This window comes from Phaseolus vulgaris, chromosome 9 (genome assembly GCF_051622355.1).
Source record: "Phaseolus vulgaris cultivar YP4 chromosome 9, ASM5162235v1, whole genome shotgun sequence".
In the NCBI taxonomy this organism is placed as follows: Eukaryota; Viridiplantae; Streptophyta; class Magnoliopsida; order Fabales; family Fabaceae; genus Phaseolus; species Phaseolus vulgaris.
This window is the reverse complement of record NC_143506.1, coordinates 18689778-18761866: the sequence shown is the minus strand read 5'-3', so window position 1 is coordinate 18761866 and position 72089 is coordinate 18689778. Positions and strand designations below refer to the sequence as shown.

The window sequence follows — 72089 nt, the reverse complement described above, 5'->3', positions numbered from 1 at the left end:
TTATTAAAAAATAACTTTAAATCTAACTTAATTTTATAAAATAAATTTATAAGATGCATAACTTATATAGTCTTATTTTAATCAAATCTTTAACGACTAAATCATATTAACAGTAATAGTTTGGATTTGAAAACAAGAACTGGTTCTGTTCTTAAATACATGGGTTAGAGCATATTTATAAGAATTATTTGAAAATAATAAAATCATTTTAAAATAGATCTCTATATATAAACTATTAAAATCAAAGAAAGTTATTTATATAAATCAATTTTTTTCAATTTGCAAACAATTCTCTTTACGTTTAAATTTCTTATCTATAAACAACTATTACTAAAGATTTGTTAGTTGGAAAAGGTTCTCATACCAAATGCCACGTGCTTTTTTTGGGAGGATAGGAGGACAAAAAAAAAACATGTACACAATAAATCTTTACCAAAAAATTTAAAAGTGATTAAATTCTTACCATAGTACTTATTTACAAAAAAAAAAAATAGAAAAATAATAATAAATAAAATAATATAATTATACAAGAATCAGATATTATAAAACATTATATAAACCCACGTGGTGTATTGGTCTAAAAATGTAGGTAAGAAATAAAACCTCAGTTTTCTTTGCTCAATTATTGTCTAACTGTTTCTTCCTGCACCCAACAAATAAATTCCTGCACCTTATCATTCTTAAAAAAAAAAATATTTTACCCATTTTAAAAATAACTTCCGAATTAATCTTTTCAAAATATTTTTAGAACATACTTTCCAAAACATATTTTTTAAATTCCAGATTTGTTATTCCGGAAATTAAAATAATGTGGTCCAAAAAATATATTCCAAAATATTTTTTCCTTCCAAATTTTCTATTCTGAAAAAACATTTTGTTTACAGAATATTTATACTTTCATTTATGAACCTTTATTACAGAATCATCTAAAATTATCAAAAATAATTATGGAATTTAGAGATGCAAGAAGAAATACCCTTACATAATCCCAAAAGCTACTCTAGGATAACGTAAGCAAGCTAAAAAGATATTTTCAATAACGTAGAAAAGTGACAGAATCCAAACAGGAAGGGGCAAACAGGGTGGGGCCAGGACCATCTCCGAGAGCCATCAAACAAAGTGAACCTGTTTGGATTCGGGTGGGGATTTGTGGGGAGGGGAGAGAGTCGATTAGAGAGGATTAGAGGGAATGTGTGAGGATATGTGAGGTTGTTTGGATTGAGGGATGGTAGAGTGGATTTGTGAGGATTGTTTATTGAAATTTGTGAGTGATGTGATAGTTATAAGATAATTTAGAAATTATTTTAAAAATATAAAATGTAAATTTACAAATTTATCCTCGTCAATAAAAAATATTTTAATAATGAATTATGATATATTTTTTGTAAATTTGAGTTAATTATTTTTTTCAATATATAATATTCATAATTACTCTTATTTTCTAAAAAATAATAATTTTGTGTTAAATTCAAATAAATTTATAAATATTAAAAGTATAAATATATTTATAAAAATTAAAAACAATAAATACATAAAAAAAATAAACAACAGATTACAAATATAACAAAACAAATGTAAATACAATTATTAAGATTAAAAAAGTAAACATATAAAAAAAATTAAACAGTATCTTCTAAATGAAAAAGATATAAAAACAATAAAAACATAATATAATATATACAAATTAAAAACAATAAAACATAGAATGAAAAACTAAACAACAAATACAAAATAATAAAAAATATAAAAACAGTAAAAATAATAATAAGAAAATATAAATAAATTTATAAAAAATTAATAACAATAAACACATCAACAAATGTAAATATATTTATAACAATTTAAAATAGTATTAATAAAATTAAAAATAATAAATACATAAAACGTATTAATAAAAAATGACATTAAACACATAATACTGTAAATGATAAAAACAAATAAAAATTATCAAATTATCAAATAAAAACTAAACAATAAACATAATAATAAAAACTGTAAAACCAACGCATGATAATGAAATAATGAAGAAAAGTAAATACATTTAGAAAATTAAAAACTGTAAACAATAAACATATATAAAATAATATAATTACATTTATTAGAAATAAAAAAACAGTAAACATAAAAAAAAATAGTAACCACACTTAATAAAAAAAATTCTAAATAAAAAAAATATTAAAAATTTACGTAAAGGATGAAGACATTAAAGAAGAACAATAAGAACAAACTGGAGAAGAAGAATAACAAACTTAAAGAAGAAGAACAAACTTGAGAACAAAAAGAAGAAAGTTTGTGATGAACAAAACCAACCAAAGAACTACTGCTCCAAGATGCAATGTGAAAAAAAAAAAAAAAACAGAATCAATTTCAACACTTTTCTCACACAGGGAGAATTGATTTTCCTTCTACCTTTAAAAGACATAGAATCGATTCTCATTTTACCTTTAAAAGTTACAAAATCGATTCTCCTCCTACCATTAAAAGTCACAAAATCGATTCTCTTATACCATTAAAGTCACAAAATCGATTCTCTCCTACCTTTAAAAACCACATAATCGATTCTCTCCTACCTTTAAAAGCCACAAAATCGATTCTACACTATTTGGAAAAATCAAAAATCGATTCTGCGTCATTTCAAAAAATCAAAAATCGATTTTGCACCAATTTACAAGGATAGGAAAATCGATTCTGAACCATTTGGAAAAATCGAAAATCGATTCTGCACTAATTTACAAAGAGACGAAAATCGATAATGCACTTCCAAAATTCGGAAAGAGGAAGGAAAAGGCACTGTAATAAAGAAACTGAAAACTCACTGATGCCCACATTATTTAATATTAGAATTGATAAAAGGATAGCAACGTAAATGTCTATTTGTGCCTCTACAATCCGCGCAAATCTTCTCAATTTTATGAAAAGTGAAAAAATTACTGAACCCGCTCGCTCGTCCACACCCACATCCTCACATACCTTGATCCAAACAAAAGTTCTTCCCGCTCACCCCTTCCTCCTCCGCTATCACACCCAGAAGCAAACAGAGTGTAAAAGAGGGTCCATTTTTTATTTATAAACATATTAAACTTATTTTTCCAAATTAAAATTTATATATAATTTTAAAAATATTATTATGTTCGTTGTTATGTTTTCCTAAAGTACTACATTTATAAATCCTCATTGCTAATATTTTATGGACAATATTTAACCATGTTATAATCATAGGGTCACCCAAAAATATCTCATTTCATGGGCCATTATTCTGCCACCAATGTCGATATACATGTGGCCATTAGTTTTATACCAGTGTTGATGGGTATGAATCGGTGTCAGGATAAATTAATTAATTAATTAATTATATGACATGTATATTCATCTCACATATTTTTCTGTGTGAGTATTTTTTCAGTACTAGCGAAATAAATAGGCTAAAGTATTAATATAATGACTTTTCGGAAAGGAAAAATAATAATGTGTTCCTTAACTATTAAATGCGACTTTTTACAATTTTCAGGTTATGATTATTGTGAGATGCCAAAAAGTATTAACAAAAAAATAATAAAAACTGACACTATATTCATTATTTGATGTAAAAAAAACTAAATATAATGAATACTACGACTACCACGGTTATATACTATCCCGTGACAACTGGTGAAATTTATTCTTACACTCTTTTTACCATGAAAAGCGATATTTTTTTATCAAATATAATAATATAAACTACGTTTCACATACTCCGTAGTAAATCCATAAATTTTTATGTTTAAAAGAAGCTAAGTATTTTAGATTTTTAGTTGATTTTAGATTTATCTATTCTAAGAGTGATTTTTGTTTATAATTTAGATTTTAACAAATTTAAGGTAGGATCTAGCGAAGATCTCATGGACACGAACTAAGTAAGTATGAAGGTTCACTTTCAAAGGCAAAATGAAAAACACATTATATGGTAAAGATGATGCGTATTGCGAAATTGAAAGACATAAAAGAAAAAAACATGATAAAGGAAGCCGAATTGAAATTCGAAGAACAAAACAAGAATATAAACACAAAGAACAAATATGTAATGGAAAATGAAAAAGAGATTGAAGAAAAGAAAGCTTATGATGATGGACAAGAGAAGAAGATGCAAGTTTATTCTCAATTTCTAATTTACTAAAAGATCAACCCAATAATTACCTTCCGAGAAACTTTGAAGTTCATCTTTAGTCTTCCATTTTTGGTATTTTCAGTAATGATAGTTGATGTGGATGAAAATTTGAATGATTATTTTCATAGATTATGATTAAATTCCAACTCCAATTTAGTTTAACTCAATTTAATTTTTTAACTGAAATCTAAATGTGTAATTAGATGCTACCAAACACATGTCTCAATTTAAATCATTTAAAAATTAAGAAAAAAATACGAGGAAGAAAGATTTTTTTAATAAAAAAAACAACCAAGTGGCGTTTCAAAAGAATACGAAAATTAATTTGATTTTTTTAATATAAGAGTTTCGCCCATAGAGAAGAAAATAATTATTTAGTATTACACGTGGGAATAATCCATTAGATAGCAATTTCTAAACTTCTCAAAAACATGTATTCATGAGTACTGTATACTGATACGTAGAAGGTATGAATACGATATGATTTTAGAAGTATCCATTGTTCAGAAGCTAATTCAGACGTTATACATTAGCAGTGTTTTTTATTGATTTGGTTGCTAGGTGACAGACTTGCTCCCTTATGACACAGTGATGAGTTCAGAGGCTGAAAAAGCTTCCAAATGTGCATTAAAATAAGCTTCCAACTTCCATAAATGTTACATACAAATACATATATGTAACCCAAATTGAAATATCAAATTCAGAATAATTGGGAGAAAACAACATTTATGAGAGCACTAACAGTGAACTGAGGCATTACTTTCCCAATGAAAGGTTAAATGGTAGGCTTATAGTCGATCACAATCACTTTCTCTGTTGAGGAAATGAACAGATTTGCAAATTCAACGTGGGCAGGATGAGCTACATACTCTGCAACACCCTCTGTACTCTCAAAGGTTGATTCAAACACATGAGTGAAGCCTTGATGCAGGTTTTCAGCACTTACATCTGTGCCCCTACAATATATAATTCAGTTATCAGCAATGGATATATATATATTGTTTTGAAATGTTCTAATTAAGCCACTACAATGAGTTTACATGCAAATGTTTAGAAAGTTATATACAATAAAAGTTCAATGACATTTCTCAATCTATGCAAGTTTCATCTATTATAACATGTTGAAGTTTTAAATCGACTAGAAATAAAGACACTTCTTAATATATAATTGGATGCAAAACTCAACTTATCATATTAGAAACAAAGACACTTCATAATATATAACTGATCCAAAACTCAACTTATCATATTAGAAACAAAGACACTTCATAATATATAAGTGATCCAAAACTCAACATAATGTTTTACAAAGACTGATCCAAAACTCAACTTATCATATTAGAAACAAAGACACTTCATAATATATAAGTGATCCAAAACTCACCATAATGTTTGCTTTGTAAAGTTGAGTTAAACTTATAGTTAAATTCTTATCATAACAAGGTATAACTCTTTTAACACAATCCAAAAGTCTATTAATTTAGGCCTTAACTTTGCCATTAAGATTGGAAATTTGCCAAACATTCAAAGCCTAGCACTCAAAGCTAGTTGCCATATACAACAACAGATTGGACAATTTCCAAGTTAGAGATCATGGAAGCAAATACCATCATCCAAATTCACAACATAATCACTAGTTTTTCAAAGTCTGTTAAGAAGAGAAAAACAAGTTAGTGTCATTTTAAAATAATAAGCTGAACCAAACATGTATTTCTCTGAGATCATATTCGCTTGTAAAATTAAAATAACAAATAACAGAAGACCCTAAAACGCAGAAAAGGCAGAGATCTTATTCTGAAACCCTTCAATTTCACCAATGGACGTTTTAAAGAATCTTAGAAAAAAAAGTATCAGTAACATTTCTGAATACTAAAATCGTATCAGTAACATTTCTGAATACTAAAATCTCCACTGGACCAAAATGTAGCCATAAATTGGAACCCAACCCGATCCAATTTTCATCTGCAATACTGGGCAAACGTATTTTAATGAAGATACTAAAAATTCAATCTTTTGGTTTTTAAGAGTTAAATTTGCAAGCCCTTTTGCATTGGGTGAAGAAAATGTTGTTTGTCGAGATCAAAGTGGGTTGTGGAATTGGAAGTGTGAGGAAGAAAACGAAAAAGAAAAAAAATGAACAAGGTAGCTTACCAATGGAATGATTTCATGGGTGGAACAAGATTGACTAGGTTGGCATAGCCCTTGATGAGCTCTTCAATCTTCTCTGCCGTGATGTCGTCTTTGAACTTTGCGAGCACGATGTGTTTCACAACTCCCTTTGCTTCCTCCATTTCCACACCAACCTCTTCCCCCTTCTCACTCTTTACTTTATTTATCGGGAAAGAATATATTTACGAATCTTATTTTTTATATAATTATTTTAATATTTTTTATATTATTTAATTCTAAATTTATCTTTTATAATTTATTTATTTTTAAACTCATCGTCACATCACAAAGTTATATACAATTATATGAATCGTAAAAATATCATTTTCTCTCTTCATTACCTATCTCAACAAAAATTTAAAAAAAAGCTTTATTGACAGTATCAAAGTCTTTTTACACATAGATTAAAAAATATTTTTTTACTTATTTTTGTGATATGCGCCTGAATTATTATGGATACGAAATTTATTGTGTAATCCTGCAAAAAAAAAGATGGCAATCACGTGCTCTATTAAGAAAGAGAAGTTAAAATAACTTACTAAATCAAAATGTATGGTTTTTACAATAGTAAAATACCAAGCTGAACATAAAAAATAGGATAATTAATTATATATAATATTTAGAAAATAGATAACTAATTATATATAATATTTATAATATCTAATTATATTTTATTTTGAAAGTAAAGAAACATTTGAATTGAATGTAGTAATAGAATGATTTTTGTAAATATATAAGTTATTTGATGTTTTTATATGAATGATAATTAATAGTTGCTTTTGAATAACTTCAGGAATGAAGTGATTCTCAATATCCTACATGTTTGGATTAGAATAAAGGTGCGTGACAAAATTTATTATTGGAAGAGAATAAATTAAAACTTCAAAATATTTGAACAATCATTGTAATAAAATTACTATGATTTGTTCTTAAACTAAAACTAAACTAAACATGATCATATTTTACACATTATTATTTGTAGCATTTAATCAAAAAATCATGGATGTTAGACCTAAGAGTTATATTATTTCATTTTATTTTCAATGGCTACCAGATTTACCTGGACCTTAAAATTTCTATTCACTTCCATTATGGTAGTTTACTTTCACATTACTTCCTAGTTGACTAGTAATATATGATTTTAATTTTTTAATCTCTTGTGAAATTAATTAAGTTGGTTTTGAAAATATTAGATTGTTAGGAGGAAACTTTAATTTTGCATTTAGTTCCACCAAGGTAATTTTATGTTACTTTCATGTTAACTAATTGAGTTCTGTGTTGTTTCATCAGCCTTGGTTTCAAATGTCTGCTAACGAATGAAGGGATGTTATGTGATGCCCTCATCTGAGTTATAGGCCATTACACAATTGAATCATAAAATGATTACCATATTCGGGGAAGATTTAACAAAAACAAATCATTTAGTAATAGACAAGCACGCACACAAAACCACAAGTTTCAAATACAGTGAAAATTGTTTCACATTCAAAATTCCTCCCATAATTTTACAGAAGAGATTGTTTAACTGCAACAACAGATAGAGGGAAGTGGCCAATTGAAACACGTTACTGCCTCTGCGATGTATTCTACAAAAATCCAAAATGTGCCACAATGTGGGAGTGAGCTACTCATAATTATTTTTTATAATGTACAAATTGTTAGAGGGGAAAATGCACAATTAATCAATGGAGTTTTTCACAGGAAACAACCATGCCATCACGTGACAGAGTGGTAGTCATTCACGTTATATGGAATATCTGAGTAGCCAACCACTGGATCAATTGAAGATAAACAAAAGCATTAGCAGGCCACCTCCAATTCTTTAGAATATCTTCCCTGCAGTGCAGAATGATGAAATGAATTTAAAATCAAACCACCAAAGAAATGCATGAATGTACAATTCTCAAATTCTGGATTTGTTTGACATATGACCACACAAATTCAAAACATAAACAGTATTCAAGGTATACACGTTTCGATTGAAAACTCAAGAAAAACATAAATATCCAGAAAATATCTCATAGTATCTTGTAATGATGTAGTATTTGATAGGAGATCAATAGAGAGCAAGGACTTTTTTATACTTTTTCTTCTTTGGTTCAAACACAAAAAGGAGGGGAGGGGAATGGAGGTGACCAAAATTTCTCCTCACACAATGTTAACCTCCCCAAAATTGGAGCGGAGAGAAGTTTTACATTGAATGGCTTTATTTGTCCATTCCAAGGATACAATGATGAATTATTTATGTCTCCTTTAAAATATCTTGGATGATCTCTTGAGAGTAGTTTTCATTCTATTATTTGTCTAGCCAGCCTTTCTTTTGGGTGTGTTGCCCACATTTCTTGGACCTTTGCCATTGCCTCACAACATCATCTCCACTTGAGTCCCATCACTTGGATTAATTGAAGGAAGAATATGCAAGGGTTAAAAGGATCTGAGCATGCAGGTATTGATTTTAATAAGAGGGCTTGAGTTAAGAAGAATGAAAGAATCTAAGACAATCAAAGAATATTTAGATAAATTCTTTGGTATTGCTAATAAGATACATTATTGGGAAATGAATTTCTTAATTCCAGAATTGTATAAAAAAAGGATCTTGCAAATATACTTGTAAGCTATGAAACTTCTACTCCAACCATAGAGAACACAAAGGGTCTATGCAAATACGTTGACAGAAATGTTAAATACATTACAGGCACTACAGCAAAGGAGGCTTATGAGACAATTTGGGCCTTTGGGGTGTTTCTCAAGCCAAATTGCAAAACAATGGTGACAACAATAACAAGGTAGGACTTAATATTTTGGAAATAACAACCAAAGCAATAACACGCAAGCTTTACCACCACGACCTTATTGAAAAAATACAGAATTAACAAAAGAGACATTGGTAGGAACCTAACATAAGATGTTACAGGTATGATCAAATAGAACACATGGTTTCGTCAACAAAAAGAAGCCAAGGCTGCCGAGAATCAACTAACAGAGGCACAATTTTTGAAACTGTTCATTTGGAAAGTTCCAAAAAACTAATCATACATTCTTCTCTCCCTTAGAACAATGGGACCATTAATTTGCAATGTCATGCTTTACAACCGACAACCTTACAAAATATTTGTTTATTGTTAGCAGTTGTACAAACAATGAGTTAATGATCTCCTCAAATAGCTCAACAAAGCTACTATTTTCAAAGTCCTAATTGGGAAAGGAGAACATATAGGCAAAGGAACAATAGCAATTAAAACCTACTCAGGATTGAAGTTAATATACTACGTTTTATATGTTCCTAGAATTAATTGATATCCTTTAACCGTTCCATATTGGCTGGGAAAAAATTTACAAGGTGTTTTGAACCTAAAAACTTGTATAATTAAAGATACAATAATAGAAGTGAACTAAGTTCAAATGAAAGGCAAGTATTTTGCTTTAGAATTGACAAAGGAGGAGCAGAACACAGATGAAGAAGACAAAAAAAGAAAGACCACAGTAATTGAATGGTGAAAATATGTAGTAGGAATAGCAAATCTTCCATTCATCTCAAACCACCTGATAAAATGTTCATCACATCATCCTGGCCCTGGATGAAATTTGAACCTGTCTCCAGTCCTCTACCCCATATTCATCCTAGGTGCAATTAATCACACCCTTGTATAGGTGGCGACTTCTTTTCCCATCTCATGGAGTTTCTTCCTTGGAAATTCAAGATTCCAACTGATATGATATGAGCATGAATAAGAAGCAGGGATTCAAATTACAAGAAGAATTCAAGAGAAGAATTACTAAAAGGAGAGGTAGGGAGCTTGAGAAGGAGCTAAGCAAAACTAGCAAGATGATTAGAAAATTATTGTTCTCGTAAAAAAAATAAAGCTTTCTTTTGTTTTAGTACTTGTTTGAACATAGGAGTAGCAAGAGGCATGTTTGATTACAACTTTTGTTCTAGAAGTGTTTGGTTTATAGAATAGGAAGGCAAGTGATTGACAAACATAATAACTAGCTTACATAGGAAGCTTTGTTCATTAGGGTAACTAATAGGCATCCATGTAAGCTAGGAAGGATCTAGAATTTTTTACTAAAGCTTATTTTTTAAGTTAATTTCGTGGCACTCTTCTATAAAAGGAGAGTCACTCTACATAGGAACACAACATTGGATTCATTTGAAAGAATTGAAAGGTTTCTAGAGAATTTCTCTCTTTGAATCTGATCTTGAGTATTTATATTAAGTGGTGCTTCTTCTTATCTTAATCTCCATTCATGTTTTTCAATTTGTTTTAGTTTCCTTTTGTTATTGGACTAAAACCACAAGCCTCATTACCTTGTTCATCCATTTTATTCATGTGTTCTTGTGCTCTCGCTTGTGTTTCAATATGGGTATATAACTCATTTTCTATTTGTGTATATTGTAATAAGAATTTGATTTCCATGATCCAATCACTTGAATCTTTTCCTATGATGAAGATAAAATCAACTAGTATGAAGAGAAATCTATATTTGTTTGGTTGATTTTGATCCTTGGTCATAGCTGGGAATATCCAAACCCGTTTTATTTCATCATCAACAAACTCTTCAAACTCGTAATAATTCCAGTCATCTTGCAAATCTATCTTCCAACAATCTTATCTCTTCAACTTCTCCACCATCCCTGTGTAGCCTCCATGTATGTTTTATGGATTCTGCTTCATTTTTTTTATTTTGTTTATTATAACAAGCTTAAAGCTAAGGTTTAAATTTTGGAGGGGTCTTAAAATATTTTTTAAAAATCTCATGATATATTTTTTACATCTTAGAATATCTTAGAAAAGAGAGAGCTTTCCTTATTCAATTATGATAAAGAGTCTTGTATTGTATTAATATAAATAGAGGTTAGAGCTTTGACTTTACTAGCATTGTGTCTCTCTATCAACAATACTTTCAGTTTACTAACATGAGCTGTCTTTATCTCTTTTCCCTCTATTGTAACCCAAATCCATAATTGTTAACAGTTTCATCCAACTTCAATAACAAAGAATTGTTTTCGGCAGGATGATTTACTTACATCTGACAAAGAATCTGTTACTGAAATTTTAATATTGTTCCAAACATTTACCAGTTAAACTTAAAATATAAAGTGCAGGACAGTAGTTGATTTTAAAACAAACCAAAATGGGCTATAGAAGTCTAGAGATTAAAGGTTTCACTTACAGCCAGGATGAAAATTTACTGCTCTCCACTTCTTCACCAGGATTTCACACAAGTGGAAGCTGAAAAATGGCATCTAGGTTGTTCTTTAAAATCCATTTCTGAGGATAGGACGAATAAGATGATTCAAGATCAATATGCCAGACCATAACTCTCGAGCAGTTGTCCATCAAGCCCTCCATTTGACTTTCATCTTCAATCACCTGCTCAATCAATGTGCTGACCTGCATATAGAAAAGCAAACCCACCATTGATCAAGGAAGAATTCAAGGTTGTACAGTTTTGAACACTGAATTTTTCTCCCCTCCTCATTGTAGAAAGCCATGAGGGCATATAGAACAATGCCCGACCACACTTTATATAATGATAATCTGATTGGTTATGTTTTTCAAAACTTGGATTAGATACAGAAAATGTTATGTTACACAATAATAGAAAAAATCAGCAAAATAAAAGATATTGTTTAGGAGAAAAGACATACGATGAATTTCATGTGCTTAGACCACAATGGAGCTATTCAATTTATAGCACAAAGAACAAAATTACAGAATATTCAATAACCCTGTTTTATATTTTAGGCTAATAGTAAATATAGAACCAATCAAATTTTATCACAACTTCTTTGTCAATAGATAGCACAACAATGACAGTTTTAGAGTTGTTATGGATCAGCCCCAGAGAGGATCCTGATACCATGTTGAGATGAGTAAAACCAAAAAGGCATATGATGAACTTTGTGTGTTTAGACCGCAGTGGAACTATTCAATTTATAGGGCAGAGAACATAGTTATAGAATGTTCAGTAACCCTATTTTAGGCTAATAACATAAATATAGCATCAATCTAATTGATCCTAATATCATCAATTAATCCTAACATATAGTTACTATATCTATATAATTCTAGCATATCTTCAAGAGTCTGACAGATATATTAGTCTACTAACCCTCAAACTTTCCTTGACTGAGTCAAGTTGCCTGATAGGTTCCAGAGTAGGGCGATGCCACTTCTTTGGATCCCAGAGTATTGTACTATTGAATGCAAAACCCGACATTTCAGCATGAAATCTTTTGGATTTCCCATTTGATTCATACGTATGCCATCCAATTACTTGACTTCCATTACAAATGGGCCCTTGCAAGACAAATCTACTTTTATCCCCTGATAATCTTGCTACAGTCCATGTTCCAAATCGCCTGCAAATCAAAATGATGGTATATCTCAACTAACAAATGAAAAAACCATTGAAAGAGAAAAATTATAGAAGAAAAGACAAATATGCTAGAACATTCTGATTTGATTAAAGATTTAGTGGCTAATAAAAGAAACATTACCAGCAGATAGGGCTCATTAGTGTTCCTTTTTCTACACACATGCATAGGTACAAATATATACACTTTCTATTCTTAATTTTTCAAGGTGTTTTAATTTGTACTTTAGAGACATTTTAGAGGTCCTTGTCATAAGAATCACACACGTCTCGAGCCCAATGCTATTTTGTCATATGATTCTATGCCAAAAGAGGCGAGGCGAGGGTTTCCGATCATTTTGGAATTCTATCAAAATAAATACATTCATGATTGATAGAACTTAACTACTAAAGGTGCATAAAAGAAGGGAATGACCATTCTGACATTACTTTGCAATGTAGAACACCTTTGTGGATGCAACGTATATGTAGATACTAGGTAGGTAGTCTCTATTTCAGAAATTGACAAAAATTTAAACATGACACCAAATCAATCAACAACACTTATAATTACACTTCCCACACCCCTCCTTCGATAGGTTAGACAAACAATATTTGACCCATGTATCCATGTCTCTTGTCCTTAAATAAATGACAATTAGAAACTCAAAATAAGTTAAATGTAGGTATAGTTATTGTAATGATATTATCCATGTTGCCTCAGTACATTACTTATCAGAAACCTTTAACAATAAATTGCATCAGAGCAGCTATGGTATGCAAGAGAAGAAGAAAGGCACAAACAAAATTAATTTCTCAGAAACTAAAAAGACCTTATTTCTCTCATTTGCTGAAAGAGCTCTACTGAGTAGATGTTATCATCATCTGCAAAGTAAACAATTCCATCAAGACGATGAGCTTCAATGTGAGCCATTGCAATATTTCTTTGAAGAATGCTCCTATGGTTTGGGTCGGTTATATTCGTTTTACAAATGAGATGTCTGTACATAATCCCACTACTCCTTAAGATGTCAGCAGTTTCTTCAGATTGGGATGTCATCTCAACAACAATCCACAACATGGGAGGTGAGACCAGTTTTAACGTTTGTGACAAGCGATGCAAGTAATATGCTTGAAATAGATGATTGTATGTTGGAGTCACAATGATGAGAAGCTTCTGAGATACCACATGTGAATGTTCACTGATTTGGCTGTTCGATATATTATATGCCACTTCATCTATTAGTTCTGGTTCTTTCGCAGTTACATACAAAGAAGCATTAAAATTCACAGTCTCATTGATTGATGGCGCCACATTTATCGCTACATTTTCAAGCTGCTGGAAATTTCCCGTTGCAGATATCACCTCAAATGAGAAAGCTCGATGTTTTGGCATGAAATTCATTGACATGTGTATTGATGCAAGTGGGATGAGTCCAATAGAAACACCAACCACAAAACATATGAAGAAATGGAAAAGCACCTTCCTCCAAAGCTGGCCCCTAGGCTTTGATCTCTCAAGACCCCTGAAAGACCTTGGGGAGAAAGCACCAAACACAAAAGCACGGTAGTCCAATCCAACTAAAGGTGACCAGTTCTGGGGACTTGACGACGACTTGGACAACGGAGAAGCTACAGAACAGACTTCAACATTTGTTGCAGTTCCAGCTCTAGCAACAGGGGACAAAGTTCTTCGAATAGACGCCATCAATAGAAATCCAAACCAATGTTTAGTAACCCCAAATGGTCCCCGTGAGTACAATAATGGCTGGAAAGTATCCAAATTCAAAAACAATAATAAACTTCTTCTCCTTCAACGCCAAAAACAACAGTTGTCATGACCTATTAGCATTGACCAAGAGCTTCCGAGTGACCATGTTACAGAGCCAAAGGTGCAAAATAAAGCTGGCATAATAAAACAATGTAATCAAAGCATATCAGATTAAGTACTTAAACAAAATAAATTACAACCAATCCTTCCAAAAATACATCAAGAGTAAGCCATCTCAAATCACACAAAATCTGCAAAACACGTTTCGTAATGCATATATTAAAAACACCCCAAGTCTCTATATACATTAAACCAACCAAAATGAGTCATTAATTAATAATGAGGAACCACTAGCAGCTGCGAAAATGCGGATACCAAACATCACGGTGTCTTATTCAAGATAGCATTTTTAGCAACTTAACAATTAACACTGGAAGTTTGAAACAAGTTACCCAAACGACAGCGAAGCAAAATGGAGCGGCATGATTGTTCCAACTTTTGAAACAAGTCGGTCGGGCACTAAAAGGGAAGAACTTTGGCACTGTAGAGTGTTTCCCTTCTGCCGCAACTAGTTCTATGGCTTTGGGTGAGTCAACTTAACCGATATTCATGAATCTGTGTAGGTATTTAGATCTAAAAGGAAGGAACTTCAAACAAGAAAATGAAACAAATCCTGCAAAAAACAAAACATGAAAAACACAGGAAAAAAGGAAGAAAAAAAAACATAAAGACAGCGACAGTGATATGTTTATTTAAATTTTTAAAGAAAACTAATACCGCTTTTGTCATGTGATTGAAGATGCCAATGGGCGGGACTGGAAAGGGAAATTAATAAAAATAGAAAACCGAATCTGTAAACAAAAATCCTGCAAAGATTGCGATTATTAGGTTAATACTATGAAAATCCATTAAAGGCATGAATGTAATTGAAATTTGTCTAGGTTATTACTTATAAACATACACTTTTATATATTTTTTATTTTCTTTTTAATTATCACTTTTCTTCTTTATTTATGTTCTTTGTTTTTTTTTTTATCTATTTTTTCGACATCTATTCACCCCAGATTTTCTTCATTATTTTCTGATTTTGGTAGTCTCTTTATTTTAATAAGCATTTTTTTCAGATAAAAAAGGTTACGTTAATTTTGTTTCTTCTTTTTCATCTAAAAACACTCTCATAATACAAAGATTGGCATGTCTTTGATGTTAATCCATTTTCCACTAATTGAGTTTTTACAGGTTGGATGTTAAACAAGTTATGTGTCTAATTCTTACCTGGAATGGTCTTTTTTTTTTCTCCATCCTGAATTATCAACTATGTTCTTCCAATGAAAGAGTCGTGCCAGGGAAAAGAGGTGTTAAAAAATGTTTTTTTTGTTAAATGTGAAGTTTTGGTGAATTTCCATATCCGTTGTTTTCCCTCACCTCCTAAAACATCATATTTTTTTTCTTGTTTTTTCACTATTTCCAATATATAATTAATCCACAAGGGGCTTGCAATGAAAGACTTGGTGCATGTGTTACCTATTAAATTAAGAAGAAGAAAAAATCACTAGTTCTAATTTTGAGTTTTCAATATTAAAAAGAAATCAAAAAATTTCATTTATATATATATATAACTTCCTTCAAATGACTTTTTCCACTAGTTTTGATATCATTAGCTTACTTGAATTGAATAAAAAGAAAAACATAATTTAGAGTTGTGTGTAGATAGCTATTATCCGAAACATTTAGATGCAAAGAAACAATATTATTTTTAAGAAATGTAAGATAGATGTTGAGAAGATCTTCAATTCAAGCAATTGAATACATGAACATGGATCATCAACAAGTATTCAAAGACAAAATTCACTTACTCAAATTGGTGTCTAAACCTTATAATATTGATTAAGCAAATGATGTGAAGTAGGGTAAGTAATAGAAGGTTTGGAAGTAAAAAATAAATAAAATTATAATAATAACAAGTGAGTTATTGAAGGTATAAAAAGTATAATTTTTATTATAATGGAATATGTTTAATTAACTTGACAATAATAATAACAGAGTGATATTGCATAAACATGTAATAAGGTGAAAAGTCTATGTAGCGGAGAACCATGTGTGGCATCCCACGTTATACACCCTGGACATGTTTTTTTGTCACCTTAAGTATTTTGAATACATGGTGATTAGCTTAAGCAACCATAATTTATACTATAACATCTTTTCTAAATTTTTGCTCTACCAACCTAAGTAAATATAATATATGGATGGAATTTTACTAGTTAGGCTATGTATCCTTGTTGATCATTAATCATCTGCAAAGAACCATAGGACGAATAACAAAGGAAGTTAATAGTAAATGAAATTATACTTCTTGGACTGTTGGTATAGGTACTTTTATTAATTTATGGAATGATAAATGATGTTTTACTACTTCTTTAGCAAATATTGCAGGGTTATATGATGGTTTTAGCATTTCGGATACCGTCTTTCAGTTTTGAACTGGTTGTGATTGGAATATTCCATTGTCTTTACCGCAGATGTCTATTTTTTTAATCATATTAAGATTAGGGAGAAACAGGATATTCGTAATTGAACTCTTGATGAGTATGGTCGTTTCACTCTTAAATCGGCTAAGATTTTTTTTCTTAGAACCAGGAGTTTTCTATGGTTGAGATAAATTTATTTGGTCTTCATGTATTTCACCTTCCAAAACTCTAGTACTCTGTAAAGTTTTTCATGAGATACAAATCAACATATTCAGAATAAAAGTTTGCTTATATGATTGAAAATATTCCTATTTAAGTTTTGATTGGTACAAATAAATATTAATTTTTATCTAAGTTTTAAGAATACCATTATTACAAGATATCAATGACAATTACAAGAAAAGAAAAAGAAGCTTTGATATTCAGAATAAAAGTTTGATGATTGAAAATATTCCTATTTAAGTTTTGATTGCTACAAATAAATATTAATTTTTATCTAAGTTCTGAGAATACCATTATTACAGGATATCAATGACAATTACAAGAAAAGAAAAAGAAGCTTTGGTAATTTTGCAGGAAGCAATGAAGCAAAGAATAACAGAGAAGAATAGATAAAAACTGAAGAACAAATATAAATAGAGGAGAACATAAATATATTTTGAGCAATTATACCGTTTGTTTGAATTTTCTTATTTTACACATGTTTAAAACTTTCATGTATTTTATAATATTTTATAGTACAGTAAGTGCATTGTATTCTTTTATTTTATTTTTTTCAGAGATCATCCTAATAATAATTAAAAACAAACATTTCTACAACATTTTGTGTTCAATCTTTAAGTTTAAAACTTAAAAAGTTACAGTGCATTAAAAGACACATTCTTTAAAGAAAATGATAACAGTTAGGCTTTTCAACTATTTGCAACTCTAAGCAAATCAATATTTCCATTACATTGAAGTAATAAACAAAAGTGTAACAAGAATATAAAACATTAAAAAAAACCAAATATTCATGTTCTGTATAGTGTTGTAAGCAATAAATGGTCTTAAATACTCATGTTAATGAAACTTAATTTGGTTGGTCAATAACATTGTCGATTGTTTTTTCATCATCTCAATATTTTTTAAAATTTATATTTAATTATTTATTTTTTAATACTAAACTATAAACAATGTTTTCACGTCATGCAAAAAAGTTTGAAATATTTTTAAAAATATGATTCAACTTCTTTTATGGATTTTGTTTTATTTTTAAAATATTCATTATAGATAAACCAAATCTAGTCATTTTCTATAAATTGTGATTTTCAATATTCATTAACTTTAAGAATCATAATTTTTCAAGTATGAAAAGATATTATACAATGTCACTTTATGTAAGAGTAAAGGTTTTTGTATATTTTCAAAAGCAAAAGTTTAATAGTACCTTGTTCATTCATTCTTTTAAAAAATTACATATTAACATACTACAATGAAGAGTACCTTGTTCATTCATTCTTTTAAAAAATTACATATTAACATACTACAATGAAGAGTACCTTGTTCATTCATTCTTTTAAAAAATTACATATTAACATACTACAATGAAGAGTAGTGTTGTACCACATCTTAGAAGGACCTTTATTAGTATACTTAGGCATATATCGCTGCAATATTTACTTGAATTTTTTTTTTAAATATGCATCAAGTAACTTTTTAACATATTTTTACGTAAAAGTCTTTTTTTTATTATTACATATTTAGTCGGAGGAACTAAAATAGTTTTTGCATGTCAGCTTAAGAAATATTCACATGAATTTGAATCCACCCAATAACAAAAAAAAAAATATGACATAAACATTGATTCTCCTTTTCATTTTCTTTTGCCACAACCAAATTATTAAGCTACATAAAATTTACTTCTAAAAGTCACAATTTTGAAATACTGATCCCCAATCAGTGTTCACTTGTAGCAAAAGATGTGGACTGGGTTTGGGATTTGAGTGGTGATGCATGTAATACCAATTGCAAATTGATGTGAATTGTGCTATTTTTAATCTCTATTTTGTGGATGTTAAAGACAACATTAATTCATTTTTTACTTTGAAGTTAGTGTTATTTTTTTACTAATGTCAGGTAATATTGATTCAATTGAAATAAAGGTCACAAGGACAACCGTTATGTTTATTTAGATAATGATTTCACATAAAAATCAACAATTAAAAAATATGATGTAGAGTTAATTTTAAATATTATTAATTGTGAATATTTATTTAGATTCAATTTGTAAATAAGAACAGTGCTTTGAAATAGTCGAGGTATTTGTGATGGTAGTATATGAGTTGAAACCCAAGTGAAAAAGAAAAATATTGAACATATTTAACTCTAAGGATGTGGGCAAGTCTAATTTAAGATATAAGAGCAGATTGTTGACATTTTTTAAAAAAACTATTGAAATTCAATCTAGATATAAAAGAAAATATGATAAACAAAAGAAGGATTACTTAAGATAATTAAAGAAATGTTTTTTTTCACTAATTGCATAGATTATGTATGAAATCATCTATAAATAAATAAAGAAATAATATGCATGGCAAAATAATGGTGATTTTTAGAGTATAATGTTTTTCTAGGTTAATTAAATTGTTAATTCGTGAACTATTTCACACTTTTTACTTATGCTTTAAAATGATTTTGTTTTTCAAATTGGGCCACTAACTTATATTTGTTTTGAATCAGGACTTGTTAATCAAGAAAAACTAATAAAAAAAATTACAAATTCAGGGATCAATTAAAAAAATGTTAGAAACCAAACGATTTTTTTCTAAAATAATTTATGGACCTAATAAAGAATTTAGATCTATCTCCTCCAACTTCCTATCTATATATAAACTCATATATATATATATAATTTTTTTTTTTAATTCCAACCATACCTTTTTAAGTATGATGGAAGTATTGTGTTTTCTTCTTCGTTTTTAAGTGTAGTGATTGCTTATGCTGGTTGAAGTATGTTTTGTTGTATTTTTATTTATTGTGTTTATGTTCACTTATTTTCTTTCATTTTTTTAAAGTTATAAAACACACAAAAAATAGCAAGATGCAAAAATGGAGTAGAAAACTAAAAAAAAAACAATTCACATTGGAGAACATCAAATACAACGAATATTTTCGTCAAGTCTCTCACACACACTTATGAAACTTCTTTCTCAAATATTGTAGTTAGAGATTTTTGGATAATTTATTAGATTTTTGGGTAATTTCTTAAAATTTTGTAAATATGTTAGAATGTAAAATAATTATTGAAATTATGATTAACTAGCCACTGCTATGAGGCTTTTGACCATTTTTTTCTATTTAGTAGATGTTTTCCATGTAACTTTTGGTTTCTAGAATCCATTGAGACTTTTGAAAAAAAAATTCTCATTCTCACTATTACTTATCCTTTGACCTCACTTGCTCCTTTGTCAGCTCCAACTAATTTTAAGGGAGTGTTAAATATATATTTTATAAAGATGAAAAATATTGATATTAATTCTCATTTTTCTAGAAAGAGTTTATGTAAGAGAAAATATATATTAATTTTGTTAATTCCTATGATCATTTAAAAAATATATTGAAGGAGGAGTCCTCAAACTAACTACACATGATATGTTTAATTAGTTTTGATATTTATGTTATTAGTTCAGATAACATAATCTATTTTTTACTAATTATATTTTCTCCTATAAACTAATAACTCGTAATAATTTAAACACACAATATCTGAAGATGTGAATATAGGATAAGAGTATAACTTTTTTTAAGTATAATTTTTAACTCGAATTCTTAATTATTGTATATGTTGTCTGTTCTAGTAATTTATGAATTTTGAAATTAATTTATGAAATAAAGTTTACGTTTATTTATATTGTTGGAAAACAAGTTAGTCATTAAGGTTAATCTTGAAAGGTGTGAGATTACAGTTGCAAGTTCCACGTGTAGTCTTTGTGATATCGAAGAGGAGACTAGTATCCATTTTTTCTTTGAGTGCAAAATTGCTTGGTTATTGTGGAACCATTGTTTGGAAACATAGAAACAAAGTAATCTTTAAAGGGGAGTAGTAGATGTACTAGAAACTTTTGTTTTTGTTCAATTAAAGGTTTGGTCATGTGTTACATCACATTTTGCACATTTTTTCTTTTCTGATGGATGCATAGATCCATTAGTTTGTATGAGGATGATCTCATGATATCTAGTGAGATGTATAAGATTTGATCACATCTAAAGTAATTCATATTTATTCATTTTTTATTATCGACAAAAAAATAAATTAAATGTTCTTAACTTTAGATGATGTGTGTTTTTTAACACACATTTCTCAAACTGAAACATGTATGCATAAAACTATATAATATAGGTAATTCGATAGCTGCCAAATAACGGATGACCTGATAAATTTAATAAACTCTTATTAGAATATATTTTTTTATAATTTTGATTCTATATTAAAAAATAAATTTTAAACCTAAGTTTACATTAAACCGTTTATAAGGTGTAATTTCCATACATTTATTTATATATATATATATGTATATTTGTGATCTACAATACATGTTCAATTTTTAATTAATGATATTATATAATTAAAAAATATAAATTGAAACATTTAATAGTAAAATTTAAAATAATTAAATTAGCTAAGTATATCAAACAATTAAAATCAAGATAAATTCCAAATATTATTTTCTAGTTTTTCGTCCATTATTTTCAAATATAAATTATTTTCCTAAATATTTTCGTCCATTGTTCTCTTTTTGGTTCTTGTTAAAACGTTGGAAGTTTTGGTTTGCGCGAGAAGTCGGCTTATATCTTTGGTAGACATAGTCCTGGACTGTGAGCAACGCAGATTCGAAACACTACCACTCTTCAGATCCGTGCTCGTGGCTGAATCGCCATGGCTATGGCGATTAGGGTTTTTCTCCTCCTTTTCCTCTTTCTCTCATCAACTAATATCGGTTATTCGCTTTTCGAAGATCAAGTTGGTCTCATGGATTGGTGAGTTCAACGACTCTTATTTATTCACGTATTCACTGAATGCTCTCTTAAACCCTTGCGATTATTCGATTGGGTTTTGTTCCACTCCTCCTATTCAATACGTTCTCTTTCTCCACTTGTAATTATCGCCCGAACACTTCGATCTAATTTCACCTACGCGTTTAATTGCGTTGTTGATCGATTATTATACTGGATAAAGAGATTTCCTTTTCTAATTGCTAATTTCTCTCTTGTGCAATTTAAATGTTAGTGACCACTGAATATGTTTGACTACTAATTATAGGCACCAACAGTATATTGGGAAAGTAAAGCACGCTTTGTTCCACACTCAAAAGACTGGCCGGAAGCGTGTTTTGGTGTCCACCGAAGAGAACGTTGTAGCTTCACTCGACCTTCGTCATGGAGAAATTTGTAAGTTGGTTTTGTTTAACTGCTTATGCTGACTCCATTAAATTATTTGTTATATCATATTGTCTGCGATTATGCTCCAATCAAATGGATGAAGTTGAACTGGTTTAAAAGTAAATCAAGCCTTCCCAAGCAATGACCGTTGCTTGCTTAACTATTTTGTTTTCTTTGTTTAGAATCAGAAATGCTGAACTCTGTTTTGTTTGCAGTTTGGAGGCATGTTCTTGGGACCGACGATGTTGTTGATGGACTTGACATTGCCCTGGGAAAATGTATTGTGCTTTAACCTTTGACTGTGTAGAGCATTGCTTCATACTTATATATTCTTTACTATACTGCAGAAACGTAGAGCAGTTTTACTGTACATTATATTTTATCATCCAAAATATGTCATCATAAGTATGTTACGGTGACCAGTGTTGCACTAGTGTCCATGATTCTCCTTGTTCATGATTCTTTGCCATTCTTTTTATTCAAACTTGTTCAGTCTATTTTAAATTTTTATTTCCCTTCTAAATATATCTACGTTTGGATGTCAACTGGATGCCGATGTCCTCTGCTTACATAATGACTTATATTTCTTCATAAAATGCATGGTCAAAAGTAGTCGTATTGAATGATTATCAGCTGTGGTAGAACATGAACATCTTGGAATTGGAGATCTAGATCCTGGACATGTCAACATGTTTGCATGACTCTAAGTGTGGGGAGATATCCTAGTTTAAACTGCTTTATTGTTAATAGATAACTTTTTAGTTCGACTTCTTTCCCAGTTTTAAGTGTGTAGTATCCAAATCTCCTTTGGTTGTATAATATAGCTTATGTGTATCATAGATGGAAGAAATGTTCTGTGTTTGTTGTCCACTTCTTCTGAATAATGATGTAAAATCAATTGAAAGATGTCTGCGTGACCATCGTGCTGACCATTATCACATACAGTGATTTCTTAGCTTCAAGTTTCATTAATTTTTCTTTGTTTGTGAGATATTGTTATCTTGTCCAAGTAAATTTTTTTCTGTGTTTAGATTTATTTAAATGTTTAGTTTACATCGGTGGTGATCAAATTCATTAACTATGCATTTAAATGCTTCAGATGTCATAACTCTTTCCTCGGATGGGAGTTTATTGAGAGCATGGAACCTTCCTGATGGACAGATGGTCTGGGAGACTCCCCTTCAGGGCTCAAAGCAATCAAAGTCAATATTATACATTCCAGTGAGTGAATGACTTTTTTTCTTGATATTTTAAATACTATAATTTCTTTTGTAGATTTATCCGAAACATCCTCTAGAGCAATGGAAAGGATTCATGTAGACTGAAATACAAGTACTACATTAAGAGTTAGACTTCTAATTCCCTTGGACATAATTAGAGAAACCCCTCCTTGAAATATAATTGAGTTGCTAATGCAAATAAGTTGACCTAATGTTATACTCGAAGATTCAAGCATTCGTTTCTATCCAAGCGCATGATGCTAATGCGAACACATCTACTCAGTATTTTTTTCTTGCTCTGCACATGTGAACACTGGTTTTCTGGTTTTTGGCTGAACACTAGATCAGGATGGTGTTGTTTTAGATTGATGATTCCACCTATTGGTAAAATACTGTTGTTGTATGTTAAACGCCTAAAACTAAGTTACTTTTATTTTCAACAGAATGGTCATTTAACATTTAAGTAATTTAGCCAACAAAATTGTTCAGACTTGTGCCACTTACCCTGTAAACATTCCTCATGTACCCAATTTTCACCTTCAGTATTTTTTGTGATCACTATAACGAGCCTGCATTCAGCAGCTCTTTTTGTAAACCTGCCCTTGGTATTGGTTTATTGAAGTGTAGGCTTGTAGCTGAACCCGAGAGTGCATGAGTGATTTTCTTACGCATGGAATTAAGTTCTGTTTTTTTTTTTTTTTTTTTATTTGCAGAAAAACCTGAAAGCTGACAAGGATGATTTGATCCTTGTTTTTGGTAAAGGCTGTCTCTATGCTGTTTCTGGCATAGATGGTGAAGTTCTCTGGAGGAAAGATTTCGCGGGTGAAAGGTATGACAGACTCAGAGTTTACTGAGCAAGATGTTTTTTTTAAAGTTTGACTTGCCGTTAACATTGTTATCTTCATCGTATTTGCAGCATTGAGGTTAGCCGTATTATTCAGTCTACTGACAAGATCTATGTAGCTGGTTTTGTTGGCTCTTCAAAGTTCTATGTGTATGGATTGAATGCTGATACTGGAGAATTGCTCAAGAATGATCATACAATACTTCCCTGTGATACTTTTGGGGAATTATTATCAGTCTCAGGTGATAAATTTGTGGTATTGGATAAGATGAGGTCTAAGATATTGACCATAAACATCAAGAATGGAGAGATTAGTTACAAACAAAAGCCCATTTCAGACCTCATCAAGGATTCATCTGGACAGGCAGTAATATTGCCATCAAGGCTTCCTGAGTTGTTTGCATTGCGTATTGATTCCCATCTTCTTACAGTTAAAGTGACAAATGAAGACGACTTGGTGCTGGTGGACAAAATTAATAATGCAGCAGCTGTTAGTGATGCTCTGTCAATTTCAGAGGGTCAACATGCTTTTGCATTTATTCAACACGAAGGCAGTAATATTCGCCTCTTTGTAAAAGATATTAATGATCGGAATGGTGAGTTACTCAAGGAAAGTATAATAATAGACCATCAAAGAGGGAACATTGAAAAGATTTTTATAAACAATTATGTGAGGACAGATAGATCTTATGGTTTTAGAGCATTGATGGTAATGGAAGATCATTCGCTCTTATTAGTACAACAAGGAGAAATTGTCTGGAGTAGAGAGGATGGCCTTGCATCAGTTGTAGATGTCACAACGTCTGAACTACCTGTGGAAAAGGAAGGTGTATCAGTGACAAAAGTTGAACAGAACCTCTTTGAATGGCTTAAGGTATGCCTTTGATCTTTTTAATCAGGACACACACACACACTGGTTTACACTGGTGTAAGACTTAGCACTCTAACATCATTTAACTGATCCAACATTGAAAGATAATTGTATATTACTGTTTTGTGTCAAAACATATAAAAGTTAAGCAACAGCAAGAATATAAGCAATGGCAACACCTTGATATATATAAATGAGGTATTATATGATTTTGGATTATTTTAGGATTTTTTGATATGATCTATATGATTAAAACTTTCAATCCAATAGCAAGTTTTGATTTAGATTTATCCAATAAAAAATTATTGAATGATGTAATTGACTTGAACTTATACCAGTGTGAACTGGTCACTAATTCTGTATGTACTATTTTTATATTTTTTTATTAGAAAAAGCCCCCAACTCATCAATTAAAAAATGACCATCATTCACAGGGGTAACCAAAATACCATTTGGAGAGGGAAAAGTCAACATAATGCTGACATGTGCAACTTTCCTGATAGTTTTATCTATTTTGTATCCATTTATTATAGATTGATGTTTTTATCTGGATATCATTAACTCTTTTTTTAATGGTAGTTTTTTATGTTTTGATTTATTATTGAAAGGGACATGTGCTGAAGCTCAAAGGAACTTTAATGATTGCAAGCCCTGAGGATGTAGTAGCAATTCAAGCACTGAGGTTAAGGAGTTCTGAGAAAAGCAAAATGACTCGTGATCATAATGGTTTTCGTAAGTTGCTTATAGTACTTACAAGGGCTAGAAAGGTTTTTGCTTTGCACACTGGAGATGGACGTATAGTTTGGTCTATTCTACTTCATACACTACGTAAAACAGAAGTGTGTGAACATCCCGTTGGGCTTAACATTTATCAGTGGCAGGTTCCACATCATCATGCCTTGGATGAGAATCCATCTATCCTTGTAGTTGGGCGATGTGGACCAGGTTTGGCTGCACCGGCCGTTCTTTCTTTTATTGATGCATACACTGGGAAGGAACTCAATTCTTTGAGACTTGCCCATACCATTGCTCAAGTTATTCCTCTGCCTTATACTGATTCAACTGAACAGCGTCTGCATCTAATTATAGACATAGACCAACATGCATACCTATACCCAAGAACTCCTGAAGCTATTGACATTTTGCAACATGAATTTTCAAATGTGTACTGGTACTCAGTGGAGGCTGATAATGGTGTTGTCAGAGGTCATGCCTTGAAGAGTAATTGCATTCACAAAATAGTGGATGAATACTGCTTTGATTTCCGGGATTTATGGTCTATTGTATTCCCATCTGAATCAGAAAAGATTATTGCAACGGTAACCAGAAAATCGAAGGAGGTAGGGCACCTTTGGCATTACGTTTTTATTTGTTAAAAGAACATTTCTTTTATAAAATAAAATTGATTCTGTTATATTGTACTTTGTCTGTATTAACCTTTTTACATTTTCAAGAAATATAAATGTCCTATGTCATTATTTAAAATACTCCTTTTTTTTTCAAGTAAGTACGAGTTTAAAGGTTGCTTTACCTTATGGTGAGTTTTATTACTAATCAATAGCATTAATGAGTGAGTCTCAATTTGGAGGGATTTTGCAAATGAATTTTTGATCTACTAATAATCATGTAGAGTGATGTTTGTCATTCTTGTCCAAATCTAGTAAGACTCTTTTAATCATATGCCTTGTATATTCCTGAAGTCATATTAGTTGTATCTATACTAATCCGAGTATGTAGAAATGATCACAAACAAATAATATGACAATTAAGGGTTTCTCTCATGTTCATGTTTTATGTTGACCTATTTTCCGTTGAGTTTTAATCATTGCTTCTTCCTAAAGTTGTTATTCCCCTTTTTCCATGTAGGTTGTTCATACTCAAGCAAAAGTTATGACTGACTATGATGTCATGTATAAGTATGTATCGAACAATATACTTTTTGTCGCAAATGCAGCACCTAAAGCCATGGGGGAAATTGGAACAGCCACCCCAGAGGAGGCATGGTTAGTCATCTATATCATTGATACCGTGACTGGTCGCATATTGCATAGAATGACACATCATGGTTGCCAGGGTCCTGTTCGTGCAGTAAGTTTTTGAACTACACTTATTTAAAAGGTGTAAAACTATTTTTTTTTAATATCTTACGTGAATATTGCTTGTATAGGTATTTAGTGAAAACTGGGTTGTCTATCACTATTTTAATCTCAGAGCACACAGATATGAGATGTCAGTTATTGAGGTCTATGATCAGTCTCGAGCGGTATGTCCTTAACTTGTGTATCTTCATTTAATGACCCCTCACTATCTTGTTTTGGTATATGTTATTATCTCTTTTAGTCTGTGTTCATTCTTATGTTTGAGGTACTGATCTATTCTCATTCTGGTGTGATATCCTTGATTTTCACAGGATAACAAAGATATCTGGAAGTTTGTTCTTGGGAAGCATAATCTTACATCACCCATGTCTTCTTATTATCGGCCAGAAGTTACAACAAAATCACAGTCGTACTTTTTTACCCATTCTGTGAAAGCAATTGATGTGACTTTGACGTCCAAGGGTATAACTTCTAAGCAGCTTCTTATTGGAACAATTGGTGACCAGGTTGGTATTATTTACTCGACCAAGTTTTCAACTTGAGATCAAGAAACAATCTTTTTTATCATTTAATTTCTTCAATGAACTCTTAAATTTTGGGTTGTCAACTGGGATTTTTATTTCCAGGTTTTGGCACTTGATAAACGCTTTTTGGATCCTCGGCGCACACTTAATCCCTCACAAGCTGAGAAAGAGGAAGGGATTATTCCTCTGACTGATTCATTGCCCATCGTTTCTCAGGTTTATTTTGTCTCTTGTTCTTTTTCTATATCCATGAAAAAAAGAAAAAGGTTAACAAATGGTGCTATCATTAGTGGATTCTCAATGTATGGTGTTAGCTTGTTCTAATATGTTTTGATTTATGCATTTTCCTTTTTCATTGTAAATGTTAAATTACTTTTATTCAGGTAGATAGAGTACGTTAAAAAGAGGGTAGAGGTTATTTTGGTTGACTAAAATAAAGGGCTATATAGTGTTTATCCTCAAGATAAGAAGATAACATGAACCCATTAATATATATAGCCATGCATGCATAATATATGTGCAGTCAATTTCTGGTATAGTTCCCCCTATTTATATATATATATATATATATATATATATATATATATATATCTGCTTACAAAGAATGTTTGCAGTATACAAGTAACTCGTTCTTGAGTTCAAGGTTGAAGGAACAGTAGTATTAGTAATCAATCACTACTATATTTGGGTAGGAAAAATATGACTTTATCTCTGTTTTACTTGCTGCGACCGCTATTTATATATTTTTCCCCTCAATGGACAAAGCTTACTTAGCAGGGCTGCTTAAGGAAATACATATGCTTGATCACCAACTTCAACCTCATGCTTCTACTTGGGCTTTGTGTACTTGTAAACATGCATTTCTTATTTTCTCTTCTTGAATTTCTGCAGTCCTATATTACACATTCCCTTAAAGTGGAAGGTCTGCGAGGTATCGTAACAGTGCCTGCCAAGCTGGAGTCTACATCCCTCGTATTTGCCTACGGAGTAGATCTATTTTTTACTCAGATTGCTCCTTCTAGGACTTACGATTCATTAACTGAAGATTTCAGCTATGCTCTACTTCTTCTAACAATTGTTGCACTTGTAGCTGCAATATTTGTCACTTGGGTATTATCCGAGAGGAAAGATCTACAAGAGAAATGGAAATGACCTGTCCTCCATTTTTGCCAATTTCTCTAATTTTTTAGTTTTAATTAGGTTTATCTATGTTTCTATGTTAGTCATTAGTTAAGTTCGGATTACGGTTAAATCTTGTAGCTTGAATTGCAAAAGTAATGTAAAATTCCATTACATTCCATTGTTTGAGGTTGTATGGAGGATATCTTCATTTTAATGACGTAAATTGAGGAGTACGAAAGATAATCATGAACTCCCGAGGCCGGTTGCATTGTTGTGCAATAATTATGGTTGGCTTACACTGATGAAATATCTTCTATCCAATCATTTTCCTTTTATGATTAATTAAAGAGTTAGTTCATTGTTTTAATTGCATAGATATTTTTCTGTCAATGGTTTTGGTCATTAGTATTTGTCATGAATGTTTTATCATTGTTGTTAAGGTAACGATATTAAGATGGTTGCCGGAGCCATTGCTTACACTGAAATTGCAGTTTTTTTACCTGAGCATTGATACACTGATTCACTGTGTGGAAGTAATGGATTAAGATCCTTTACAGTTTTCAAAAGATCTACATAATATGATCTTATTCATTAGATTGTTTCATATATAATAAAAATAATTTATAAAAATAGTTTAATAAATCCAAACCAAGTAACAGCATCACACGCTGCAGTCTAGTTTTGAACTCCAAAAGATCTTGTTTATACACGGATAAAGGTTTCATTATATATCAAATTACATTTAAATATGTTTATATAATATAAAGATGTCGATTAGTTTATAAATATTGAATTTAAATATATATATATATATATATATATATATATTTATATTGTCGTGTACTAATGAATATATTACTGTATTAATGAGTTAATTATTTAATGTATTATATATACCATTTAAAAAGGAATATGTTTTTTTTATTAAAATGTAATTTACGGTGAAAACAAACTTAGTTGACGTAATAAACTGTGACTATAACCACACATTGGATTTTTACATGCAACAGTAAAAATTACTCAATGATTGGAATCATATCAAAATAATATCTTAGGCGAAGCATCTTATAACAAATATAAAGCGCGATTCATTCAAACCATCTGCTATTGGAAAACTTACTACACACACATGGGCATTAAAATGCTTAGGTTATTTGATAAAAGCGTATGGGCCATAAGGAGTAGTTCATATTTAAAATGTCTAGAGGATTTGGCCATTTGCCTCCATTTAAGAGCCTATTCTTTTCAATATTTTTCATAATATTTCTATTTTTTTAAATTATTTTTTAAAAAATTAATCAGAATAAAAATAATTTTATATCATAATTTAAATTATTTATTATAAATATGAAATATAGCTTATATATTTAAATATATTTATTATAAATGTTCATTAGAAATGCATAAGTTAAAACACAGTGTATTATAAAACTTCATAATTTTTATTTAGATACCAATCTATGATTAGATTACATCACTAGATTTCATTTCAATTAGATTATTTTACATATTTATTTCGAAGGAACACTTCAAATATTTCAATAAATTATACAAGAAATAAAAAGAATGAAAGAAAACAATGTGTTATTGCAAAGATCGAATAAGATTCTAATCTTGTAAATATATTTAGTCCTCGCAATCTTTCTTCTCGGCTCTACTCAATCTTGCAAAAGATCAGGATTATCTAAAAAATACTTCAATGCTGAAATAAGTAAAATATATTAATCAATAATTAATATAATTGAACTTAACCTTTATCTATCACTTGAATATGTAATTATACTTCTTTTGATAAACTTTACTGTTTATGGATTTTGCTGAGATCCAATCCTTTTATTAATAATTGATTTCAGCTTACTTAATAATGTTAATCTTTATATGAATGATAATCAGGTTAACTTAAGGTTAACTTAACTTGGCCGAGAGGTAAAAGCCAAGATATTATTAAAAAAATTTGTCTACTTATGCAGTGTATTATATCTATTTTCGTTTTAGTTATAAAAATCTTAAGCATATTATTATGTAACGATTTGATGTAATGTGTATCTAACTAATAATTGACTGGGTTAAGAGATACCATTTCTTTTTCTTTTTTCAATTTTAAACACATGTGCTATATTCATTATTGCATTATATTAACTGATAGCAGAAACTCACCAGATGCGTATCTATTCTGTACTCTTGAGATTTTCTTGAAAAGAAATGCATGTAACAAACTTCTGAGTTCTTCACAACTTCTTCATAGTATACTTCTTTTATCCAGGAGTATGGAAAAACAATAATTTGACAACTCTAAAAAAATACACCCATTTAATAACCCAACTCAATAATATAATGTGTATTGAAAATTGAAGTTAAATTTTTTTATTACTCTGAGTTATGAGGCAAGTAAGTGTATTTTTGTTTAGTGGGTCCAAAATATCAGCTTACCAAAAAAAATAAAACAGAAATAATAAGTAAAATGAAGAGGGAAGTGGAAGTGACTCAGATAACATTTGACCCATTCCATTGTTTTTCACAAAGGTGACAGAAATAATAGACCCAGGTCGTACCAACAACAGTGTCATTATTGTCCCGACCAAACCCAAAACGGAACACATCCCACTTCATTCACAAACAAAAACACTACTACCCTACGCTCTCATCTCTTCCAACTGCTTCCACCATGAAAACCCATCAACAACCAAAACTCAAAACCCAACTATTCTCTTGTGGCTTCTTCCGCCACTGCGCTCAGACCGTTCTAAGTCCTACCGGCGGCGCCACCCCACCTCTTCCTCACACTCCCCCAAGCTTCCAATGTGAATCCTCCACCTCCTCCTCTTCCTCCACCACTTCCCAAAGCTTCACCCAGTGGAGATTCTCTCCCCCAACCCCCACTCAAAACACTCCCAACACCAACACCAACACCAACAATCTCATCAAAACAAACACAAACACAAACACAAGCTTTGATGTTGTTCCTCTTCCTCCTCCTCCACCACCACCACAAATCCACAACCTCCAAGAACTCTTCCACGTTTCAGAACTCCAGCTAACAACAGACCCAGCTTCTGCTCTTCAACTTCTAGAACGTTCTCTTGTTCCCAACCCTCCTCAAGAGCAGCCTCCTTGCCCTCCCAACCTCATGCACGCTCTCACGCGCAACCTCGCCCTCGCCAAACCCGCCACCAAGATCCTCTTCGCACTCTGCCTCTCCGATGTCAACCGCCGCGTAGCTGTGGAGACTGGCGCCGTCTCCGCCGTGGTCGAGGCGGCGCTCGAACTCGACGGCGCCCCCGCCGAGCGCGCCCTAGCCGCCCTGGAGCTCATGTGCACGCTTCCAGATGGTGCTCACGAGGTCCGCGCTCACGCCCTCGCAGTCCCAGTCATGGTCACCATGATGGGAAAGACCGCTGCCCGCGCCAAGGAATACGCCATTGGAGTCCTAGCCGTCGTGTATGGCGGCTCCGCATCCGACCAGCACACCGCCCCGCCTGAGGAGGTGGCGCGTGCGGTGGAACTCGCTCTCCAGGGCGAGTGCAGCGCTCGGGCCAGAAGGAAAGGTGCGCAGCTGATGAAAACGCTGAAACAACTCTCTGAAGCCGAGTCTCTCCCTCTGGACACCAATTGAAGTTTGTTAAACAAAATTAGTTTTTTCTTCTTCTAAGTTTTCATTAAACTTTGACTGTCACAAAAAAAAAAAATCTCTATTAGAAATAGAGAAGTTAAAAAAATGCTTCCAATTCATTGTGTTTCTTCTTATTGTTAGTGAGATGTTATACATGTAATGTAACTGTGTTACAGAGTTGAAGTCACATGAGAGTCAGAAACACAGTTAAAGAGCTTTGCCACTGTTGTGACCAAAATGGAAATGGGAGCTGTGTTTTAGAATCTTTGTAAAATAAAGTAGCACTTTTGTACTTTTCATTTTTTTCATTTGCACAGTATTTTGAGTTATTCCTGTGCTGCTTTTTATGGATTTGACCTATTTGTAATGCCTTCTCTTGCACTGTTATCAAACTTGTTGTGTATTTTGTTTTTCTAGTTTATAATTATCATCATCATTATTATGATGAATTATGAACAATGACTTGTTTTTTCAGCTTAATTGATTTGTATTTATTGATTGTGATTTTGTTATTGTCACCTTGTTCATTGATCAGCAATTGCTGGAGATACATATATCACTATCAGTTGACTACAATTAATAGTTTGTGTTGGAAAAATAGTTTACCTGTTGATGATTTAATGGATATGTGTTCATGGACATTATTGAAATAAAAAGTTTTTTTTTAATATTTTTTATTTTCTGTAATAACATGCTACGATTCCTATTTATCAAATAGATTTAGGTGTTTTTTTGTTTATTATCACGCTATCTCAATGAAATATTTATTAATTTTAAGGATAATAAATATTTATTAAAAAATAATTAATATTTTTAGAAATATCCATTATTAATAACATTTTTTTATGCAATTTAGGCTTAACTTTACTTTAATGGTCAATTTTATTTGAACCTTCATATGATTAAGTATATGGATGTTTATCCATCCATTATTTTTCAACATGTTATACTTATATTCCATGATATAGGGTGACATTTGAATTAATCTTGACAACATTTAAACTAAATAAATGACATGTTAATAAAAGTTGAAATGTCAACAAATTTGCAAGATTAAATTAGAAAATCAAAGAGCAATGAAAAACTTTTCACCTTTATATAATATAACATATATACATATACTATAACTCAATATTCTAATATAATATATATTTGTCTATAAATCCATTAATTTTTAGTATTTCGTAATTCACTGTTATATATTTAACTTATTACACATGTTAATGTTTATTATACCAGTGGAATATATTATATTAATGATTTTTAGGATGTTATAGAAAATAAAAAGTTTATAAATCCATTAATTTTTAATATTTGTAATTAAATATTATACTTATTATATCCGTTAAATGTATTATTTGTTTAAGGATGTCACGGAAACAGAAAGTTTACTTTGATTAGGATTATATATTGTTTTTTAACTAATGCTAAATGTTTAGAATTATTGTTTATAATATAATATAAAGTTAACAAATTAACCATCAAATAAAAAGAATTTTAAGTTTAATTAAAAAAAAATAAAAAATTGTAAAAAAATAGTTTTTCTAGGTGATTTATTCCCCCAAAGTTACTCATAAACTTACGATGAACTTTTGAACTGTTTTATGTTTTTTTTTTTATTTTTTTATTAAAGGTTTCATGTTAAACATTATTATGTAACTTGACATTTCAGTTAGGCTAGACTGACATCTCAAGTAACAACAATCATCCGTCATCACATGAAAAAAAATATTATTAAAAAAAAATAAAAAATACCAAAGTATGGAGAGACTAAATCAAAACCCGTATGTTAATAAAAACGATACATAAGTAGACTATATCTATATTCATAAAGAATTTTAAGAATAAACTAGATGGAAACCTATTATACCAATTAAATGATTCTCTATAAATAAATCCTAAATTAGCCAACTTATCAACACACACATTCGATTCACAAAAAATATGAGCAACCTTAAACCTGATTTTCCCACAGTAATTAAGACAAATATTCAATCCATTACGAAGCATCCACAAAACATTAGTCCTAGCAGTAAACGCAACACAAACCAATGCAGAATCACATTCAAGCTAGACATTAATAAGCCCCTTCTTTTGAGCTTCCTCCATAGCATATATAACTCCATAAAACTCAGTAACCATAACAATTTGAACTTCAAAAAACACAGAGAAAGCACCAATAAATTCCTCCTTACTCCAACGGAAAATACCTCCACAAGTAGCAAGACCATGATACCCCTAACAGCCCCATCAATGTTAATTTTAACCCAGCCTGGTGAAGGAAACTCATCTAATAGGAAGAAGATGAAGAACTTTACTATCACGAGTATTAATACAAAAAAACTTAATCACCTTGAAATCCAACATATCATTCTTCATTGAAGCTTTAGACGAATTTTTCACTAGACAAGTTAAATCTTTAATTACCAAAATAACTCTAAAAACCTCAATCTTATTCTGAAATCTAGCATAATTCCTCATACGCCATATCATCCAAATAGAAAAAGTTATCACAACAAGCTTAATCAATTTAACCAAAGGACTAACATCACTCTTAATAAAAGAAAGAAGATCATCCTTATTAGAGAAATATGAAGTAAGAAAAATTTGTCAGACCCAACTCTAAATATGCAATACATTAGAACATTCAAAAAAAAAAAAATGCTGAATAGATTCCTCATGTTTTTCACAAAGCGTACATATAAAACATATATACAAACCTTTATTCTGAATATGTTGATTTGTAGGAAACCGTCCATGAAAAACTTTTCAGAGTACTAGAGTTTTAAGACGGAATAGATGAAGAACAAATTAATTTACCCCAACCACCGGGAACTCCTGGTTCCAAGAAAAAAGTCTTAGCTAATTTAAGAGTGAAACGACCATACTCATCTAGAATCCAATTAGGAATGTCCTGTTTCTCCCTAACCATGATATAATTAAAAAAAATGAGTCATCTACTGTAAAGATAAAAGAATATTCCAATCACAACCTGTGCAAAACTGAGAGTCTGTATCCGGAATGCTAGCACCATCACATAACCCTGCAATATTTGCTAAAGAAGTAGTGGAACACCATTTATCATTTCAGAAATTAATAAAAGAACCTATACCAACAATCCAAGAAGTATAATCAAGTATAGTAGAATAAAACTTCTTAATTCCAGGCCAAAGAGCTGAGGATTTATAAATCATTCTAAACTCGTATTTTGATTTAAGAACTCTAGCTTTCAAGAGCAAAGACCAAGGCTTGTTGTTATAAACAAAATTCCAAGCAAGCTTAAGAAGATACACATTATTTTTATGATGAAGGTTAATAATCTTCAAACCTCCATCCTCAAGAGGTGAATAAATCGTCGGCCAATTAACGATAGCTATTCCAGAACATCACCTGTCCAAATAAAATTCCGACATCACTGCTCAACTTGCTTAAGAAGTGAAACAGGCCATTTATACATATTAAAGCTGTTCAACTTGCTTAAGAAGTGAAACAAACCATTTATACATATTAAAGCTGCTCAAATTGCTTAAGAAGTGAAACATACCATTTATACATATTAAAGGTATTAAGATAGAAATCCATTAATCATTGTATTGACCAACTGAATCTGACACATCATGTAAGATAATTACCTTTCAAGATGCTAGCTTCAATTTGACTTTATCAGCCAAAGGTTGAAGAAATAGACACTCCTAAATAATTGAAAGACAAACAACTATGACTACAAAAAAAATATGTTGAATTTTGGTGACAAATCTTGCAGAATTATTCATGGTGAAAAAACTACTTTTAGAGTTATTAATATATTGACAAGAAAATATGATGAAAAAAAAATAGATAATATAAAATAAGACAAAAAATATAAATAAAGATGTTTGGTTAAAAAAATTAAGGAAAAAATAATTAAATAAAAAACCTAAGAAACTCATATTTTTGTTTTTCTCTATCAAACACATTCACCTTCTTATTTTTTACAATTTTCTCTTCTCTCTACCCTATATTTACTTTATTAATCAAAGGGTAAAACCTGGTCTGGAAGTAAAAACATTGAAAGTGTATAGATGCTATTTTGTATTTGGTCATTGGCTCCTTAAGTTTATTCTTTTAAATAGTGAACAGAAGAGATGGAGGGTGAAGAAGTAGTTCATATACAACAAGTTAAACTCAGCACTTCCCTTTTCAGTGGGACATATCTTTTGGACTGAAAGCCTAATTCAGAAATACCTCCTAGCATTAACCAAGACTATTGATTTTACCAAATACATTCAAGTACAAAATCTAAATGAAAAAGTCAAACAAAAACAGTTAAAGACATTGAGTTATAACCTCATTTGTTTTTTTTAAAGAATAACTGTTTGAATTATTTTATGGCATGAGTGTTGTGCAGTAAAAAAAGAACAAGAGAAAAAAAGAAGATAAAAAGTGAAAGAATGTTGATAGTGATAGGTAAAAAAAATTTAGAAAGAATAAAGTAGGTTCTATAATTTTTTTACATATATAGTCATATTTGCACATAAATATATTCATAAGAATCTAATAAACCCTTGATTCCTTTTTTCTTGATATTTTTTTATATCTTTTAATATTATAACAGCTTGTTATATTATAGTTTTTATTTCATGTTTAATATTTTACATTATTTAAGAGTTGATGTTAAAAATAATTTAAATATACTATTTTCTCAATTCTTTGAGTTATAAATTAGACGATATTTTATATGTAATGATGATATTGATTCTAGTGATATTATCTCAATAAACTTAGAATAAAAACGTGGTTCCAAAGACGAATTCTCATTCTCTTAACTCCTTCACTTATAAATGAAATGGTTTCAAAGACAAACTTTTGTTTCCTTCAAACCTTGATTGGGGGAGAGTGTTTTAACACACTCAATAATATCACATTGCTTAAAAGTCGAACCTAAAAACATTTAAACCTCCCTTAACTCTTCTAGATGTCTTTTAAAGACAAAATCGTGATTTTGTCAAAGTGAACAATACCTCGAATGCGATAATTGACTTAACGATACTATATCAAAATGGACTTAAGGTCGAAACATTGACATCATGTGAGAATGGAGAAGAAATTTCAAAGACGATCTCTTTCCTTGGTCTCGATTGGGGAATGAAAAAGTAGCTTCAAAGATGAACTTTAGTTCTTCTCAGACCTCATTTGGATAACTGTTCTGGTACTCTCAATAGTCATATAACTTAAAAATTGATATTAAGGACAATTTAAATATATTTTTTTCTCTTAACCATTAAGACATCTTTCAGGAATAAAATCATGACAAAACTCTGAATATCAAAATAGATAATATCTCGAATGCAGTGATATGACTATAGAGATATTAACTCAAAGAACTTGAAATCAGAACAACAATAATAACAATAATAATATTCTATTAAAATTAAGTAATCTTATTATTAATTAGACTAATAATGATTTATAATAAAAAATTCAGAAAAAGCAAATGGGGAGACTAATATTTTATTTGAGGTGGTTGTTATAGATAGTAAATACTTATTGAGCTTTTATTAGGAAGTACTACAAAAGTTCATGTCCACAGTGTGTTGAAGCAAGAGAAAAAGAGAAGCATGGTTTTCAATTAGATTAGGTGAATCTAAAATGATTTATTATCCATGAAAAGAAAGTAAAGTAGTTTCAAATGTTGAGTTGTTCTAGTATTAGTGAAAATATATACTGAGCTGGAAGAAGCTAAGGGATAAGCAATGTAATGAGTTGATATCTATATTTTGAAAATGAAGATGTCAGATTCACGTGGAGTGGGGTTAAGTTTCAGAAATTGCTGAAAATGTATGTTTGCTTCTGTAGAAATATGTCAGATATGGGAGAGAATAATAGTGCAACAGAGTGATGGTGCCATTTCCTGAATCCCTTTACACATACTACCATAATTGATGGGGAAATACATCTTATTGTGGGACTACTGAATTAGACTCCTCTTAATAATTCATTCTGTCAAAATACTTAAATAATTTTTTATCTAAACTAAATAAAAAGAACTTACCTGCATCAACTTTATCTTTATCGACACAATTTATAAAAATGAGATTTAATTTTTTAAATTAATTTTATGAATAAAATTTAAGAAGAAACTTATTAATTAGATTTTTTTTAATAAAATTTTATTAATTATTTTAACTAAACTATTCACCTAAGCACATTGAAAAAATAAACTATAAAACTTATCTTAAGATTGTAAGTCACTTTAATAAATTTAAATATTAAAAAAATTAAATAACAACTAATTTTTAAAAAATAATAATTAATTTTAATTAGATACTGTTTTATAAATTTAAAAATATTGAGATTAAAATAGTTTTTATATATTAACAAAATTTATACACTAATTTTTATATTTATATTTAATACACTAGGGAACAATACTATATATATAATTGTTACTTCAACTTTGTTTCCAATGCATTTATTTACAATTTAATTTTACATAGTATGTGCACTCATCACATAACATTATCCATTTTACACAGTTTCACACAGGCATGCACACAAGCATATATATCTATATAAAGGTATTTTATCCACTTGAAACACTGAAATTTTATGTTTTTTTTTAAATTATCTATATTTTTTTATACATTATTCACAAAGTATGACCTTTAATCTTCACTTTTAAGATTGATACACCTCCTCCATCTTTTACTAACTTTCAATACATAAAAGTTACTTATATTTAAATCTCTTTGGTTGCTTTTTATCACTTCATTAACTATCATAGGAATACGTATTAATTCCATAGCCGTAATCTATGACAGAAAGCTATTACTATAGGAATATTTTATATTAAAAAGATATTCCCTAGTTACCCTAACCCATAAGCTTCATATATCTTTTTCTCCTAAACCCTTCCATGTGTCAAGGGGTATATAATTTTTCATCCATCTTTTTCTATGTCTATTTCACCCTATACTTTTCACTATATGCTACCAAATTCTAGATAAAAAGGTATAATTTTTGTCCTCCTATCATATTCAATGTTTACCCTATCATAATATAGCAAAAAATAAGGAATTTTTTTCATCTTTAGTGGTTATCTTATCCAATAATCAACTTTTTAACTTTCCTTGTATCTTTCTCTACATTCAATTAATCTGAACATATTTTTTTTATTTATTTTTTAGGCCAAAAAAATAGCATAGTTCATTAACATAATTATAATTTATTATATGATTTAACTTATATGATTCTAAGTTCTTCCAATATTTGGATTTTATTAAAAAACAAATAACTAGTTTTATACGTTTTTCCCTCTTAATTTAAGAACTATATATATTATTCTTTATCTTTATCTTTAAAAGATTAATACGTATTATAATTTAGTTTACTTTAATGTAAATCAACATCTTAAAGATATTTTTCTTTACTCTATGTTAAAAATTATTAAAAAAAATTATTAAATAAAATCAATTTTAAAGACAAAAAAATAATTAAATATTATATTAACTAAATTGAATATTATTTTAGGAATTAAAAAAGTTATTAGTATCTAAATTAATTTTTATTTTGATAATTAGTTTTTAAATTAGTATCTAATTAGTTATCAAAGTTTTAACTACCAATCATTTAAATTTTAAAATTGGTAGCTACAACTTTATATACCAATTTAAAAACTATTTATTAATAATATAAACTAATTTAGACACCAATAATTTTTTTAGTTTTTAAAATAATATCTAATTTAATCAATATAATAAATAATTATTTTTTATCTTTATAATTAGTTAATTTTTATTTAATACTTTTTTAATGAATATCACTCATTAATCTTGAAAATCCAAATACAGTCAACTTTAAGAGATAAGTAAGTGTCAAGGTGGTTAATATAAACATCCAAAAACATCATTTCAACTATTATTGTTATTGTTAAAAAATCTTTAATACAATATTGGAATGATTAAAATTCTTAGAAGCGATTTAAACAGTACAAGAAAAAAAGGTTTTAACTGAAGTTATTTAGTGGAGGATAATATAATTTTAGGAATTTATTTAATTAATTAAGATTTTTTTAATATTTGTTAAGTTTCAAAGGTTATTCTAAACTCTCAGCAAAATAACAGAGTTTTTTTAATCTTCGTTAAATTTCTAACGTTTATTTTAAAACTTCGGCAAAATAATGAAAGTTTTTTTAATCTTCGTTAAATTTCAAAGGTTTATTTTAAAACATCAGCAAAACAACGAAGGTTTTTTTTAACATTATTTAAATTCCAAATGTTTATTATAAAACCTCAGCAAAATAACAAAAGTTTTTTTAACCTTTGTTAAATTCCAAAGGTTTATTTTAAAACTTCAGCAAATAACAAAGGTTTTTTTAACCTTCGTTAAATTCCAAAGGTTTATTCTAAAATCTCAATAAAACACTCCAATTTTTTTAAACTTCAATAAATAAATATAATTAAATCTATTTATAAATAAATAATTAAAAACTATATAGTTTTAATATATTTTATAACTAAATTCTCTAAAATTTTGAAAAGTGTAACTTTACATTACAAATAAGTTTTCTAAAGTTTCAAAAATTTACTTTAAAAGAAAAATAACCTTGGATAATAAGTATTTCAACAACTAATCTTTGATAATAAGTTTTTCAACAATATTTGCATATTTCTTATGATTGATGGTAGTTGGTCCTAGTTTTTTTGTTTGTTTTGAATTCATACTTCAAAAAATCTGACTTATGTTATTTTAGGTTTTGATGTACGTATTTTTATGTTCAATTTTAGTTTTAGTTATAATTGTTAAAATTTAATTATCATAATTTTGAAATATTTTAAACTAAGGCCTTATTTTAAAATGCATCCAATAATTAATTCACTGAGAAAGTGAGAAATAATAAAGTTAATTTCTCCTCGCAATATGTTATTGCAATCTTTGAAATCCTAGTATCCAAGAACACACATGACTTTGAAACCCACATCTGACATATAATACAATTATTTAGGATATATAAAGTTGGGGCAGTAAGGTGATGAAAGAAGCAATATTGAAGTAAGAAGAAGATATGCTTTTGAATGATTTTTAAAAGGGAAGAGTAATGCATTTAAGAATGCGGCTATTTACCATAGATGCCCTTATAAATCTTTGCGTTGTATATGGTTATTTTTTTGCGGCTATTTACCATAGATGCCCTTATAAATCTTTGCGTTGTATATGGTTATTTTTTTGGTACATTCTGTTTAATGTTAATTCCCATCTAAATTGACTTGATCAATTATAACCTTGCGAGACAAATACATAAATTCAGAGAATCAAATTATATATATTGATAAAAATGTATTACAAACACTAACAATATATCTCTATCTATCTATCTAATTCCTACATTATTCATCAGCTATCTTAGAGTTATAAAAATTTAGGAAATATGTGGACCAAGAATGTCTCACATATGCTATGGCTTCTGAAGACATTGGTCGCTCATCCGGAAGAACTGCATTACAAAATAAGGTTCACATAAATTAGTGTTAAGATACATATATGCTAAAGAATTATAAAAATAATTTACCATCATGTTACCTCATCCCAATCACTTTTAAGGCTTAGTCTTACAATGGTAACCATCGATTGCATAATGTAATAGCCACACTCATAGCTTCCTGGTTGTGTATTACATTATAATTCAATAAAAAGTAAAAGTTAATATTGACAAACAATGAAAAGAGAAAGACAAAAATTACAAACGTGTAGTGTCATCCAATTTAGATTTTGAAAATTTGAATTGGATCGACCTTTTAGGATGTTATATCCACACCATGAACTGATAAATACAAAAAATTGCGTTAGTAGATGCTTAATTAGTAACATACGAAGTTAAATTTATAGTGTACTTACTTATCAATGATATTCTTCAAATGTGTGGATGACTTCCGGTGTAGGAAACAGAACCACACAATAGTCTTATCAACCATTGATATGACAAGTAACTGTCAATGACCACTATATCATCCATGAAAAGAGTTAGTAAATATTTAAAACATGAAATAATAATAATTGACAACTTATAATTAAACTTACTCATTAATATAAGGGCATAAATAAAATTGTTTTCCCTCTTTTTCCAGGGTGCTAGTGATGTATGATTGGGTTTTAGTTTTCTTTGTTCCACTGGGATTAGTATATGAGGGATCTAAGAATCCATACACATCTTCCTTCCCCTCGGTGATAGAAACTCCATTAAAAAACCTACAAATTATTAATTAAAGCATAATCAATAATAATTTAACATAAAGTAAAATGAAATATAGGTAAAGATACTTACATCATAAAAAATTGAATTATATTTATATTGAGCTCCTGATTCCCAACTACAAATTCTAACAAATATGACATGTATATGTACAGTGACATATCAGTGTTTATTTCAAAAAACGTATCATCCCATGAAACTTCCAAAAGGTCACAACCAATCTCTCTAGCAGCTGCAGCTAAGGAAGCTAAGGAACCTCATGCTTCTTTTTCAGACTTGGTTTTCGACGAGGTTTCTACAAAATAAAGAACATTTGTATTAAATTAGATGTAATTTATAAATATAAATTAATATAATGAAATGAAATTATTAACAGAGGTTCTGGCATAATTCGAATGAGGTGTTTGGGCCAATCTATGAATATCTGAAATGCATCGACCACAATTGTTACCTCATTTGAAGGTAGTGGAACACGAGCATCAGCTACTCATAGTCTTTCAACTGTTACCTTCGTCACATCAGGGGAAAGAGGAACGTTATGTAAGGTGGTGACCTCTTGATAGACTTTTCCAATGGCCACCACCTGAGGAAGCATGCTACCCTCTACCAGTAGCTCCCATTGGCTCGTCTGACCAATGATATCCTCCCCTGATGTTGTAGGAGCCGCACAACTCCCCTTTATGCTCAAACCTTTGATATTCATATTAACAATTATCATAACACGCCGTTTATGGTACCCTCCTCGGACAGCTTCTTTACTTCGTTATCCCTATCCTCCAAACGTTCCATTTCTCTAATCACCACCTCCTCGTCCCCTAAACACTTCATCCCCAATTTTTTACCCAAATCCCAAAGCCTGATAGATTCAACAACATTCTCTCTGAACCTAAGTCGGTTATTACACTTAATAATATCACTGTCAAACTCAGCATTAGAGCATAGGCTTAACATGAATGAAGAGCTGATCCCATAGTGAAAGGACCATAGACCTCCCTTGGATCTCCACCATGGGCGAACAATTGTCACTCCCAACTCCCATAAAGCACGCAACCTTCGAAATCTCACCGGCGTTTTGTACCCATTTTCCATAATTGCTCCTTCCTCCCCAATGAAATCATACCTTCTCTCTAACCCTAAATTGCCCCCACCTCCCTCTTCACATTTACTGTTGTTATGATTGGTTTGGGGGTCATTGTCTCTAGACGATGACCTACATCGCTACAACTTTGATTATCACACCTGGATTGACACTACAAGAAAATCATGAAATAGAAACCAATTTTTAGAGACCAAAATAATTAGTTACAATAGGAACTAAAATAGAGACCATTTTAGAAACTAAAAAAAAAATTGGTTTCTAAATTAGTTTCTATTATTTTCTATTATTGTTAAATAGTTTTTCTAAATTGGTATCTAATTAGCAACTAAGGTTTTAGATACCAATTATTTAGTTTCTAAATTTGGTCTCTAAAACCTTGGTTGCTAATTAGATACCAATTTAGAAACTATTTAACAATAATAGAAAATAATAGAAACTAATTTAGAAACCAAATTTCTTTTTAGTTTCTAAAATGGTCTATAATTTAGTTACTATTGCAACTAATTATTTTGGTTTATAGAAATTGGTTTCTATTTCATGATTTTCTTGTAGTGTGAGTGCCTTCAATTTTGGTCGACGAATTCGCCTCTCCATTGTCGTTATCTGGGTAAACCTGCAATGCCTTCACACTTCCTGTCGCTGGCGGTGCCACCACGCCTAGCGACTCCCCTAAACGACCCTCCGCCTCTACCTCCCATGTTCTCTGGACCCGTTAGCATTGTTTTTTGGTTTTGGGCTCTAATGCCACGTAAATGGGCCTCACATGTTACAGGCCTAACTGTGTTTGCACTAGTCAACTATACACCTTCAGCTAGGTTAACCAAAGAATTTTGAATAAACAAACATGTTGGGTTGACCTGTTGTGTAACAACTAAAGCTGCCTTGTCATCAGACAACACCTGCTCACACATTACCTTATTTGAGGGAGAAGACCCGCCTCTCTGCTGACACGCCATTTCACTCTGAAAACATTCCTCCAAATGCTTCTGTTTTGTCTCTAGCAATGATCGATCTTTACGTCCCTCCTTGGCCTCTGCAACTCGCCATAGAACTCCATCAACGTTCTCACCCCCGTCGTCACAGGACCTTGCCGAGAAAATCGTTTCCTCAACAAAAGATTTTGTCGATGATACGCTATCATACATAGTGATTAACTGAACATTTGCACGCTCCTCCCCCTTGTTTGGGTTCCTCCTTAACGATACTTATATTGGATACTTGCCCATTAATTCGAAAACCCTTTGACACCCCTACTTTACAGGACTTTAGCAAGCGTACCTGAATTCGCGCAAACTCAAGGTTCTCCAACGACGTTGTGGCTTCCTCAATGGCTACCAGAGTTGCCACTTCTCCAACCACCTTTGCTAGACAATCCTTTTTCCACAAAGATATGGGTAGACCATAGCATCTGACCTAAACTATTTTATGGCCCGCTACGTATGATTTAGACCAAGGTTCTATATCCTCGAAAACACTTACAAACCATTCATTGTTTAGCTTAATAATATCTTCCATCTGTTCTCCTTCCTTAGGTGTTAAAAGTATCAGGATATCTCCCATATATCTCATTTTAACCATACTCATCCCTCCTTTAACAAATTCTTCACACAATAAGTCATAGTTAAGATATGAAGATATCCATCCAACTGCATTGTTAGACATCCATGGAAGAACTTGTGACTTACTTTCAATGACGAGACCTTTCCACTGACCTTGTGAGGTTTTTCTAACTACATCAGCGTATGATTGTTTCACGTTATGAGCCCTTCGACTTTCCTTTCCTTTTTTCTCTCTCCATACCTCCTTACTCTTCAGCTTCACAGGTTCATGAGTGTATTGTTTTCTAACCTCTCTAGCCGCATTGGACGTGCCACCTTTTTGTGCAGTCCTAGCTCTTCTGTATCTTGGTATGTTGACATATAATTTCATGTTGCCAGTGTAGATTTGATCCAACTCCTTCTCCGATCTAACATCATTTTCCAGTGCAAAAAACCTCATAAATCCGAATCTTCTTCCCCACCTATTAAGACGTCTTGATATGAACACCTTCATCCTAGCCCATCTTAAGCATGCCATATTTTCCATGCACTACAAGAAAATAATGAAATAGAAACCAATTTTAGAGACAACAAATAATTAGTTGCTATAGTGACTAAATTAGAAACCATTTTAGAGACTAAAAATTTTTTTAGTTTCTAAATTAGTTTCTAAATTGGTATCTAATTAGTTACCAAAGTTTTAACTACCAATTATTTAGATTCTAAATTTGGTAGCAAAAACTTTCGTAGCTAATTAGATACCAATTTAGAAACTATTTAACAATAATAGAAATTAATTTAGAAACCAAAATTTTTTTAGTCTCTAAAATCATCTCTAATTTAGTTACTATAACAACTAATTATTTTTTATCCTTAAAATTAATTTCTATTTCATGATTTTCTTGTAGTGATGACTACCTAAAAAGTTTATGAAAAAGAACGCTTTTATGTGTTCATCAAGTTTCCACCATCGCTCATTGCCTTCGGCCAACGCTCCTACCTCGCTCTCGCCATTTTAAAAATAAAATATGTAACTATAATACGAACTATACAAAAACATACATAATTTTCAGGAACCAAGTGTAGATGAAGTATTTGCTCTAACACAACTTAGGCCTCTTCTCGGATATTCTCATATAATAAATAAGTACAATAAAACAAAGTTCTCATGTTCATATTAGTACTTGAAAATCCGATTAATTGCTTAAATTGTAGGGAATATTATATAAGAATACCAGGGGAAAGTTAGGAAGGAAAAGAGACAATGTGGCCAGAAGTATTGAAATGATACAGGGCATGTGGTAAGTCTCTACGGTGATAAATGAACAATTTATCAAACCAACAAAAGCAGTTGCGTTGATGAAATAAAAATTTATTTTATTTTAAAAATCCTCACATAATTAAATAGCTTAAATAATGATGTCACAGAACCAAATGATATGCCGATAAAATAAAAAAAAACAGAACCAAATGATATAGGATAAGTAATGCGTCTAAATGATAAAAAATAAATGTATCTTATTAATAATTTTATAATAAATTAAGACTATAATAAAATAAATCTAAAACAATATCCGGATTTCTAATACAGAAAAAAATAGTTAATATATTAGCAGAAAAGTGTGTAAATGTTTCCATAAGCATTTTGATTAAATTATACCATTAAACGTTGCATGAGTACAAGATATATAACTTTTTTTGCAAGAACCTTTCCATTTAATTTTTAGTTTGTCCTTTCCCGTAAAACTTTGCCTTTATTTATTGACAAAAAGGGTCACACCAAACTAAGAAATCATTGAATATAGGACAAAGCCATTATCATGCCATGCTTCCACGTTAACCCCAGCCATAATTGACTCAAAACCAGTTCACCATAACCATTCATGGCACTGGTACTCCATCCTATTATTTTTATAACAAAAATAGTAAATTAAATTAGTTGAAGTATTTAAGAGTTACTCCAACTTTTACATTAAAAAAAAAATTATTTCCGAAATACTAAAATCGAGCTCAAACCCTGCATCATACCAGATCAAACTACAAATTCATAGATATCTGATTAATCTTAAAAAATATGAAATGGCTTGTACACACATATAAGTTGGCAAAAAAAACAAACAAATTGTGCTCATCGTATGAAGCCAAATGGTAGATTTGGCAGCACTAGCATTGTTTTTCCTTTGCTGCATAAATATGTGACCTTCTTGTTAGTATTTTGATTCCTTTTTTTCACCATTAGGCACCCTGCTGCAGCCCTCCAACATTTAAACTGTCATACAAATGCAATCACATAACTCCTATATGCTTCTACCCTCATCTAAATCCGAATCATTATTCACACACCCATAACTTTCCTGCACCTATTATGATTATAAGGCGATGCATAAGCATAATGGTGTAGGAGAAAGTAAAATTTGGCAGTGTTTTTTTATAGTTTATTCCTCTTCATCACAATACTCATCTTATTCTACATTTTAAGAATTGTGATAAGATAAGATACATATATAGGAGGAGGTTACGTAGCAGTATTATTACTTGGTTGATAAAGTTGAACAACCTGCTCTGCTGCTTGCTCCTTATTGGGAAGGTGTCAGTGTGGGGGACTTGTTTGCACAGGAGCACGTGGCACCTCCTTTTGTTACCCACTCAAAATAAGCATTCAATAATTCCACTCCTTTCAATATGCACCAACCAAAATTTAAGTAGTAATTATGGAAAAACTGTTTACAAAACTACTTATAATCAACAAAAGCATTTCCAGATTCAAACATAAATCATGATACGTTACACAAAATTGGAAAAAAAAGGAAAATTATGTACAAATAACACTGATGCGCACATTGTAGGGTTGGATCTGCCAGCTCATGCTGGGGTAAAACTGCAGTTACTTACCAGTGGGGCTGTTGATGCCTCCGTGATCATGTGATAGGGTTCTGCATTTTGTTTCTGCTTCAAAATCTGAAGAGCATGCATGCCAACATTATAAACTTGAACATGCACAACTTCATTTACTTAGAATAGTACCTAAAATTTCCCACTGCTACCATTAATTCAAATCTGTCTACTTTATGTTTCTTTTTGGTACATGATACATGTAGCAGTAATATATATATATATATATATATATATATATATATATATATATTTAGAATATTTAACATAACTGTGTTGTACTTAAAATTTAAACTTGAAGTTAGAAGGCTTTTGAACACCCCATCAACTTTCTGGAAGAGTTGTTGCAGTGGCTTCATCCAATGCAAATGGAAGCAAATATATAAATTTCTTGACAGAAGGGTTTTCATGAAGGTGAAAGTTAACTCCGTTGTTTAAAAACTACAGCGATCGAATTCAAAAGATGCGAATTCTGAACACAATCCGTACAACGTTGGGTACTTGCAGTTTTTTCACCTAACTGTTTAGATGCTGAATTTGATCCCCAAAAAAGAAAAGTTACAACAGAAGAACATTAATGTTCCTAATTCGTACGTATACGATACGAATACGAGAGTGAGTACGTGGACCTATATGGTTTTCAGAGTTGAAAGGAGGGAATATAATACGTACGGTTATTGTAGCCATGTTTCTCGAAGCATCTGTGAAAAAAGCCCTATTCAGGCTTCTTCAATACTCTCTCACAAAAGGAGAGGGAGGGAAAAAAGTTGAGGGTAAATTATTAATTAAGATCCGTTTTTTCTTTGATTCGAAAGTATTGGTTGGTCCATCCCAAAAAAGAAAGTGTAGGTGGCAATTTATAATTCGTTTCAATAGAATTTTGAAACGACCAAGTTTATTGAAGGAAGGGAATAATTGAAGATGAGAGCAAAAAAAAAAAAAATTGAGTGTGTTGGACATTTTAATGTTCTTTTAAATAAAAAAACCAACGGTTTGAATCATAAAGAAACAAATAAGTTGAGATTTTAAGCACTGTGTGGTTTCTGTGAACTCCAAATGAGACGTGAAAACCCAGTATTTTAAGCTTACCATGTTCTAATTCTTCCAAAAGCTCATCATGAATATACATCACTGTGAATTAATTGATCCATAATAAGCAAAACCAGTCGTATAATAGTTCCAAGAGTCACTATTGTAATTTGTTTTTATTTCAAAACTATTTATGGACAATATATAGTAACTCTTGGATAATAGATAAAACAGAAAAAAAAGTAAAACAAATTATATATGATGTGATAGGATGAGAAAAAAAAGGTAATAAATATGTTAAAAATGTATTTAGAGATGAGGAGTGTTTATCATTATTCAAAATTTTATCTAGATTTTCACGTGCTTCAATGCACGTCTAAATATTCATTATGGTAAATCCTTACGAACATTTTTTATGCAAATATGCCGAATCAATAAACGCGTCAAATTTGTTAATGTTGATCTATGAGAAAATGGTTGTATTCTGGCCCAAATCTACCTGCGCGTACTATTTTTCTTAGTTATAAAACTTGCAGATATTCCCAATGTCATGATCATAATTCTTCTAAAGTTCAATGAATTATGTACTTTAACCTACATCGATAGTAACTTTACATCATAATAAGGACATATATGATCAAAATGTCTTCACACATATAGACCATGTTAAATCGAAGAATTTGCAGACATAATAACTTTTTCCTGCATTTCATATAGTGCGACTCATTTTCTCTTCTGTACAATCTACGGAGCATGCAAACGCAGAGAAATATCTAAATCATAGAACAAGAAAAAACCTTGTAAAAAGTAAATACACACACCACACAGCACTTTCACTTTGTAGGTTGAAGAATAATGGCCTATTCTGGCTATCACATAGTGGCTTCTATATCACTCATGCAAGCCTCATCTTCATACCTTAATTCAACAAAAATTAGAACAGTATACATACATACATATACATATACATATACATACATACATATATATATATATATATATTACTGATCACACGCATAAATATTCATCATGAACCAAGAAGCAAAGGATTATAGTTGTTCATTGAGAATACAGGAATGTATAATCTTCCCTGATGTAACAAGAAAAGACCTAAAGCCTGAAATGTTATTTTTATGTGCTTACCTAATAATTCTAGAGATTGAATTCAACTGTAGAGGGTGTGCATGCGAGTGGCATTTGAATATAGATGTAACATTTGATGGGGATGCAGCATACGAATCCTACAGTTTAATGAGGTTAATTATTATTGCATCCAAACAAGAAATAGATCCTTGTAATGTTTGCACTTATAATTGTGTGAGTGGGAATCAGAAAAAGGGTGAAATAGAGTCTAGAAGGACTATATATGAACTAGTTGTAGTTGTACCAAAAGGCAGACACTGATGTTGTTATCTCATAAATAGAGGGAGTTACATGTTTGATATTTCTTCATCCAAGTCTTGTCAATAAGGTAGCTAGGTAGTGTATGTAGGTATTTACTTTCTTCAGAAACATCATGCCTTTTATGGTACAAAGCTTTTCTTTTGTCTTTGCTCAAACCATGAATTCCACCTTTCTCTTTCTTGTTAATTAATTTCCTCAACAATGAAGAGAACAAACAACCAGACCTTCTCATGCTTTGCCACTGATTGCTTCTGTGTACCATGAAGAAACTGCTACTGCTACTTATAGCTAAAAAGTGGGGATTTTCTGCTAAGTACTCAAGCAATAAAAACTTATTATTGTGCATGAAATTCTTAAAACCATTAACAAGATCAACATCTTGGCTCTACGCACACGATAAAGAAAACTTTTCTTTTCTGGTTGCACAAATACTGCATCCATTAATTTATCTTAGTTTCAAAATAAAAGTATTTGTAAATTGCCCTATTAAATTTTTTATCCAAAAAAGCTATAAGCCATACTTTATTTTTTTTATTTAACAGTTGCCCTCCGATTCCACCTGCAAAGAATCACATGGCGTGGACAAATGGTTGTTCCAGTAATAACTAGAGTACTCATAATTTCACACTTCCACTTTTCTCTACATTTAAATTACAACCTCAACTATTATTTCATTATAACTTTTATTTTATTTTATTTTATTATTATAATATAATATTTTATTATGAATAATAATTGTAAAGAGATCATTTATATTTTCTTAATTTATCCCACACATACAACCTCTAATTTGTTAATTTTGAATTAATGATTTATACAGTAAGTTAAGTGATAACTTTTTTATTAAACTAGCTCATATGAATCATTTTTGTATTTGCATGTAATTTCATTTTAAATTAATTTATTTGAAAATGATTCTTTATTAATGTGTAAATCTCACTTCATAAAGCTTACAGCTGTCCTCATAACATTCTCACCAAAACTGCTGTATTTATAACACTTTCCTGGAAGATTCAAAAGAGAACTACCATCTATAATTTGATATATACATAATATATATATATATATATATATATATATATATAATGAGAGAGTTAATATGCAGAAAGAAAAAACGACAATAGGCTATAAAACTGACGAATCCCTTGATGAACTGATCTAGTGAGTGAAACAGTGATCAGTGAAAATAAAGAAAGGAAAAAGGAAATTATTTAGAAATATCAGAATTAAAGAAGCAGAGTCTGTTTTTGCAGTGATTGCATGTATGTGGAATGGTCTGAACCAGAAAGGTTATAACCGCGTGTTAATTTGCGTCTGGCGGTTCTTACCGAACACCTGCAATTCTGCTAATTAAAATAATATAATTATTATCATTTTTATGGCGCGAGATACCTATTAGGGTTAGTCAACAACATAACTTGAATCCTTCTTTATTGAGCATGGAATGATGGATATATCAAGATTAAAAATTTATATTTGTCTTAATTTTTCATGGCACAGTTACTGTTGGTCTCTTGTTTTTTATCTTGGAAACCTGCTACTCTCTTTTCTGCTTTACCTGTCTTTTCTGATCTACTTGTTTTAGTTCTTGTAAACAATTTTGTTTAGCTTAGGTACTACGCCTGTTAAACAGTAACTTGATATCAACAAAAATTTATATAATATTATTATTATTTCTTACAATATATATGGAAAAAAAATAATTATAATACTTATGATGAAAGATATATTATCATGAGATAACTTACAAAAATAGTGTATTTACAACATTATGAAGCAGAAATAGACTGCATAAATATTAAATGAATGTATTCTAAAGAAAATATTCATGCTTTCAAGAGGATGGGGAGTGGGCAAATTAAAGTAAGAAATGCTGATCATTAAAACTCTTTGATTTTTTATTTATTAAACATTATACAAACCCATTCTTAAGCGTTGACAATATGTTTTTTTATTTAGTTTATGAAAGCTTTTATATATATATATATATATATATATATATATATATATATATATATATATATATATATAACCCAAGACAATAATTAAACAACTGGTACTATTAATAACATTAGTTAGTAGTGTAGAATTTACATAACATGAAATGTATTATAAACTTTAATTCATTTTAATCGGCTTTTAAAGATCGATTCTAATTAATATTGATTTAATTAAAAATAATTTATTCTTAAATTTTATTTATTTATTTTAATTAAAGTAACTTAATCGATCAAACACGATTGTCACAACAACACATAAATTTATAATATATAAATTAGAATCAACTTATTTAATATTAATTTAAATAAATATTAAAAATAATCAATACTAACTTAAATATATGTTAAAGATATATCATGTTAGTATAAATTTATTTAACCTTAATTTAAATAAATAATACAATAAATATAATTAATATTGATTTAATTAATATAAATTTAAATAAAGATAAATATTAAAAGTAGATAAAATTAACATTTACATTAACTTTATTTATTAAAGTAACATTAGTTTAACCGGTTATACTACTACAAATATTTTTATTTATTAAAAAATTAAAAAATAAAAGTTAGTTAAAGCTATTTGAAAACTAATTTATTGTTTTCTGAAAAATATTTATTTCAGTATAAAGCTGACCTAATTTAAAGGGCTACAAATTAATATATTCAATATTTTAAGACTAAATTATATACGCGCTAAATTTCATAATCAAATCAATATCAATTATTTGACTTTCTCTTTTTTTTTTTTTCATTCTTAGGTCTGTCTCCTTCAGCGGTTCCTCTATTTTCGGGTTCAAACTTTAATCATCCTCCCATCGTGTAAGGCCTTAGCTATGCAACTTAATTCTCCCCTGCCCAGTGGTTCCCGAAAATCACACAATCCAAAGTAGAAAAGAAGTTATACATGTGTTTATTTCCTATGCTTAACCATTTAGACAGTGAATTTTCCTTATTTAATTATGCTTAGTGAATTTACATTGTTCTGTTGTGATTTCCATAAGAGCAATGTTCTTCAGAAACAAAGGTCGATCCCATTTGCAAAACAAAGGTCATTAGTTTTACAAAATGAGGGTACATTTACGACTACTTTTTCCTCCTCTTGCTAGTTACTACCACCAAATAAAAGTTTAGATGAACGAAATAAATCTTACTAAAGTGACAACATAGGAACTTCATAAATATGCACCAAAAGAGATGGGAATGGGTACAAACGTGGGATATAAAATGTCAATATCTAAATTTATGTTGAGGGAAGGAACTCAAATCTTAGTCACAAACTATATCTATCCCCTTGGTTTTGCCACTTGTATGAATTGTAACCACACTATTATAGTAAGTCTATACGAGGCTAATTTGAGACTTCCCAGTACACTTTTATGACACAAACTGATACTTTAAGGAGCTACCGCTACGCTTCCCCATAGATTTTACGACACAAACATGATAAACGAAGAACATATTTTTTGCTCACATTAATACTAATTACAACAGGTTCATTAAATAGATGCACAACGGCCTTCAGTGTCTGTTTTATGTATCACTCGGCTTTCGGAATGACATCCAATCAACCCCTCCCCGAGTCAGCCAATCTCAGTATCCAAGTCAAAAGTCTGCTTCTAGGCAGAGAATGAAAATCATTTTCTATCCTCAGATTCCATGTAAAGATTTCACCTGCTGAACTACTTAAGACAGCGAAAATAAGGTGTATCAAATACAAGCATTTGAATAAAGTCATAGCATTATAATGAAACTCAGGAGATTCTGAAAAGCTACCAGATTATGGAATAAGGAAGGGTTTCAATGTTTTGAATGTTCTTTCATTTTAGTTCCCTTCAAATTCTTCTGCTGCTTGTATCCATATGGAATGGGAAAGCGAAGCCTGTTTCTGGGAATACTCTTTTCAAATTTCAGATCTTCTCCTCTGATCATATAGATATTCCCTGTTTCTGGTATAGTTAGATCAGCTGGATTCCTGTTGACCATGCATGTGTTTCCAGGGATGATTTTACATGGCACTGGGGTTTCATGATTACCATTAACTTCCGGTTTGCGCTGCAGTGATGTTTCTGTTTCATTATGAGGCCAGCTAATTTGCTTGCCAATTTTATTCTGCAGGGTAGACATGGAGTTCTTCATCTTTTCTTTCTTTCCAGACTTAGTTGGATTTTGACCATTGAAACCAGTAGCTCTTACTAATTTCTTCTCATGCGGGGTCGATGAAGATGCACCAAAGGTTGGAGGGCCAACAAAACAACCGTGCTTATCTGATAAGAAACTTCTGCTGCAATAATCAGAAGATGACCTTTTCATGGTACCAGGGGGCTTAGATGTACCAATCTCCAACTTAGTATTGCAGTCGCCAGGATAAGAGGGCCTTTTAAGCATTTGAGTACTGACACCAACATCAAAGGCTGTATGGGACTGCATGCCAGCATCCATAAGGCTGAGTAAATGCATGGCTGGTATTGTATCATTAGAATACAAATCAAGAGATCCCCTCAAATTTTGATGAGGCTCCATTCCACTATGTTTGCAAGGAAATGGATATTCTCCATTCATCCTGCTGAAGGTTTCAGAACCTATATTCCTACTAAGCTTTTCTAGTCCAGCAGCATTCAGATTCATGTAGTTAAGATCAGTATCCCTCTTCGTGTTTTGCTTATGAAATGCACCAGATTGGAGAGAAGTTAAGTTCATGTTACAACTAGGATGCTGAGAAGAAACAACCCTTTTGGGTAAATCATATCCTGGGGAAACATGATTTGGAGTCAAGGATGCCCAGATGCGAGAAGCTTCATCATCCTGATGTAAGATATTATTGTGTAAGCTACATCCTCCAGGGGCTTGAAAAGTCGCATTAGGGGATCCACGCTCTTCAAAATTCCCATTCAACCTGCAATTTTGAGCACTACCAAGCTGAGTAGAACCAATAGCTGAAAACTGTAGTCCACCCGATGGCTTCTTTTGGGACTGGGAAACTTCAAGTCCAAAGGAGGATTGAGGTGGGCAGAGATTATTCATTCCCAAATTGTTTCCATCAAATGGAGTAAAGTAAGGACCAGGCTTTCTTTTGCTAGGCTTCACATTCTCTCCTCTTGCGATCATGCTGTTTTTCTTATGTTTTCCCTGAGGTTTCTCCTTTTGGCCCTCTTTCAACAAGCTCATCTCCCCTTTTCTTTGTACAGTAGACCCACCTGCAAGCTGTCCTTTCCTTCCAAGAGAGGGTTTTTCTAATATGGAGCTTCTATTTTCTACATCAGGAAGACACCTCTCATACTGATTCTTCGCCATGAGTTCCACAATATCCATGGGTATACCATCTGGCGTTTCCTGCTCAGACACCTCCCGGGTTTGTTCACTGTATCTTTTCATAAAACCTAGTTGGTACACAGCTTCAATAGTTTTTTGTGCGCTTCTTGCACTGTTAGTTTCCTGCAAAAATAAATTATATTCTCAGAAAGTTTAAACTTAATGATGCCAAAATGGTTTGCAGTTGAAAAAAAAAATATTGCAAGGGGATTTCTGGCCACTTACTTCGCAATGAACTGCTTTTCCAGAAAGAGCATTGGTCGGGTTCTTGGAAGGAATGCTTTGCCCTCCAAAGACATCAGTATCACTGTCTTTCCACTTAAGCTGTGGTACTTTGGAAGTTCCATCTTGAAAAGGCATTGAGAAAGGTAGACGACTTTCAATCTGATGAATACATTTTTTGTTGTAAACATTTGCATCCACCAAATAATTGTTTAGAGAAAGATGAAGTCCCTCTTTCAGTCCTTTTCTATTTAGCACCTCTTGGGCAGAAGGAATTGGAACTGTTAAAGGCATAGTAGACCTGACTTTTTCCCCTGAATATGCACAGGAATCTTGTACAAGCATGTTATTTTTCTGCCAGGAAAAAGAATCCAGCTCCGGGTCAGTTTGCAGCATTTTCCCCTTTGCTTTGGACAAATTGAATTCATTTTCTATTCTCAGGGAGTGAGTAGGAAACTTATCCGTCGTTTTGCCTGTGAATGCAAGAGGAACTAATCTAGAAGAATTAGTTTTAGATGCGTATGCATTTTCGGTGGTATCCATGGTTTCTACATTTTCTCTGTGCTGTCCTACTGGTTGCTCAGAAATCAAGCGATTATCTACACCTTGAATCCTTTTGTTTTTCTTCTTGCTGATTATACGGCTTCTTTCACTTTCAGTCTTATTCCAGTGGCCCTTTGTGACATCTTGTAAACCTAATCCCTTGGGTACATATTTGAAATTGGATCTAGCATCCAAAAGAGTAGCAGTTGTTTTTATAACTCCCTGTGAGTTCTGAACTTCATTTTCAATCCTCTGAAAACCCATGCTTGTAGGTCTCCGTACCTCATCCAGAGGAAACTTCCTTTTTCTACTCGGACCTGTGCTTGTCAAAGTCAAACCTTCTTGAATATCCACCTTTCCAAGCAAAATTGATTGTGCCTGTGAAGCTGCAGAGGCATGGGAAGTACCGAGGGATACAGATTCTTTTATCAAGTTTTGCTCAGTCTTCAAGTCACCATTGTCACTTAATAAGTCAGACATCAAGCGTACCTTCCGAGGCCTCCTACGAGACAAACCAGTGGACTTTTCCGAATGATGATCCTGAAAATCATTTTCAATTGTATTGTCTATACTTCCTGCAGGTGCAGTATCATTACAAGCAACTAATTCAATAGGAGGTCCAGTTGGGTGATCGTTTGTATTGTTCACCTCCTCCATTATTGTTGCTCCTTTCCTAAAAACTGTGCAAGCTTTTATTAAATCATTCTGGGATTGATTGGCTGCAGGTATTCCTCCATTACACATCTCAGAAGAGCTCTTCTCCATGCATTTCAGATTGCTAGAAAGCCCAGGAAAAGAAACTTCATTACCTTCACAGGCTGTATCAGGGAAAAACAACTTTTATGTAAATTACAGTCATCAAGAACATACTAAAATAATATACAGAAATCTGTCACCTATGTAATACAAAAGAATAAAAGCAGTGCAGCTTGACTTGATTGCATTATCTCCCTTTCTGTTGAACCTACCTTTCTTAGTAGTGTGCACTTCTGGTGGTGTGAGGTCTGGATATTTTTTTGGTGATGGAACACTTGTCACTTGGTGGTTGAGATTATCCTCCAAGCCACTGTCAAGGTCTGGGGGACACACAGAAAATCAAAAGGCATACTGAAAAATGATAAAGAAGATATATAGAACTGATATTTAAATTACCAATTATTCTGCTAGGTACAACTCCAGCTTTCTTGCCTTTCTCATTACTATTTGGCAAGTAATCATTGATGCAGTTCAGGGCAGTATTAAGATCAATTTCTCTTCTCTCAACAGCATCAAGCATTGGATCTTGCTGAATACCAGACTTGAGAGCTTCATTATTGCAATTGCTACCAGATCTGCATTCAGTACTGCAACAATCCAAGTCTGTCTGGTCGTCTTTCTGGATGTCTTTGGCAGCAATTTCTAGTGCAGAGTTTTGGCAACACCTACATCTATATTTTGGTGCATCTAATGGCAAAAAAGACGGTTGTTTGTCACACTCATGTACTGGAAATGGCCAACATATTTTCCAGTCTTTTTTGCGAATTTCAGACACATATCCACTGCACTAACAATAAAGTAAGTGTTAAGGATCCTGAAAGGGAACCAAGAGAAAGATTACTTATTCTAGATTTAAGAGATAATTTAATTTCAGTTTTCTTCTTTGGTTGATGAAAGAGTTCAATATAATACAAAACTTAGATGCACTTCCTTTGTGTTTGTTCATGTTGCTGTCAAATCAGAATTGGAGTTTATATTAATAATTTGCACAAAAAAGATTTGCATTTAAGATTAACATAGATTACTGAGATAAAATTCCAATTTTGATTAAGGAACAATACCAAAAGCACCTACGGAATTGCATATATGTTTTGAACTTCGATACATCCTTAAATCCACTAGAAAACTAACACTTACCGACATAATTCTGTAAAATCTAAAAGTCTATAGTTGGGCATTCACCACCTATTTGATTCTTAATGAGACATGATTGCAATGCATTAATCGATGGGCTTTGAACTTTAAACTGCTAATAATTACAATCAACTTTAAACTGCTATTAGCTGCAATAAAATTTACAGTGCTACTAGTTGCAATCATCTATATATGACACTGTAGTTGTACTATGGTGAACAACAAATACATTAGGAATTTAGGATCTCGTCTAATAAGAAGAAGATGTAGTAAACTGTAGATATCAATTACAAGATACTATGGACTAAGTGGATGACAGAAATAAGCTGTATAACACAAATTTGCTTCCCTCTCCTTCATCTCCTGACAAAATTAGTAGGACAATAAGAATATGTAGCATCAAGGCCTACATACCGTATGGAGAAATGTTCACATTTGCCTGCATCCCTCTTGCGAGTAGACTCGGCAAGATCTATGGAGATTGAGTCAATATGAATATACGACCCCATAAACTCAGTGACAGTATTTAAAACCACCTTGCAAATGAGTTTCCACAGCTATGCATGCACATCCTCACAGTACAAGCAAAGCAGCTAGAATCACAGATTAATTAGAGTTTCCTGCCAACACAGTTACACAATTTAAATTTATTAAACTTGAAATGGAAACAAAGGATAAAAACAATTAAGTCAAGAGACGTCGTCAATCAAACGAGAGTAACACTAGAAATGTAAGGAAAAACTAAAAACACTTCTTAACCAAGCTTTGTATAAAATTAGGGTTTATGCAAATCAGCTAACAAATGAAAAGGAAAACGAAGTCAAGCAAGGGCAAAGTCCACGAAAAAGTTGTATACAACCAACCACAACCTCATACACAACGATTAATCACATAAAATAACAACCTCCAAAATTATGAAAGTTCCTAAACCCTAGTTTTCCACTCGATAAAACAACCACAAAGATGCTCAAAGTCAACAATTGAACATTTGAAACGCAACAGCACAGAAAATAAGCCATACCGCCCATACAATCACTTCACAGACTTAAGCATTCATACACCAAACAATACCAAGCATCTCGCTAGGGCTTTTCAAAATCGAAGGCAAAACTGGTAATCTCGCAGCGAAAATACTCAGTGTACGAATTAACGCGGTGTTAGAAAAAAAACGCACATCATTAACACATGCAAGGAGCTGAAACCAAACGACGAACCGAAGCGCAACAATCCACAAAAGCCTAAATCCTAGGGTTCACCGACCAACACAAATCACCTCTTGTCGAGATATAAACGAAAATTAACGCGGCAAGAATTAACGAGCAACAAAAACGAGAGTGAAATTTTTTTTTTAAAAAAAAGCGTGAAATGGCAGCAATAAAGCGAGACGCAGAAAAAAAAAAGAAACGCAAAGCAAAGCAAAAGCTGAAGTGGACACACCATAAACAGTACAGTGACCTTAATATCTAAAACAAATCAAAACACGCTCATGAGCATCCAAGAACCGGTCCCCGATCAACACGGAATCAATTACCGAGTTGAAAACCGGGGACGAAAAGGAATAATCTAGAGACGAAGGCCCACCCGAACTCACCTGCGGACCACCACACACGATCCCCCCACTTCCTCGCCGATTCGAAACGGCTCCGCGATGAAACCGCACCGCAGGACAGCGCATTCAACGGCTGAGCTACCTGGCGCAGCTCTGAGCTCCGATTCCCTACCGTGCGAGCATAATTTGACTGAGAAGGACTCAGAAACCCTAAAGAGAGAGGGCTTTCGATTCTTTCGGATGAGAGAGAGTATGCGCGAGTAAGAGAGAGAGTGAGTGAGTGAGAGAGAGAATTTTTATCTTCTTGTCCTTGGAAGAAGGTGTGTTTGTTTTGTATATTAAAAAAAAAACCCGTAGCGAGTCATGTTTATGTAGGATCCATATGCATAGAAATTGTAGATGTAGAGAGAGTGTGTTAGGAGAGAGAAAGCTCCCGCCAATAAAAAACGAACACGTGGCGCGATGTGCGGCTCTTATCGCTAACCATTTATAATGGGCTTTGTGGACGGCGAGGAAACCCTAGGCTGAAGGTGAAAAAAAAGGCGGGTACAGTACTCGCGCGTGTGCTTCACGCTCTCCCTTTTTCAGCGTTTTCATTTATTAATTTGTGCCTGTCGTGTCATCCAAGGTTAAAAGTGCTGCTCATGCCCTTTGCACATTAAACGCTTCTCATTGGTGCGTGCCCTGCACCGTGCCTGTGAGAGGGTGGAATTGGACACGGACTGGGACAATATTTGAAACCCTAAGTTTTTGTTTTTTATTTGCTTTTTTTATTTATTAAATACGGAGCGTTTAAGTTTTAACCCTAAATATTTTGCAGCAGACACATCTCCACCTTGTCCCAAACCAGTAATGGTGTTGGTAGATGTAACGTTAGAGTTTGGCTTTTTGATTAAAAGATGACACTCTCAACTTACGTATTCGAATATGAAGAAGAAATTCGAAATTTCGGCATTTACTATATACAATTTATAATGGGTACACGGTGTTGTCCATAAATCATAAATACATAGTGACACGTTTCAAACTCATTTATAAAATTAACTATGACGTGAGTTTTTTTGTAATAAAACAATATGATCTTTACATAGATAATAAATAATTACAAAAACAGAAGCTAATTTTTGCATCCATTTAGTCAGATTTAGTGGAAAAATTACTCTTCCACAATTAATTACGGTTTAAGTTCACTTTAAAAATAATGCCTAAAAGGGGTTCAAATCAAGGAAACTTATTTAATGATGCGCAATAATTAACATGAATTTTGATCTAGACTATACATTTTATTTTGACAACAGTGTATGAATTATTTATGGAAAAGTTGTGAGAAACATGGCGATAAAAAATGGTAGGTTGAAGGTGAATATTTTGGGTTTATGGAAGTAGAATGATTTAATGAGTTAAGATGGTGGTGAGTAAATGAGAGACTTAAAGAGATTGCAGTAGTTTTGGTTTTAGTTTAGTTTTGATTGTTGAAATGACATGTAGAAGAGATAAAAATGATACAAGCTATGAATCTGGAAATAAAAGTAACGTTTCCGAATTTCGGGCAATTCCATCTATATACGTCTCACTTTTGTTCCGAGGTTTCATTAATGTAGGGTGAATAGAGAGAACAAGATTTCCTACAGAAAACACCTAGATCATAGTCTAGATTACCATTATTAAGTAAGGTCCCGTTTTATGCAATAGAGAAAAGCCATTTGCCACATGTATATATACGTGGACTTTACTTCACCCCAAACTTTTCTTCCAACACTCTTTTCCTACCAGATAAAGGAATAAACCCATGTTAATTTATAGCAAAAATAAAGCTTATTAATTATCATGCATAAATTATAATGAAGATTTATGTCAAAGAAATATTACATTTTCAATATTTCATATATATATATATATATGGTAGGGATAGGGTGAGGTTCTAATATTGGGGGAGAGGGCCCTATGTGGCACCATGCATGTATATATATACCAATAAATAAATAATGTTATAGGGAAGTGTCTGCATGACCCATGTGATCATATGAAATGAAACCAATAAAATTAAAGAAAGCTGTACAAAAACACACTTGTCCAAAACCCTCTACCCACCTCACGTACCATCATCTTATTTTTACCCAAATAAAACGATCCATCCATATAACCCAAAAGTTCCATTTATTTTTTTCCTTCGTAATAAAAATCTATATTTATTCATAAAAAATGTGGAATCTAGTGCTTTTCCACGACCAACTTTAATGTGTACAACTTTGCATCTCATGATTCTCGTTTAAACATCTCAATCTCTCTCTCCCTCACACACATATCCAAATTAATTAGTACAAGCTAGTTTAATCATATCAATCTAACAATTTTGACCTACAAAAAGAAAGTCATCGTTCTTCACGGAATATAAATATTGTTCTTAGAACTGTGACATTGATTATCAGTACTATGTAAGTACTGACACAAGCATCTATATATATAACTCAGATTCACGTATTCTTGGCTATCTAGAAACTTACTGTTACCTCATCCTGCTATTATACCTCATAAGAAATTTCACACACTTCTAACTCATTCACTTACTTGCATGCTAACTAATTTATTATACAATTTTAAAAACAAATTCTTTAATCAACAGTTATATATATACACACATCACTTATCGAACAATAATTTGCTGTTATAGTTAGCCTTGGACAGGTTTCTGATGGAACATTTGTTGAGTTTGAAGTATGAACTATGCAGGACTCTCCCATAAATTGTTATTAATATGTACATTTATATAACAGATGGCTCCATTGTATCATTTGGCTGTGCATGTATGAGGATTACATAAAACATAAATGCAAAACAAATGAAGCTTTTACTCAGGAAATACTCATTAGATGATATCATTTAATCTCCATAAAAAATTATGTGTCTTTCATTTGTTATTCTGCAGTACTTGTATGTGTTTGACAGTCTGTGTGCTAAACTTTACCACCTATATATACCTACATAATAAACTTTACACACACACATATATATATATACACACACTAGTTTTTACTAACCCTACTTGTGATAATATTTCACTTCATTTGATGAGTTAACTATCTCTTATGAGATTGTAGCAGTTGTGTGTGATCTAATGGTTATTGGATTGGGTGAGATATGCAAGCCTAAGATAATTGAATATTTCATCTTTCTGCTTTATCTAATTTTGTCCAATGTTAAATTTTTATTCCTAAACTACTATACTGTTCATAAAATTTATTCTAAAGAATAATACTAATTAATGTACACTATAAAATTGTTATGACATCTTCATATAATTTATATGTACATACAGAAAGTCTCTGCCTGGGACTAGCTAGCAAAATAGAAGTTAATTAATCTAAAGGTTCACAATTAGTTAACCCTCATCATTAATCAATTGATCCTAAGAAACTAAAGCAATTTTATTTTCATTTTGAGGTTAAAACAGTGATCTAAAGATGAATAAAAAATTTAGAATAAAGGAAAGATAATTAGAAAGGTAAAACTGCTGGTAAAATATATTATATATGTAGAAATGTTGAATAGGCTTTTTTTTCTAAATTTCATTATCTGTCACGTCATTTTCATGTCTCTAATAATTCAGAAGGCTCTTATCTATGAATTGCCAGTTTGTACCAGAGCAGCTGAAGGGTACCTGCTGCTCCTTGACAACATAGACTCCTAATACGACACACTTGGTTTTTATTGTGAGATACCCCTATTGGCAGTGTTTGTAAGTAGGTGGCTAAACTTTTCTCAGCAGTTAAGATCCTTCTGGTTAGCATTAACTGGATTGATTATTTAGTTAATTAATCAGAAGGGGTAGTTAATTTTGAGAAGAATTTGTGTAGGTGGGATTTGTGTGAATGAAAATGAAAGAGTGAGAGGGGTAAAAAAGAGAATGCATGTATGGGTAGCATGGATTAGGCATTAGCCATTAGCAAGAAAAAAAAAATGGTGATGAGTGATGAGTGATGAGAGGCAAAACTGGGATGAGTATGTTGTGTTGTGTTGAGGTGCAAGATGGGTGTGGGTGGGAAAGGGTTGATGGAAAGGACAGCACTAGTTGTGTTGTGTGTGTATTATATATATTTGTAAAAGTTACCTCTCGCCAATGCCGACTCAATGCGCAATTCAAGGCTTTTCCAACCCTTCTTGTCCTAAACCACTTAAATTTTCATCCTTACTTAGTATCATAAGTTGTTAGTAAGGTTTTTATATATATATATTATATTTTAATATTTAAATTGAAAATACAATCCTGCTTTTTTTATCATATTATTAGTGTCAAAAAATCAGATTTAGGTAATGTATGATTTTTTTTATCAGAAAAAAATAAAATAAAAAAATAAAAAATAAATAAAAAATAAAAAATAATATATATATATAAAAAAAAACTACTTCAGATATTTTAACCTATATACATGGAACTAAACACTTGTACACCCACTACATTTTTTGAAATATTAAACTCTCTCTAGCGTATAGAACATAACAGAGTACTCGTATATAAAAAAAGACATATATGAAAAAATATAAAAAAAAGTTAAATAAAAAAAAGAAAATACATATTGTACTTCTTGTTTATTAACTACTAGTTCATTCACTGTTGATAAAAAAAATAATTCATTCATAAAACAATTAACTATCTTCACTTAAAATAAATGAATTATTTTCTTAAATATATTTATGTATCAATTCACATAAGAACATATTGTATTGTATTTTTATAAATTAAGTATATTTTTTTATCAACTATCATTAAATTAAATCTTTTTGAGAGAAATTTCCATCAATGTAATAAAAAAGAAAATATGTGCTTCCAAATCACACTCAAGATAAATCTACAGCATAGGACTCAAAAGAGAACATATAAACATGCATTCTATGTAGATTTGTCTTCTAAAAAAACCTAACGAATACAAAAACTACAAACCACCGTGTCCAACAAAAAGAGTACAATAACAAAGAGGAATGGTAAGTATATATGAAAAAGCATATAATATAATTATTTTGTAAATAATATTAGTATTATATATATATATTAATGACATATGATATTATGATATGCACGATGTGGCACGTTTTAACTTAAATTTGAAACACTTCAAAATTTAAAATTATAAAAACGGTATTTTACTAATTAATTTCACAATGCATAAGATGACTAAATGTATGAAGTGTTGAAGGAACGAGTGTGATAAATTTATTTATAGCATATAACATTAATAGATGCAATTAATGATTGATGAAAAGATTGTATACTAATGAATGAATATCTAGTAGTAATATGTCAAAAGGAACATTACTTTAGGGTGATTTTGGTTTGAAAGCAACTATTCTATATATGTATGTCTTCACACTACACTACACTGTTCATTATACACAGTTGGCTGGCTAACTATTTAGGCATTGAAATATAAATTTCCTATACTTTTTTTACCAGCAAATTTATCTTTACATAAATCTCATTTTCATCTTCCTAATTCTTTCATTTTTTTTTCACAAATTTAATATAATATTTTAGTTATCTAATAATATATATATAGATATTGACATTTATAGTTATACTTAACAAAATATTGAGACATTTTATTGTATTTACATTTTTTTTAATCAGCGATTGTATTTACATGTTAACACACAATGATATTTAACTACAAATATGTATTTTAAAGAAAAATAACAAAATGATACCCTCCATTTTAAAAACATGCATGTTTAAGCTTTTAACAAGACTTGGTTGTTTTAATTTTTTTAATATATAATTATAATTTTTTTATTTCTAAAGTTGAAAATAATATAATTACACTTTTGTTAATTTTCAAGTTTCTTTTTAATTATATATATATATATATATATGTGTGGGCGCGCATTTATGATGAGCAACTCCCATATTTTTATTAAAAACTTTTTATATTTGTTTCTATAAAAAAAACTTTTAAAACATACCATAAATAAAGAATGGAGTAGATAGGAAAAGAAAAATTTCCAAAAATATAGAAAATTTCTAAAATATTAAATAAGGATAATTTAGTTTACAATGTACACTTAAATGTTTTTAAATTTTGCTATAAAACCTTAAACCAAAATCTGAAGACGAGTAATTGGAATAAAATAAAAATACTATAATTAAGTCTAAAGTTTCAAGAATAATTTTATTTGAGTAAGTTATTATTATTAGAAAGAGTAATGATAACACTACTGCACCATATATATGTACGGAATAATCGATGATTTATGCACCCACATATAATTGTTGACTATAAGGATTTAATATTATCACTGGTACATATGTTTGTTTCTCAAAAAGACACTTATACATAGACAAAATATGTTATTATTATAATATTTTTTTAAATCTTAGATACACAATATTTTTTTTTACACTACAAAAATAAGAATTTAATCAAACAAGTTTTTCTGTCAACAAAAATATTTGGTCATTTTTTATTCAAAAATTAATTATATTTTTTATCTATAAACTTTAACTTTGAAATGCATATTTTTAAAAGATTTTAGTAATTTGTTTTATGTTGCATAATATTATAGACTTTGTAGCTACAGTTAAATAAATGAAACATTCCTTCATGAATTTTTTTTGTGTTTAAGAACTGAGACAGTTTATTAAAATTGGTCTAATATTTGATAACACATTTTAGGCTAAAAGACACTGTTCTCCTAAGTGCCATAAGCACACCTGCACATTAATTTAAAATAATAGTTGCAGTGTCACTGTGAGATATTTCGTGTTTGTGTTTGAATTTACATGCAGCAAACTTATACATATGTAATGTAATATACTATGTTATAGATAATGATAATTAACTGCAAAAATATTTTTCAATATATTTATTTAGCTCTAAAACAATAACACAATTTTGCAATTATGATTTAAAAATAAAATAATTCAATAAATGTGAATTTGAATATGTGTATAGAGTTTTGAGACATGTACTATATTCATTAATAACACTTTTATAGTTGTCTGAAACTAAATTAACTATGTGAATAGGGACATGTAGACAAGTTCCCCATCCCAATAATATATGTGGTAAATTCGAGTTCGATATGCTCCATATAAGTCTAACACAAAGTACTCAGCCACATTTTTTTACCCACAACTGTTATAAAGGACCATGAAAGCGATTGATAAATAACTTAGCACTTTGATGACCAACAAGTATCATTGATAGTGACATAGCATCCAACTTAATATCAGTATATGTTTGGAAACATCATATCTCACTATGCACAAAATACATTTTACTTTTTAATAAATTTTTCATTTCATTGCTTATACACTCATAACACAAAATTTTAACATTTCTTAACCTAACATGTGAGCTCTTTTATTCTATGTATTTTTTGTGACTATTTCCTATTATTATACTTATATGTATATCTAATTTATTGAACTCTCTCTAAAATTGTTAATAAACATATTTTTAATATTAAATACACTTATTATTATGTTTATTTTAACATATATAACTCTACAAATTTTAGAAGATACAATTGACCTAATTTCTTGGGTATATGTAATAACTTTCTATGTAGATCAATAATGTAAAGATTTTCATAATAATAAAAATAAAGTAATTCATCGGTTTAAACTCAAATTACATGCAATCTAAATCAAAAGATAATTAAACCTTTAGTTTTATAATTCTTACTGCTAATCTGTCAATATTAATTACTATGAGTAATTATTAATATTTTTCATTTTTTTACATATCCGTTTGATATTATACAAACAATGAGTGAGGAAAACAACGAGTACATAATAAATAAGACTTCTCAAACCAAAATCATCAAAACCTTTTGGTAGATAAACCGAACTTCAAATTCACAAAATTAATCTGAAATTGTATGTTTGTTTTTATGTATTGAAAAATATTTTCAAGATCCCCAAAGATTAAGTATGGTAAAAAAATATCAGTATTAATTTATAAGACTCTGTTTCAAAGAAATTTCACATTTATCTACAAAAGAATATTTAATGTACAACGCTATTTTATTATAAATTTGATTTTTTTTCAGGAAAATAAATTTGAAAATATAATGTTTTATTAATTTTATATTTAATACTTTATATAAGTTATAATTATTTAAATCTTGTATTTTTCGGCTACTATTGGGTTTACCCGATCGTATGAGTTGGATCTTATGATTCGATGGGTGGATTGGATGTGACTGCTAATTTGAGTTATCCTATTTTTATTTAAATCTGTTTATTTTATTGAGGAGAATGCTTGTTAACATTCTAAAATAACGAAGATTGCAGTTAAGAAGGTTGTTACAATTTTTTGAAGAATGATCTACGACTGTTACATAGGGTCATGAGTCTTCAAACAAAAGGTAGATATTATTATATGCAATACATATTATCATTACAATAAAATCATTAAATATAAATTAATTTTAGATACCAATATAATTAATTACTATTTGATTAAATTACAAATTGTTTTAAAAAAATTAAGGGCAAAACGTAAGATTATCAAAAATTATTTTCAGCCTCCCTCACAGCATCGCTAGGGTTTTTGTTTCTATCTCTCTGCGAAGCCTGGTTCCTCCAACGCCAAGCCAGCAGTCGCCGCCGCGGTGCAGCAGCAGTCGCAGGTAAATGCGACAACGAAGCAAGTACTGTGAGAAAGACGACGACGAACCCCAATAGCAGCAGGTCCAGGTTACATAAATTAACGAAACCGAAACCCTATTGAAGATTTGGGGGTTTTAGGGTTTCCTACTAAAGGTTTTAAAATGGCGGAGGGCTCTGCGGGTTTCCTCATTCCATGGACTTGTTTGATGGATCGAAAAGTCTGTCCTGATAATAAAGTATATTCTATGACCGGTCAAAGGAAGACTTTTGCTCAGGCTTTGGGAAATACATGTGACATTCCTTTGTCCCAACTACCTACCCCTTGTATTAAGGGTGACATGATTGCTGTCCAGATTGATGAGGCAGATTACTTGGCTGGTCTTGAGGATTGCAAAACCCATCTCCATGGTCGGGTTATTCTATCTAAGGGGGATAAACCTCTCACACACCTGGATTTAACTAAAAAGTTGCAGCCGGTGTGGAAAGCTCTTGGACCATGGAAAGCAATTCCTCTTGGAAAGGGTTTCTATGAGTTTGAGTTCGCTTCTATAGAAGACATGCGATGGGCCCTCGGGATGGGTTCCCTGAAGTTATCTCCTGGTTTATTGAGACTGTTTGCCTGGACAAAAGACTTTGTCCCATCTACCATGAGGAGTACCAAAGCTCAGACCTAGGTTAGAATTTACCATTTGCCTTTGGAGTATTGGAAACCAAGGACAATATTTTCCATCGTCAGAGGCCTTGGTACTCCTTTGTCTTTGGATGAGCATACTATGAGAAAGAATAGGGCTATGTTTGCTAGAGTGCTGGTGGATATTGATCTGTTGTCCCCCCTTCCTGATCAGCTCTTGGTTGAACGTCCAGACTTTGCTTTTGTAGCTGGTGTGGAATATGAATGGCTCCCTCCATTTTGCTCTCATTGTAAGATGATTGGGCACGAGCTTGCTCAGTGCCGGGTGATCCATGACCAGGGTCGTGTTCCTGGGCCTCTACATAAACCTTCTCAGAAGACACCTTCTGATGAACAGGAACAAGGGAGGACCACGATTCCAACCCAACGTAAAGAATATCGGAAAAAAAATCTGCAGACGAAGCTCTTAGAAGGTCCCATGGATAATTTGAGAGTTGATGCTACTAGTGGGGTTAATGTAGGGTCACCCCTGGGGCACCTTGCTGATAAAACAGACGGAGGAGAGGATGATTTTGTAGATATGCCTCCTCTTGAGGATGCTTCAGATCATGATAGATCCTCACCCAAGCAGGGGTTGTCCTCTCCCACTTTGGATTCACTTGTTGTTATTCAAGCTAAGGACTCAGAGTCACACTCAACGATTCTTATTGATGATCATCATGTGGAGGCCTCTGCTCCTGTGATTGTACCATCTCCATTGCGTACTACCTCTCCTCGGAGGGCTAAATCACATGCAGATACTAATCCTAATGTGGAGGTCTCTGCTATTGTGACTGTACCATCTCAGTCGCCTCATACCTCCCCTCGGAAAGCTAAATATATTGGGGATGTTAAAGCAATATCGTTGGTCCTTCAAAATCACTTTTCCTCACTTGATGGTTTGGAAACTACAGATGTGGGAGGTAATTCTCATATTGGAGCGTCAACTATTCCGCCTACCATTGTTGGAATTAATTCTGATCATATTGAAAATCAGGTTGTTTCAAAATTTTGGGCTGACTCTACTGAGATGGAGGAGGATGATAGTGATAATGGGGAAGAAACAGTTCACACTAAAAGAAAACCAGGGAGACCACCTAAGGGGACTGGTAAATCCAGGAAAACTGCTAAGGCAGTTCTCTCTACAACGTCGCAATGAAGGTCTCTTCTTTTTTTTGGAATGTCAGAGGATTGGGAAACCACAAAACTGTGGAGATGTTGCTTAGTTTACTTAACCTACATAAACCTCTCCTGGTTTTTCTTGCTGAACCCATGATGCCGTACACTACTGCTTTTGACGTCCTTTTCAAATCTGTCAATATGCATTTGGTGGCTACGTCTCCTATTGTTAATAAAGTTGCTAAGCTTTGGTGTTTGTCGGTTCCTAATCTTGTCCAAAATTTCTTGGTTAATGATCAATTTATCTCTGTAACTTGTCTTTGGCAGGATAAAAGTTTTAGCTTTGCAGGTGTTTATGGTGCTAACACATACTTGTCTAGACGATTTTTGTGGAGGGATCTTAGTTTCTTCACAGGGCCTTGGTGTATTCTGGGAGATTTTAATGCTGTGCTCTCGGCGGATGACTGTAAAGGGGGAGTGGCTCCTAATCAGGTTTCTTGTAATGAATTCCTGGATTGGATTAATACTAATGATCTTTCTTGTATGCCTTTTACTGGATCTTGTTATACTTGGTGTAACGGAAGGAGAGGGTTGCATAGAATTCACAGAAGACTGGATAGGGCTTTATGTAATGGAGTGTGTCTGGATGAATGGGATTCTTGTACTTATCAAGTTCTTGTTAAAAATTGTTCTGATCATTCCCCTATTCTTGCTAGTCTTGCTAGTAATTCTTTGCGGAAGGTTAGCAATTTTCGTTTCTTTTCTATGTGGCTTCAGGACACTTCGTGTATGAAGCTTATTCATGATTCTTGGGCTAATAAGGTTGTTGGTTGTCCTATGTTTATCTTGCAACATAAGTTAAAAAGGTTGAAACTTGAGCTCCGGGACTGGAATAAAAATTCTTTTGGTAATGTTCACAATGCAGTTCTTCTTAAGCAGGGTATCCTCCTTGGTATTCAAAAAAACTTAGAGACTGCTAGTTTGTCTGATAGTGATGGGCTTCTTTGTCAAGAAAAGATTGCTAAGGAGGAACAAAAAAACTTAGAGACTGCTAGTTTGTCTGATAGTGATGGGCTTCTTTGTCAAGAAAAGATTGCTAAGGAGGAGCTTGATCATGCTCTTCACTGTCAATATTTGTTTTGGAAAGAAAGGGCTAAGATGTTATGGTTCAAGGATGGAGATCGAAATACAGCTTTTTTCCATGCTGTGGTCAAAAGGAGAAATAATTCTAGTGGGATTCATCGTCTACGGATTGATAATGAGGTTACGGAGGATCCTAAAATCATTGAGGATCATATTTTGGACTTTTATAAAAATCTTTATGCTGAGTCTATTTCTAATGTTCTGAATGCTGATAATATGG

The 72089-nt window shown here is 31.3% G+C and overlaps 5 protein-coding genes and 1 long non-coding RNA gene across 14 annotated transcripts; 2 read left to right on the top strand and 4 right to left on the bottom strand.

Annotated features, from left to right (window-relative positions):
* Positions 1-4736: 4736 nt before the first annotated feature.
* On the bottom strand, positions 4737-6491 carry LOC137822938 (stress-response A/B barrel domain-containing protein HS1). The gene is made up of 2 exons (XM_068627965.2): positions 6296-6491; positions 4737-5100 (listed from the first exon to the last, which is right to left on the bottom strand). Exons 1-2 carry the CDS (start codon positions 6433-6435, stop codon positions 4920-4922), a joined length of 321 nt encoding a protein of 106 aa, XP_068484066.1. The 5' UTR covers positions 6436-6491; the 3' UTR covers positions 4737-4919.
* A 1285-nt stretch (positions 6492-7776) lies between these two features.
* LOC137821300 (putative beta-1,4-xylosyltransferase IRX9H) lies at positions 7777-15383 on the bottom strand. 3 transcript variants are annotated; one of them, XR_011082778.1, is made up of 6 exons: positions 14897-15188; positions 13507-14578; positions 12431-12680; positions 11489-11709; positions 9857-10021; positions 7777-8149 (listed from the first exon to the last, which is right to left on the bottom strand). XR_011082778.1 is itself a non-coding variant. In XM_068625818.1 (6 exons), exons 3-5 carry the CDS (start codon positions 14379-14381, stop codon positions 11533-11535), a joined length of 1302 nt encoding a protein of 433 aa, XP_068481919.1. In that variant the 5' UTR covers positions 14382-14578; positions 14897-15117; positions 15222-15383; the 3' UTR covers positions 7777-8149; positions 11489-11532. The 3 variants fall into 3 exon arrangements, 2 of the variants coding, with proteins under 2 accessions (XP_068481919.1, XP_068481918.1); XM_068625818.1 differs by lacking the exon at positions 9857-10021 and adding an exon at positions 15222-15383 and having other exon boundaries at positions 14897-15117; XM_068625817.1 differs by lacking the exon at positions 9857-10021 and having other exon boundaries at positions 14897-15216.
* Positions 15384-21674: 6291 nt separating this feature from the next.
* LOC137823140 (uncharacterized) lies at positions 21675-29380 on the top strand. The gene is made up of 12 exons (XM_068628283.2): positions 21675-21931; positions 22215-22342; positions 22549-22611; positions 23433-23554; positions 24267-24382; positions 24470-25271; positions 25877-26608; positions 27135-27356; positions 27436-27531; positions 27679-27873; positions 27994-28107; positions 28783-29380. The coding sequence occupies exons 1-12, from the start codon at positions 21831-21833 to the stop codon at positions 29041-29043; spliced, it is 2952 nt and encodes a 983-aa protein (XP_068484384.1). The 5' UTR covers positions 21675-21830; the 3' UTR covers positions 29044-29380.
* A 2109-nt stretch (positions 29381-31489) lies between these two features.
* LOC137821884 (ARM repeat superfamily protein) lies at positions 31490-33103 on the top strand. Its single transcript, XM_068626676.2, has one exon. The coding sequence runs from the start codon at positions 31679-31681 to the stop codon at positions 32624-32626; it is 948 nt and encodes a 315-aa protein (XP_068482777.1). The 5' UTR covers positions 31490-31678; the 3' UTR covers positions 32627-33103.
* Positions 33104-47523: 14420 nt separating this feature from the next.
* LOC150025202 (uncharacterized) lies at positions 47524-49240 on the bottom strand. Of its 2 annotated transcripts, none has more exons than XR_016515728.1 (3): positions 49053-49224; positions 48381-48446; positions 47524-48162 (listed from the first exon to the last, which is right to left on the bottom strand). It is a non-coding gene; the product is annotated as an uncharacterized LOC150025202 (long non-coding RNA). The 2 variants fall into 2 exon arrangements; XR_016515727.1 differs by lacking the exon at positions 47524-48162 and adding an exon at positions 48701-48911 and having other exon boundaries at positions 48170-48446; positions 49053-49240.
* A 4723-nt stretch (positions 49241-53963) lies between these two features.
* EMF1 (embryonic flower 1 (EMF1)) lies at positions 53964-60702 on the bottom strand. 6 transcript variants are annotated; one of them, XM_068624814.2, is made up of 7 exons: positions 60372-60702; positions 59195-59400; positions 58043-58428; positions 57859-57966; positions 56351-57708; positions 54590-56248; positions 53964-54498 (listed from the first exon to the last, which is right to left on the bottom strand). In XM_068624814.2, exons 2-6 carry the CDS (start codon positions 59287-59289, stop codon positions 54614-54616), a joined length of 3582 nt encoding a protein of 1193 aa, XP_068480915.1. In that variant the 5' UTR covers positions 59290-59400; positions 60372-60702; the 3' UTR covers positions 53964-54498; positions 54590-54613. The 6 variants fall into 6 exon arrangements, with proteins under 6 accessions (XP_068480915.1, XP_068480914.1, XP_068480917.1 ...); XM_068624813.2 differs by having other exon boundaries at positions 53964-54495; XM_068624816.2 differs by having other exon boundaries at positions 60362-60669.
* Between the last annotated feature and the right edge of the window lie 11387 nt (positions 60703-72089).

Coding starts and splice junctions, on each gene's coding strand:
- LOC137822938 (XM_068627965.2), bottom strand. CDS start 6,435: ATGGAGGAAGCAAAGGGAGTTGTGAAACACATCGTGCTCGCAAAGTTC. Junction 5,101..6,295: donor CCCATGAAATCATTCCATTG/GTAAGCTACCTT, acceptor TATATATTGTAG/GGGCACAGATGTAAGTGCTG.
- LOC137821300 (XM_068625818.1), bottom strand. CDS start 14,381: ATGGCGTCTATTCGAAGAACTTTGTCCCCTGTTGCTAGAGCTGGAACT. Junction 12,681..13,506: donor CAGCAAATGAGAGAAATAAG/GTCTTTTTAGTT, acceptor TTTGATTTGCAG/GCGATTTGGAACATGGACTG. Junction 11,710..12,430: donor CAGTCAAGGAAAGTTTGAGG/GTTAGTAGACTA, acceptor TTCTATATGCAG/GTCAGCACATTGATTGAGCA.
- LOC137823140 (XM_068628283.2), top strand. CDS start 21,831: ATGGCTATGGCGATTAGGGTTTTTCTCCTCCTTTTCCTCTTTCTCTCA. Junction 24,383..24,469: donor AAAGATTTCGCGGGTGAAAG/GTATGACAGACT, acceptor TCGTATTTGCAG/CATTGAGGTTAGCCGTATTA. Junction 27,357..27,435: donor GCCAGGGTCCTGTTCGTGCA/GTAAGTTTTTGA, acceptor TTGCTTGTATAG/GTATTTAGTGAAAACTGGGT.
- LOC137821884 (XM_068626676.2), top strand. CDS start 31,679: ATGAAAACCCATCAACAACCAAAACTCAAAACCCAACTATTCTCTTGT.
- EMF1 (XM_068624814.2), bottom strand. CDS start 59,289: ATGGGGTCGTATATTCATATTGACTCAATCTCCATAGATCTTGCCGAG. Junction 58,429..59,194: donor TGTGAACATTTCTCCATACG/GTATGTAGGCCT, acceptor TTGTTAGTGCAG/TGGATATGTGTCTGAAATTC. Junction 56,249..56,350: donor GAAAAGCAGTTCATTGCGAA/GTAAGTGGCCAG, acceptor TTATTTTTGCAG/GAAACTAACAGTGCAAGAAG.